A 71,542-nucleotide genomic window follows, 5' to 3' on the forward strand; every position below is an offset into this window, starting at 1 on the left:
GTGGACACCATTTCAATACTATATATTAATTTCAGAAATCAAGGGACTTCAATGTAATTAAAGAAACTTATACAAATTAATTATACTATATAGTTTTAAATCGATAGCACCGTGTGATGAACCCGATTAAGGGAACTCAATCCAAATATTATATAGTTTGGGTTAAAATTAGATCATATAGAAGCTTGGTAATTTTCCTAAACATTTGTAAGAGACTAAAACATTGTCAATTTCCTTAAAATAAAACAATTAATTAAGCTGGTCAATTTCCTTAAAATAAAACAATTAATTAAGATGGTCAATTTCAAGGAGACTAAAAGAAAGAATATGCTTGGTAATTTTCCTAAATATTTATAGAAGACGGTCAATTTTCTTAAAATAAAATAATTAATTAGTATAAACATGCACACTTATGGTATTAATTATTATCATCATAAAATGATATATTAAATTTAAAATCTATGCAATTTTATTAGACTTTATAGTTTATTAGATGTATAGAGATGTTAATTATTTATCATACAAAAATATAATAATTAGGTTATAAATAATTCAAGTTATATTCCATAATATATAGTATTGCATAATTCTTTCGATTTTATTTAATGCATATACGTAATATATTTATATAAATATATAATCCTCTTAAAATTGCAAGCCTAAGTAGTTTAAGTAATTTTGTCAGTAAAGAAAAGAATTGCAGTAACATTGGATATAGTTATATGATAATAATCACTCATTTGAATAGTAAAAGTAACTGTATTATCAGCGAGATTATTGAAAATGGTAGAAACAACAACGGGAGTAGTGAAATAATCAATATTAATGCGGCAATAGTGAAAATAACAATAATTACGGCGGGAGTAGTGAAATTATCAATATTAATGCGGCAGTAGTAACAATAACAATAATTACGGCGGGAGTAGTGAAAGTAACAATGATTACGGGCAGGGAGTGAAATGTTATTACTATTGTTTCATTAATAAGAGTAAAATATTAATAGTGGGAGTAATAAATTTGTCTCAAAATTTATTTCATCGTAATTTTAGGATATAGCATAGAAAAATATATTAATGATAAATTTATGGGTTATGCAACTTTAAGTAATTTTATTTAATGAAAAAAAATTAATGGTAACTAGAGGTAGCTCGGGCGAAGCCGGACACTAATACTAGTTGACAAATATTTTCAAAACCGACCCAAAATGACAATTATTTTATTTTTGAGCATTATTTCAAAAAACCGTTCTCCTTTAGATGGATATCTAACTTATAATGAAACATGTTAAATAATGTTTCACATGGACATATTGGACAAATAATTTGTTTTTTTCCAATGTAATCTGTTTTTGTCTATACCAATCAAATGAATATATTTAACCCAAATTAAATTTAAGACAAATATATCCATTTAGATAAAAATATGCCTTGCTTTTGAAAATTTTAACAGCACTATTTTCTTTTAAAACAAACAAGGAAATGGTTGGCATGACATTTTGATGATGGATCTCGATAAATTTTGTAGAATAAATAATTTCATCTTTGGATTTCCAATCCCATTCATCTTAAAACTCGTCCTAGTCTTTTGGCACTTTCTTCAACAGGTTTTCCACAAACCCATCATCAAGATTCCCCAATCTTTTTCATTTTATTTTGTTACAAATTCTCATTTAACACATAGCATATTAATCGTACATAAACAGAAAACAGAGTGCATTAATTACCAAAAAATTTGTCTCATTTATATAAGTTGGTGTTATTTAACCCGTTTTATTCATATGTCTTAAAGGAGATATATTGTTATTTTGTTAATCTTTTGGCCTGTGTGTTTAATATCTCACATTATTGATGATATTTTTGTTACGTACCAGCGTACCACTTTCGGCTCTTGGCTACGCTCTATGGCCACAAAGTGCAAGCATCACACTTGTTTTCATTTGGATCCTAAATCAGCGTTTTAGGTGAATATTAATATTAAACAGACCTACTTAACCGCAAATATTTGTCACTTTTGCTAGTTTAGTGATAATTATTGCCACTCACACACGAGTATACCACATCAAGAATCAAATGCAAGTCAAATATTTAATTCCGTTAATTAATAAAGTGTTCTGTGAGGCGATCTTAAATTATGATAATACGAGACATATATGAATAATACATTAGAACCTAATAAAAAGAAAAACTTAAAACTAAAAATGAACTCATAACTACTTATCATGTTAGATGTCTTACAATAAGCTTATTGTGTAAAAGATCAAAACACGTTATATAGGTTACCAATTTTTGGTGTAAAACACTTCGAGATATGTCTATTTAGCACTAACAACACTAATCTCAAGTAAGACTTTGTTTTTTCTGGCTTAATTTCAGTTCTATTGAGTTCAGCTTTATTCAATTTAGTTAAGCTCGTCTCAGCTCATTTCTTCATAAATTAACTCTAGTTTAGCTCCATTCAATTGAGTTCAGCTTCATTTAGTTCATTTCAGCTTAACTCAATTCAATTTAATTCAGTTCAGTTCCTATCAGGCAAAAAAAAACGGGCCCTAAATTTATTTGAGGACATTAATGTCAAGTAAGCCTATTTTTATTAGTGTGAATGATATGTTTATCACCTTTTAAACAATCTTTAGAGTTGCGATCCCAGGACACTTACAAAAGAAATTTAGAAAGAGCAACTTACTAAACTTCCCCAACTATAGACGATAGTCGTAATCAACCTAATAGAAACTATTTTAACATCAATTTCATCTAAATTTTCAATTCTTGTGACCATTATGATTATCATTATTATAATTAAGGAACTAATCTCTAGACCTGAAATTTAAAATAAAAAATAAAAATGAGATGCAGTGATGCAACTATGAAAGATGCGGAACGTGATTGAATGGCGGGTCCACACACATTACTCCAATTCTATAAAATTGGTAGCAAATTGCAAAGGTGATGCAAATAATTGAAGCATATTCAGTCTCTCCACCATATATTCATAAAGTAACAAAAATAAGTGGGTTGTATAAGTGTGTAGTAAGGCACTGAATGCAGCAGAGAGGAAAGTTTATCGACCGTCGTTCAAGGAGTTTTACTCGTTCTCGCCTTGCCGTTGAGGGTTCTTAAACTACTATTGCTATTACTACTACTCCTACCAACAATATAATGGCCGCTACTCTAGGTAAATTTCATTTCATCAAATGTCGATTCCTAACTTATTTGTTAAAATGATGTCCATGCCTCATATGATCAGATTTAATGAGAAATCTCAAAACCAGCTTTTTTTCTCCTCGTTTTAATAGTGAGTTTTGTTTGGATTATGAATCCACATTCCGCAACTGCTATTTTTGGCGCATACCACATACTTATGTAACAACTTAGAAATCAACAAGTCAACACACTGTCAGTTAAAAATACTCCGTAAATAATATCACCCAAATTTTCCTACGGGTTTAAACGTGCGATCATGAGTTATTCATTCATGTATTAACGAATCCTAGGGCTATCCATTTAGACTGTACAAAGATCGTGATTTGGCATACGGGTTTATTTCGGTTAAAGGTTCATTAGAAACAGAGGTTTTATTGTACTATTGCAATTTGCAGGGGGATAAGGTTTTGTGGAATGTTTGTTTGATTCGAATGATGATCGATTGATATGAATAATGAATATGATCATTTGACGGGTTTTTATATCATTTATTGACATTGCAGTTGATGACGCTATAATGGTTGATCATGCTTCTGGTGATCTTGAGGTATCAAGCTTTATCAATCATTCTTGGTTTTATTTTTATTTTTGAGTAATCACTCTTTTCATTAAAAAAAAAAAAAAAAAGACTATGATCAAGAGCGAAACCAAGATTTGACTTTGAGAGGACGGAAAAAAATCGGATATTTCAATTGAAAATTTTGAATTCTTTTTCATTTTTTGGACGACCACCCTAGCTAGCCCCCACCTGGCTCCACCAGTTGCCACTGACTACGATGATTTATTTATTTATTTATTTGGACGATTATTTGTCTGGTTGTCCATTTTCATTTATGTACAACCAACAAGTGCAAATAAAGTAGTATTGACAATCATAGGGCAGAAAACATTATTGGTGATAAAGATTTAGAATATAAAGTTGAAAAGGACTCAGAGTTTATATGGGGGAAACTTTACTTTCTATATATGTTGAAAATGACTGCAAGTGATTTGTATGGATTAGAATATCTTTGTTGTTAACACAAAGATATGACTGCGCTATGGATGTCCGATCCTCTTACAAGAGGCCTTAAATCACTAGGATAATGTTGCTATATGCAATTTTTAAATTGATCAGGTTTATAATAACTAGAAATGAGTATATGCTTAGAATCTTACATTTTACATGTGTTATAGCTTATATGAATACAGAATCTCAGAATGTGAGTGACTTGAGTGATTGTTAATGCACTTGTTCATGTGTTATATGAATACAGATCCCTATAGACGATTTATACCGATCCCTATAGGCGATTTATAAATGATCAGGTTTATAATAACTACAAGTAGAAATGAGTATGTGCTTAGAATGTTACGGAGTACTACTCCGTAACATTCTAGTGCATCAGACAGTATCAGAATGTGAGTGACTTGACTCTTGAGTGATTGCTAATGCATTTGTTCATGTATGTTACATGAATACAGATCCCTTCTTTCCTTCCGTCATATGAAGGAAAATGTGTACTAGAACTCAGCGCTGGTAATACTCATTTTTCTGCTGAATTGGCGAAGAAGGCTGGCCAGGTCACAACTGTCGACTTTTCTAGGAGTTCTACAAACAAGGCAAGAAGAGCTCTTTTCATTTTTTGTTTGTTTCTAGTATCTATTACCATACCCTTATATTCGTTATATAATGAAAGTAAGTTTCTTGTGAAACGGCCTTTTAATAACTTACAGTTTTGAACTGGAACTAGAACAATCATTAGTAATATACCAAGTATAATCTTATCACAAAACCGTCTCATATGGTGTCATAATCATATACTCCTACTTATCTGAATTTGCTACTTGATCTGACTACAGAGTGACAGCATTAACGGGCACCAAAATGTGAAATATGTATCTGCTGAATTGAAGTCTCCGAGTCTGGACATTTCACCAGAATCAATGGATGTGATATTCACTAATTCCTTGCTGATGCAGCTTTCTGAAGAACAGGTAAGCTTTTTGGTGGTTGTTTCTTTCTCCAAAAGCTATGTTTACCACTATACCAGCAGCTGTGGCTCTGTGGCATTATAATTCATAATTGTGTCCTGCTTTCCCTAGAAAAACTAATGTTACTTCTCTAGATCACTTTGGTTGCATGTCGTTTGTCCTACTCTCCGATCCCACATTCTGTCTCAACACTTTATTTTAAGGCGCAATCATGAATCTCCTACGCAAAGTAACCGTGTCTAATACTTCAACACCGTGTCACGTCTGACACTTGTAGCTGAGTTGGAATTTTCAAAAAAAAAAAAAAAAAAACAAGGCTGAAGTCAATTTATAATTACTGATGTTCTTTTCTCTCTTTTACTGCAAAATGTAGGTTCAAAACATGGTGGGAAATATGGTGCAATGGTTAAAACCAGAAGGGTTTATTTGCTTGAGAGAGTCTTCTGTTAAACAGTCTGAGGAGCACAAGGGCCAAAATGATTCCATTCGCTGCCATGAACCCAGATTCTACACACAGGTTGTTCTTTCCTGTGCCGCCTCCTCCATTTTTTCAAATGATAAGTCGATATTGCAGACAACACCAATTGAAGTTACTAATGTTAACCTTCCACTACATTCAGAAAAGAAGTTACAAAAATGATGAAATAGGCTTGTAATCAAAACATAAGAAACTTAGAACAAAAAAGTATAAAAGGAAAAACACGATCCTTCTGTTTTCCCTTGATCCAGCGATGATAACTGGTACTCCTAGTAATCACATTGTTGATTTCTGATGTCCATAGACTGTTTTGTAGTCTTTCTTTTTATGCTGAATCTCAAGCAATTTATGTCTTGACTGTCTGAGTTTTGATTTTGTGGCTAACAGGTTTTCAAAGAATGTCGTAAGCAATCTGAATCTGGTAAATTTTACGAGCTCTCCCTGATTGGTGGCAAGAGCAATGGAAACAAGGTAAACTATTGGATGCTTTATTTATGGCTTCTATGACAGTTGAGGGATTGGTGGTGTTAAGTGCTTTGTTCTGAGGGGGTTGTTTAAGTTAAGGGATAACACTTTTTTGAATGCTGATTACTATTGTACACTTTGGCGAGTTTCAGATTTGCTGGATATGGCAGAAAGTCGGATCAGAAGATGACAAAGGGTTCCAACAATTTCTGGATTCCGTCCAGTACAAAGCCCAAGGCATTTTGCGTTATGAGCGTGTTTTTGGCCCTGGCTATGTGAGCACTGGAGGAATTGGTAAGCTGTTCTTATATTGTCAAGTATCAGTAGATTGAAACAAATCGAAACAATTTTCATCTGCAACAACCTCGTTTTCAGTACAGGGGTAGGCATCGATATTAAGTGGTTGTTTTGTATTCTGGAACTAATATGCACTGGTTCTTTGGTTTTGAGCAGAAACAACAAGAGAATTTGTGTCGAGGCTTGATCTGAAGCCAGGCCAAAAAGTTCTTGATGTTGGTTGTGGCATTGGTGGAGGAGATTTTTACATGGCAGAGAACTTTGGGGTTGAAGTTATCGGAATTGATCTCTCTATAAATATGCTAACTATTGCCCTTGAGCGTGCTGTTGGCGTCAAATGTGCTGTAGAGTTTGAGGTGGCAGATTGTACAACCAAAACATACCCTGATAACTCTTTCGATGTGATCTACAGTCGTGATACCATCCTCCATATTCAGGACAAACCTGCACTGTTCAGATCCTTTTACAAGTGGTTGAAACCTGGAGGCAAAGTTTTAATAAGTGACTACTGTAGAAATGCTGGTACACCATCACCTGATTTTGCAGAATACATTAAACAGAGGGGATATGATCTTCATGATGTCCAGGCATATGGCCAGGTAAGCTTATACAACATTGCTCTTTAAGCCAATCTGTTCTTATATCAAGTTTCGAAGCTGAAACAAACTTTGATACAGATGCTTCGAGATGCTGGGTTCGGTCAGGTTATTGCTGACGATAGGACAGATCAGGTTTGTTTTTACTGCGACTTTTTTTTTTCTTCTTACAGTTTCAGATTTTTTCCGAACAATATATTTTATTACCAAAATTACAGGAACGACAAGCGGGATATGACGTAAAATTTTTCTCTTACATTTCCTAATACAGTGATTTTTTTTTCCAGTTTATTGAAGTTCTACAGAGGGAGGTAAATGAAGTTGAGAAAGACAAGGACACATTTGTAAACGACTTCTCTGAGGTTTGTACATCAGTACATGTGTGCTTCTAGTTCTTTTAGCTGCTTAGATTATTGTATGATGATGGGTGGCAATGATCTGCAGGAGGATTACGACGCCATAGTAGGCGGCTGGAAGTCCAAGTTAGTGAGGACTAGATCGGGCGAGCAGCGGTGGGGCCTGTTTATTGCCATCAAGAATGAGAAGAACTGATCTAAGTTTGTTTGGGGATGAATGTGTTGCTGTTAGAAATAATGGTGTTTGATGAGAAGGGCAAAGAAACAGAGCTCTTTCATGTGATTGTCTACTTTGTAAGTGGGAATAAGAGGCTAAAAGGAGTGGATTAGCTGTATTGATTATTGATGAGCTGAGAGTCGTGTGGCACACAAGTCGAGAGTCTCGAAAGTCGTCTTGTGCAACTGAACTCGTTTCATTTCCATATTTATTTCATGGGTTATGGCATATTAGTGAGCACAAGCTCTCCTTATTTTCCATCTTCATCTCTCTTTTTTCATCTATTCTTGGGTTTATTTGGAACATAAGGTAGCTCACCGGCTCACCCACTATAGCCTTTAAGAGGACGTGTTCTTCAGCGAAGGAGAACCGACATTTTTGAGTTTAATAAGACATATTGCTCATTAACGAATTAGCTGAACTACAATCCTTTGTAGGCGTTACTTGTAGCAAGAGAAAAATATTCAGAAAAACCAAGTAAAACGGTTTGGGTAGGAAGCAAGGGCTATAATGAAAATACCATTCAAAAAAATTTTGAGTTTTCGAGTAGTGTTACAAAGCATCACATATGAATATCAAACTTCGAAAAAAAAAAAAAAAAAAAAAAAAAAAAAAAAAAAAAAAAAAAAGCATGAGTAATAGTGGAAAGAACTCGGGAATCAGCAACTTCTTGACTCTTGAGGCTCCTTAGTGAGCTGAAATTCGTAATGGAGGTATTACCTGATACCTCGCTGTCGATCGTCTTACAGCAAGACATTCTGATGTCCATGGGAATCTCAACTTCACTTTAAACTTGTTTTAACCACCTGGTTGTCTCTTGCATAAACTGTAACTATAGTAAAATGTCCGAAAATACTTGTCATACATCATCTGACGACCAAAGTCAAATGGAAACAGTATAAAACTCGGTTGGCTGATGCCACTGAATTAGGCACAAGACAATCAGATGCTCCTCGGAATTTTAAGATTGCTTTAACCTGGCATCTGAATCCGTACGAGTATGTTTAAGAGAGGCAGTGACGATCAAAATGACCGAGGAAAGGGCGGTAATAAAGGTAACAACAGAGACTGTTCGAGCATGGGCCTCCATCCCTGCTGGTATGCTCCATTTGATGTCGTGAGCTTTTAGACCATCATTGCCAGCAATAGGTGTCAGTAAGCATGTTCGAGCAGGCTCCTCTTCATTGTTCTTGGACTTGCAGCGCAAGAACAAGTCTGGAATATCAAATCTGACAGTCACATATCCACTTTCCTCTAGAGGCTGTCAACGAAACAGCGAAAAGCTCACTTACAGCAAAGAGCACAACTTTGATCCGGTTCTTTCTCCTCACATGTAATAGCAAAAGGAGAGAAATGCACAATATAAACATATCTAACCTACGATGATGCAGCTGACAAGTTAAAATGCCTAGAGGCTAAAGCCTTCACGGATTCAGGTTGGTTACTTATTAAATCATAAAATGAGATTGTTAGTGCATTTAAAACTTGAAATTGCTCAACTCACCAAGCATCTTCTTTAATACCATACTTCAGCACTGGTAGTTGAAACTCGTGGATGTCATATCACAACATATGTTAAGGAAGAGAATACCAAATCAAGATTTAGATTACGGCAAATGCAAGACAGAAGCAAAAAATACTCAACTACGACACTGTTTTATGATACTGGTTTATTTCTACCAAGAGAAAGTAAAATAGTGCTCACAGGATATCGTGCATGCAATGGGATCTCTATTTTGAACTCCTTGACAATCTCCTGCGCTGGAGATGTACTTAGAGCTGCATCCAAATGAATTTCCACAACCGACTGATTGGAAAGAAATGAAGGCAATTCCAAATTGGTATCTCCGAAAACATAAGCATCTTTGAACACTGCAACCAAAGGTTTTGTGACCTCAGCATTATTTTATGTAAAAAGTAACTATACAAACATTATACGTTTCTCGGAATCAGATACTTGTAGGTGATAAGTACTGGGAGTACCAAACTTGGCTATATAAGGCCAAAAAAATCATATTTTGGGCTAAAGAACTGTCAAATGTCTGTAGTTTGTGTTGAAGTATGAGACTTTTAGTGTATTCTAGAAGTTTCCGGAATGTTCTAGATTTATCCGGAATGTGCTAGAATAATGTAGAAACAACTAGAAGAGTCTAGAAGAGTCTAGAAGGATATAGAAGAGTCGTGTATGTTCTAGGTTTATGTAGAACAACCTAGAACCTTCTAGACATGTAAATAAGTGGTAAGGAACTCTAGAGAGTTCCATGTTTAGGCCACTCTAGAATGTCCTATTCTAGAGTGTTCTTAGGATGTATGAGAAGGAGGAGGAGCTCTATAAATAGAGGACCTCCCCTCCCATTTCTATGAACCTAAAAATGAACCCAAGTGAACCCAAGTGTATCCCAACAAATTCACAACAAATCAATACACAAACTAATTCCTTTAAACTAAACTCTAACTAATCAACCTTCAACTAATCAACTAACAAACAACTAATCTCCACTCTACTTCCTATACTCCCCCATACACTAACAGTTTGTGCCATGTCCGCGTATCAAGTGGCAAGGGGGACTTGAATGGTACATACATCCTCTCAGTCTCCCACTAGGAGATCCACGCATACCAATATGGGGTCCCATGACACTCTAAAATATTTATTTTTCGTACATTTTGGCTATTTTTTGTGGAAAAATATTCTAAAATCTATAATTAATATTAGTAATGATTACTAGCAAAATTTCAACGGGACAAAATAAACATATCTGCGTAGGTCCAAATTAGTGTATATCTACTATTTCAGTGAATATAACTATTCCAGTGAATAAGACGCATCTGGCTATTATAACAAAAAACATCAAATGGAGGTTTTATAATCCAAAAAAGAGGGAAAATGATCTCAAATTCAAAAGCAAAAAGAGTAAGCACCTCCACGATGAAGAATGTGATCAAGCTCAAAAGGATCTGCAAAAACCCCAGAAGGCAGTCTTTCAATGATTATGACCTCACATATCTGTGATGAGAAGTCAGCTGATAAATCTCGTGGTACACTGAATTTGATAGATGAAGAAAGCCGACGATGAGAACCCTCACCAATCAGAAGCCGCTCCAAAACCAATAGCCTAAAAACTGTAGTTTGTGAACCAAAGGGAATTTTATGTTTGATATAGTCTTCCAAATTTAAATCAATGATATTGTCATGCTGTCCAAAAAAAGTCTTCATTGCATATCGCTCGAAACAAGGCAGCGAACTGGTGGTGTGCTTGAAAGAGTCGACAACAGATTCAGAATCAGATTCCTGGAAAGAAAAACTTGACAGTGAAGAACAATCAAATAGAAGCAAGTTTGACACTAAAGTTCCAAAAAGAAATGAATTCATGAAGTAGACAGCTACATATCAAGGTGTATAATTTACAGTAAGTTCTAAATCAGTGAAAGACGTAAGCCCATGTTGAGCAGTCATGAATCAAAGAAATGAATTGTTGAGGACAGAGCATATCAGCATAACATATCCATGCCTACTCACTCCACAACTTTGCTGACAAGACCGCACATCAGCACAATAGATCCTCGCACTTATATTTACATCTTCACATAAAAAAACTTACATATGAAACTAACCCATTAACCATATATTAAATGAGGGCTACACAAGTAAATGGGTGGGCCTAACATAAGTCACATCAAAGAATCGGAGACAGTGTCATGGAAGACTCGCCGTCAAATCTGTCTTCCTAGCACAAAACTTCAAGTACTAGGCATATCATATGAGCTCTCACCCACGCCCAAGAAAATATTCAAGTACCCGAGTGTGAGTAACTAAGATTCCAGGTCTGTTGGACACTTAGACTACATCCTGTAATCAAAATGTGGAAGTACAACACTAGATATTTGTTTGCAGTGCTGCAATTTTGGTATGCAAGATGGTGGTTTGTGACAAACCAAATTGCAGTGCCAACAAATGTCCAATAAAGTTCAGACTTGATTACCATGGTAGTGAAAATGACAGTTCTAGAGCTCGCATTTCAGTTATCCATCCGAATTCCAGTCCCTTGACCCTCCACACAGATGGAATTGGGTGAATAGAGGTTATATGACTTTTGGAAATAAAATCACCCAAGACATTAACCCGTTGACCCTCCACACAGATGGAATTGGGTGAATAGAGCTCGCATTTCAGTTATCCATCTAAAACCCTTGTAACATAGGAATGATATGGAAGAAAACACCAAGGCTCAACTTCCGTCCTAATACCTAATCCAAAGAAAGTCTACAAGGTCATCCCATCTCACCTCTAAAGGATCTCACCAATGCTATTCCATGGATATTTCAACTACTAAAATACCAAAACTAGAATGAAACCCAGATAATGTCTCGAAATTAGTCAGGTTATGGAATGCAAAAATTGGGCTCCTGCCTATGGCGGGGTAGGGAGGTGGGATTAGTAACCCGTGATCGGTAAAATATAAAGCTCAAAAGTCAAATAATTAAATGAAAGTGGCATCTAAAACTAATGTAATTTAGTCAACAAAAAAAAGAAAACAAACAAAATTAAAGAGAGGAAATTGGGAAAGAGTAGGAGAGGAGGACAGACCAAATGAGGAAGAGAAGAGGCAAGGCCATAGCTGAAATGAAGAGTAAGAAGAAGCAATGAGCACATAATATGCCCAATTACTTCATCAAATTGTATACCCATTTTCATTTTCAATCACTCTCCTCCGCTTTCGATGCTAAATTAACCAATGTTTTTAACCCCTTTCTCCGAGGCATTTGATACGGAAATAGCCCGAACACAAATTCTTATTTTAGACGGACTATTTTTGTTTTCCGTCTAAAATAAGACGGATAAAATTTAGCTATTTTACGATAAAATGTTACTTTCTCCATTATTCCATTCTACCATACTTCCTCCCATCCAGACCAAAGGTTACAGTTGCTTTTTGACACTATTCATGGTCGTAGGGAATCTTTGTTATTATTCTTAATGTATAAGGCAAAATATAGTCATGTGAGATCTTGTTTGATTTATCGTCATGAATCTTTCTGAGAATATCAAATTTTTATAATTTTTAATAATGTGTAGTTAAAGATATGCACGTTACAAAACACGCCGAAAACAAGTGTGATAAAGAATCAGAACCTTTGGCGAATGGGAGGAAGTATTTCTTTTTCGTAATTCTTCAATTAAGTGGACAAAGAATTCTTTCTTTTCACGTCTTTTTTACCATAATTTTCCATACCTTACCCTTACCCTTAAAACAAAATCTCTCTTTTCCTCTCTCTTTCAAATTAATCAAATTCATCAAATCATTCATTTATGGATTGTATAATTCTCATATCGACCAACTAATTAGTGTTCTAACTTCATTCAATACATTATAATTTTCTTCTTTTAAGTTAAATAGATGAAAATTAAATTAATTAGGGTTGATAATATTGGGGTAACAAGGGTTATAATTAGGGGCGATTCGGGGTCATTTTCAGTACGTTGCTCAAGATTTCGAATATTCCTCTTATGTTTAGTGGCATCCAGGACCTTTGCGCTATCATTGCTTCTTTAATTGTTAAAGGGGTAATTCTACAAGAATCTACTGAATATTGTGATCAAAGGCATCAATGAGTTGTTAAATGAAATAGTTGACCTCGGCATCATTCAATTTTGGATTGAAACTTGATCTTGAAAACAGATTTAGCAGCCTCACCTAACGTTTTTCAGACTGCAAAGGAGGCGAGCGTGGTGGTGGCGAGCATGGTGGTAGATAGTTGGAGGGAGTAAATTAAACGGTTAATTAAGTTCACATCAAAGTTGAAAAGATTAGTCTTGAAATAAGAGGGGTAAAATGGTCATTTATGTCCATGATTAAGTAAATCATGTCCATGAAAGAGCATAACCCTTTCTTTTTTCATCCATTCAACCCCACTCTACCACTTTCCTAAAATATAATGTAAAATGACCCATTTGTCCCAATGAAAACTTCATATTTACAACTTTTATCACTTTTATCACTCCACCTTAATTAAAATAAGGGTTAATTGATGAGGATAATTCAAATTATGTCTCATCTTTTTATGAGTCCGTTTTTGAAATAATGCTCAAAAATAAAAGAATTGTCGTTTTGGGTCGGTTTTGAAAACAATTGTCGAAATGGTGTCCACGTAGGCTCGTTTTTGACGAGCCTGTAGGAGGCTTAAACACGCCATACGTATTGGCGTGTTTACTTCAATGAACACGCCATTACATATGGCGTGTTTAGGCAGTCCAAAATTCTAACCAAAGTCAGTAGCTGAACAACATAAGCAAAGGAAACACGCCATACATAATGGCGTGTCTTAAGACTAAAACACGCCATACGTAAAGGCGGGTTTCAAAGCAAAATTTCTTACTCCGAGTCCAATGGCCGCAAAATAGAAGAAAATAGAACACGCCATACGTAATGGCGTGTCTTAAAGCCAAACACGCCATACGTATTGGCGTGTTTAGCCATTCTATTTTTTTTTTTCATTCTTTGCACAAATTCCCTTCGTCCGTATCTTTCCTTTGCCAAAACAAAAACCAAACTCAACAATGCTCAACAATGCAAAGGACAACACAAACCATTGCCTATTATAAATAAAAACCGAGTTTACACAACACATATGTTTCGCACAAGGGGATTAAAATCTAAGTTTTACAACTAAAATGTCAAAGAAATAAACCATCTAAAATGTCAAACAAACCATTAATCTTCTAACTATTACATCATGTCCTCAAGTCTTCTTCTTGCTTTTTCGTCGAAGGCGATTCCAAAACCCTTTCTTAGGCTCCGGGGTACCTTCTTCATTGACGGCTTCTTCATTGACGGGTGACATTGAAGACATTGAAGGCATTGAAGACATGGCCGGCATTGAAGACATGGAAGGCATGGAAGACATAGAGTGTCTAGCCGGCATGGATGACTTAGAGCGTCTACCCCTCCTTGTGTATTGAACCAATGGTGCATCATCATCCACATTCATTGAGTTGAGGGACTCTTGAACCATTGTTGAACTTTCTTGCCTTGGTTCTACGGTTGGTTGAAGGAGATGGGAATAGCCTACATGTTCAAGCGATTGAGTGGAGTAGTCCCGTAGGTGTGAAACCATTGTCCGGAAATGTGGAGGCACCTCAAGAGGCATTTGTCGAAGCTCCGTATCACATGTATTATGGACATTGACGAAACCTTGCGCCTAAAACAAAATAAGTAGTATAAGCTAATGACATTTTATGATATATTGGTTAAGAATTTTAAGACAAGTATATTAAAGTGTACTTACAAGATATTCTGTGGCTCCAAAGGGTGCTTGATAAGTAGCTTGTGGGGGAAAAGGGTTCAAGCGAGGAATAGTGCGATCCCGGTACCAAACCATGTAGGGGTCGAAGTAGTTCATTTCAATATCATCCTCTTCACCACGAAACCGAAAATCACCCCTCCTAACCCAATTTGCTATGTAGGGTTGATGTTTTTCAATCCAATTCCGTGAAGAGGCACCCCTTTTGTCTACTTTGTGCAATTTTGGTTCGGATCGAGTTTAACGGATAATTTGTTTCCACCCAAATTGACGAGCTACCCTATTTGGAAAATGCCACTCAACAATGTCGAAACAAATCATAGGGGCCATCACCGTGTCCAATCGTCGGAGTCATCATAACAAAACGGGGCAAAAAGACAAAACCTGTCGGGTGTAAGGTTGCCATGTAAACTGATCATGTCGCATTGAATCAAAAGCATCCCTATACCCAATTAGTGTGGTCACCCCTTCCGGCCTCTTACGAATCACACTTGCCCACCTACGACCCAATGAGTCAATCCTGATTTGATGTTGTGAACCTAATGGGTTTGGTCCATGATGGGTAGCATTAACGGGTCTCGTGAGTGTAGGTCGACCAATACTAATCCTCTCCCATGCCCACAATTGCAATAGAACAAGGGGACCTCCAATGTCTTTGGACTTTACGTTGCTTGCTCTACATAAATTGCGATACAAAGTAGCAAGTACGGCACTTCCCCAAGAGTAGTTATCTAAGTTACTCAAATCCCTCAACAAAGGCAAATAAATAACTTGTATGTCATTACCACTCTTATCCGGAAACATGATAGTTGCCATTAAGATAAGCAAATATGCCCTCACATATTGATGTAGAACATCTTCATTTGCATCTTCCTAAGACCATTAAATTGTTCTAACAACCAACCAATCCTCAAAGAAGCCCCTTAAGGTCCGCACTACCCGGTGTTTTGCCTAAGAGTTCGATTATTAACAAGGGCCAATTATAAGCGGTTGGTCCACTAATAATATCCCCTCTAATCCGTAGCCCTAACAACACTTGAACATCTTGCAAGGTCACAATAGCCTCGCCAATAGTCAAGTGAAATGAATGGGTTTCCGGCCTCCATCGCTCAACCAAAGCACTTATTAATTCCACATTAAACTTCAAACCCACTAACCTATGAATAAAAAAAAACTGAGTGTCCCTAATGAAATCAACTACTTGATCACTTACCAAAAACCCCTTGTGCGAAACTAAGTGTGACCTACATCGAAGGGAACCAACGTCCCGCCCTTCCAATATTGCCTTGCTCCGGTGTACCTCTTGTTGTGTGAGAAGTTCCGGGTTCACCGGGCCTTGTTGTTGATGTTGTTCCATTATTCCTACACATTTAAAAAAAGATTATTAGATTAGCATGAAAATAAATGTTCAAATAATTAAAAAAATTATGGTAATAAAAAAAATTAAAGACAAGTGTAAGTAGTAGAATACCCTTGTGAATTGTTAACTCTCAAAGTACATGTTTTTTTATTGTGGCCTAAACCACGACACAAACTACATGTGACCTTGTTCTTACTCTTCTCATCCATTTCATTAAGAAATCTTTTATTCTTCCGTCTTCCTTTTCCCCGTTTATTTTGCTCATCGCATACTATTTTAGGCCCATTGTAAGGACCCCAATAAGCCTCATCTTTCAAAGGGTGAAATTTAGAAGCATATGAAGCTAAGTGTTCTCCTAGAGAATAGGCGATGTCCACAAATTGAGTAGCATTTAAACCCTTCTTCTTACAAACGGCATACACATGTGAACATGGATACTTGTATGTTTGGAACTTGTTACAAGTACATGTCCTCTTGGATAAATCAACGGTGTGCAAATGGTTACCATGTGACATGGGTCGAGAACCTCTACGTGTTGTGACTTGGTACACCCCTCCGACATGGTCAAAAGCCACAACCTTATGGTATGCTCCTTTTTGGCAATTTTCCTCCAACAAGGTTGTAATCTTCGGACTATAATGAAGCCCCTTCATCAACCGTTTCCTTGCAAACTCACGTCGCTCAACAAAGTATGCATTGACTCTAAAAAATATACACTTTATGAGTGCCGTTACGGGTAGAAAACGTGCTCCTTTAAGAACATTATTAAATGCCTCCGCCAAATTAGTAGTCAATATTCCATATCTATGTCCACCATCATGGCAAATTGACCACTTCTCTATTCCAATTTCAACAACATATTGTTGTGCCTCTCTATTCAACTCACCTAGGCGACGAAATCCTATGTCAAACTTCTTGTTTTGTAATTGCATTGCCGTTGACCCAAACATTTCTTTAACTCGGTATTTCTAAATCTTGTATTAACATTTGAAGCCAAATGACGAATGCAAACCCTATGATAGGCATACGGCTCCTCCCACCCACTACCAACTTCACTCATTGCTTTCATAATCCCTTTGTGTCTATCGGAAATGACACACAACCCACTTCTTTTGGTAACAAATACTCTTATGCATGACATAAACCAAGGCCAACTATCGGTATTTTCGGCTTCAACAATAGCAAAAGCAACCGGAAAATTTGATTATTAGCATCAATTGACATAGTCAAAAAATTGTTCCCTTGAACTTTCCATATAAGTGGGTTCCATCAATGCTTAAAACTGGCCGACAATGTTCAAAGCCATCAATACATGGTTTAAATGCCCAAAAAACACGATGAAATTTTTGCACATTTGGGTTAGTTGTTGGTGTTGTATAAAATTGAACAATAGTGCCAGGATTAGATTCTTTTAAGCCTTGCATGAAACGAGGTAGCAACTCATATGATTTATCCCAATCTCCAAATATTTCCTCAATTGCTCTTTGTTTTGCATTCCAAGCTTTGGTGTATGAAATTGTGTAACCATACTTATCTAAAATATAAGTAACAACAGAGTTTACTTTATATCCCCAATCTCCCTCAACAAGGTTACGAATCTCATGACTTATGAATGCTCGTTTCAAATTCATGTGGTCTTGAGGTACCATGTCACAAACACAAGACTCATCATGAGGACCTTTGTATGTCACAATGGTAAAAACTTCAGAATGAAAGTCTTTTTGTGTAGCCCTTAACCGCCAATTACATGGTGTAGGAATCCGGCCACATTTGAAGGTAATAGTATTAGGCTTGGATTCGGCAACTTTGAAAAATTGATTTGCTTTAACACAATATGATGTCACCTCATCGCTAAGTGAAGCTTTGTTTGGGAACACTTGTCCAACCGCAAACTCTTTCCCATGTTCATATCTTACCATATTTTCCCAAGTTTTCCAGCTATTCAATTCATCCTCATCTAATTGATCAATCTTATTAAACTCAACGATGGGAGCACTAGCAAAGACAAGATCATCATCACCATCTTCTTCATTTGCCAACAAATTCTCATCAAGTATTGCCAATTCCTCATCAATCTCATCACCTTGTAAGTTACCATAAAATTCCCCTTCATTTACGTAATTAGTTTCAAGTGAAACAAATTGAGCAACATCATCTAGCCTAATACTTGGTGTAGGAATGACAATTTGACTAGTAGAAACTTCTACAAATATGTCCATTGAAGGAGCATGTGAATGACGAATACTTGCCCATAACGCTTTAAAGGCTCCCTCATTATTAAGAGGAACAATTTTGAAACACCCTAAGCACTCGGAAATTTCATCATTACCTTCAATTGAGTACCCAAACTTTGAACACCGATTCCCTTATAAATCTCTTCAACTAATTCAAGATATGTCATCTTTGTACTAGCTAGAATAAAACATTGATTCCCTCCTCTATAGGTTACACATCCATTTTGCTCCAACACTTCTCCATCCCAATAACAAATAAGAGGAAAATCACAAATTTCCATTCTATAAAAAAAATTTGAACAAATTTAGTATTAATCAACTACCAATAACCTAATTTTCCTAAAATACATACCTAAACAACAATTAAAAATCAGAAATCGTTCATCCTACCTAATTTAATTAGGGTTTCGAAAATTTGGGGCTTTTTTTAAACTACCTTAAATTAACACATATAAGTTGTAGATATAGGTACAAAACAACATAATTACTAACAATGAAGACAAAATAAGCAAAATCTACATTCAAAAGATGAAAATAAATAAGTTAAAAGAATTAAATTACCTTGCTAATTAGGTAGAATGTATAATTTGAATAGCAAAAACCCAATATAATGCCGGAGATACGCCGGAGATTCGCCGGAGATGAGTGTGAGGTGAAGAAATAAGAAGGGGAGTGAGGTTTTTTGTATCGCGTTTGGGGAGTTTGAGTAGCGGAGATGGTGAATGGTATGTGTTTTGTGGTAGAAAGTGACGGGAAAAACAAAGTTGTTAAAAAAAAAAAAGATTCTCTTTAAACACGCCATACGTATTGGCGGGTTTCTTTGAGAAGACACGCCATACGTAATGGCGGGTTCTCTTTCTTTCCAAAAACCCAGCCACTGGACTTGGGCTAGAAAATAAAGCTGCTTAAACCCGCCATTACGTATGGCGTGTTTTAGTCTTAAGACACGCCATTATGTATGGCGTGTTTCCTTTGCTTATGTTGTTCAGCTACTGACTTTGGTTAGAATTTTGGACTGCCTAAACACGCCATATGTAATGGCGTGTTCATTGAAGTAAACACGCCAATACGTATGGCGTGTTTAAGCCTCCTACAGGCTCGTCAAAAACGAGCCTACGTGGACACCATTTCGACAATTGTTTTCAAAACCGACCCAAAACGACAATTCTTTTATTTTTGAGCATTATTTCAAAAACGGACTCTCTTTTTATATTAATCCATACCAATATTTAACTGAAAAAAATCCAAATTATTGTTTCATTTTTTTTCCTTCAACCCGAACTAATTTTTACCGCTTACAACAGGTAAGTCTTCAAGTCATAAGGTTGTAGGACCCATTTTTTGTTCTTCTTCCTTAATAATCTATAAACATCCTCAAATCAAAAACAAAACCTGGAAAATATTATACATCTGAAATCATCCCTAATTCTTAGTCAATTTTCAATATCAATCAAAACCCAGAAAATTGCACTTGATAAATTCCTTCAACCAAGCGCACAACCCCGAATTTAATCAAAAACCCCACTAATCAAATAACCTAGAAGGAATTTTATATGTTAATTGTGTGAATAACGTACAACATTGTTTACTTCTACTCTTATCCTTGTCAATCAAAATCTCCATTCACACTGTACAAAAAATGTAGCACCAGAAAAACCGTAACACTAATTTGATGGATTAAGGTGGACTTAGGCCGATCTTATCCTTATCAATCAAATCACCTTATTTTTTTTTTTTTTTTGGTGAAGTATCGAATCACCTAATTAAACAATTAAACCCATAAAGTTAACAAATTCAAATTTACAATGGAAGGTGTGATTGTGAAGTTAAAAGGGTGTAATACCATCATTATCATGATCTTCAAGATCAAGCTTCTAACTTAACTAATGGAAGAATTACATGAAGTGGGCTCTACACCATTTTTAACCAAGACGTTTGACTTGGCTCCAAATTTTATGGGTACTTTGATCAACAAAATCTGTGGACAAATTTTGTGTATGGCAAATCACAGGGAAGAACGATCACACATGTATCATTTAGCAGGAGTAAGCACTAAGCAGTCCTAGGCGTCTTAACACGTCAACAAAATTAGTCTCTTACAAAATCTTATACGGAATAGAAAAACCATCACACATGTAAGATCTACTCATAACCTAATATCAATTGTGACTTATCTCACATGTGAGATGGTCTAATGCAAAACACATCGGTAACCCATGACTTCTGCAAATTAGATGCCGTTCAGAAATCATATCCCAATCAAATTGCGATAAGAGATAATTCAAAGACTGTCGTTGCAAAGAGCAGTTACAAAAGCTTGTTAAGGTCCTCATGCAATGCAGCATTGACATTAGGGGATTTGTTACGCAGAAACCTCCATCCAGGTGCGAGTTCCGACCAATTAGTTTTGAGTTGCAGATTCTTCAAATTTGCAAGTGGAGATTCCTGGCCTTGTAATAAACTTGGCATTGTAGAGAGAACCTGTAGATTTCATGACCATAAACGATGAGTAGAGGTGGTTGCTGCTAATTTATTGCATACTCAATAATTCACAGTGACAATAACATTGGAGAATTAAAAAGCATGTTTTAAGCATACCTCAAGAGTTTTCAATGAGATGATGACAGATTTTGCATCCCGGAACTCTTTAAGCATGTCGATTAGCCTCTCTATGATCCATTTCTTTCGCTTATCCCCTTCATTGGATAAGCCTTCTTGTATATCAATGTCAATCACCTCCAAAGCTGATGTGCAATTACTCAGAGCCAAACTCATGGGACGAGGACCCGCGAATTTGAAATACGAAAGCATAGGTGCTATAATTACTACATGAGGTTTAAGACCTAGCCTTCCATAAACAATCTCTAGTGTTTTAAGCCTACTTGCTGATATCATCATTGAGTTATCATAACTAGCCAAACAACACGAAACCAAGCTCAAGATTTCTAAACAAGGACATTGCAAGAAGATCTCTTCATTGAACCCTTCTCTCGAAAATTCAACCTGATGAAGTCTCAACTCTTTTAGTGCTCGGAAACCCATAGATTTCGACACATACATATAATTATATTGATACCCGACTAATTTCAGTTTCTCAAGCGAACGGCTAGTGTAAATGCTCTTTGGAAACTCAACGCGATCCCTCTCTGAAGAATCGACCATGATTTCAACCTCCCGAACTTTATGCTTTGTGAAAGTATATGGAAAATATCTCGAAGATAATTTGCCATATCATAATCGTATATTATGTAAATATCTTTTGATCTTGTAATTATAGGTTTCCGTTTTGCCAAGATATGTTGCAATGTATATAAGTCGATTGTAATAGCTTCAGTTGATTCATTGAAATAAGAATTAACTTTCCCAACCTCGTTCTCGATTTCTTTATGGTATCATCGAGCTAGGTTACACAAAAAAAAAAAAAAAAAAAAATCAAATAAACAAACAGAAGAACAATGACGAAAGGAGATGAAAACACAAAACTCAAAAACATACCTTCAAATCATCCACTCTATATTCATCCATCTGACAACCCTAATTTGTCTCTCACACAAATTATCTTTGATGGAGATAATTACGATTTGTGGGCCGCGGCGGTCAGAAACGGGTTAGACGCAAAGAACAAATTAACTTTCGTCGAAGGAAAAATTAAGAAACCGTCTGATGCCGGAGGAGAAGAGAGCGTTGAGGGAGCAGCATGGAGACAGTGCAATGCGATGGTAAAGGCGTGGTTAAGGAATGTAATCGACCCAAAACTACACCTTAGCATTGCGTTTGAGTCATCGACAGTTTCAGAAATTTGGGAAGAACAGAAGGAGCGATACTCTGTTGGAAACGCACCAAGAGTGCATCAATTGAAGGGTGATTTGGCGGAATGTAAACAAGGCCGTCTATCAGTGGTCGAGTACTACACAAAACTCAAGACAATTTGGGACGAACTTGCAAATTACAGTAAAGTCCCGTCTTGTACTTGTGGAGCGGCCATAGCAATAGCAAAGGAAAGGGAAGAAGAAAAGGTCCATCAGTTTTTAATGGGCCTCGACAGAACCGTGTATGGACAGGTTCGCACAAATTTGTTGATGGAGGATCCCATCACTACTTTACCTCGTGCTTATGCTGTGATTTTGCGCGAGGAGAGACATTCAAAGATGGAGAAAATTAAAGAAGAGAACAATGAAGCTGCCATGGTTGCAAGGTCCTACACAGGAAAAGGAAAGGGACCATATTCAAGGCCAGATGGAGAAGAAGAGTCGGAACCAGTACCGTGTGGCCACTGTGGCAAATACTACCACACGGAAGAAAACTGTTACGACAAACACGGGTATGAAACCGTGAAGGCCAGAGAAAGAGCAAGAGGTAGAGGACGCGGCCGTGGTGGCTATGGAAGAGGACGAGGCCGTGGAAGGTCACAGGGACGCGAACATCAAGCGAATGCAGTAGCAAGTTCATCATCGTCAGGAAACAAGGAGGGAGAAGCTGTGAAAGTGCCCTTTACAAACGACGAAATTGAAAAGATACGCATCCTCTTGAATTCGAGTCCTGAAGGTAGTGATAAATTATCAGGTATGCACACTAAAATTTATGGTGAGTGGTTAATTGACAGTGGTGCATCGCACCACATGACAGGAAGGCGGGAGTGTCTCACACACATTTGGACTGAGGAACCGTCTCTTATTGGGTTACCTGATGGCCGAAAAATTAAAGCAATGGAGCATGGTGAAGTCGTCTTAAACGACAATTTTATTTTAAAGGACGTGATATACGTACCTACCTTGACTTGTGACTTGATTTCGGTACAACAATTAATAGATGAAAACAATTGTGTAGTGACATTTTTTCCCGACTTTTGTATCATGCAGGATCAGGTTTCGAGGACGGAGATTGGACGGGGTGAGCAACGTGATGGGGTTTACTATTTCGAGACAAACAACAGTCAGTCCGTAGGAAAGGTGTCGATGAGCAAGATCGATGAACTATGGCACAAAAGACTCGGCCACCCGTCGAATAGTAAATCGTTACCTTTTTCTAAATTAATTGGTTGCAATTTGAATTGGAATTCTAGTATTGTGTGTGACCCTTGTTGTCGTGCTAAACAAACAAGGAACTCTTTCAAACTTAATAATAAGCGTAGTGATGGTTTATTCAAATTGATTCACGTTGATATTTGGGGTAAATATCACATTGCTAGTTTGTCTCGTGCCCAATATTTTTTGACTATTGTCGATGACCACAGTAGGGGAGTATGGGTTTATCTTATGAAAGAAAAAAGTGAGGCGAGTGAGTTAATGAAAACCTTCTGTCAAATGGTTAAAACTCAATTCGACACATGTGTCAAAGTCATTCAAAGTGATAATGGAACCGAACTATTATCCGGAGTCATGCAATATTACTACAAAGACAACGGCATTCTATTTCAAACGAGCAATGTAGATACACCCCAACAGAACGGAAGAGTAGAGAGAAAACACCGTCACATTCTTGAGAAAGCTAGGGCCTTGCGTTTTGCGGGACAATTACCAATTCATTTTTGGGGAGAGTGCGTCCTAACTGCAGCTTATCTTATCAATCGCACACCCACTCCATTATTAGACAATCAAACTCCTTTTGAAATATTATATAAAAGGAAGCCCAATTTTTCGAACCTCAAAGTCCTCGGTTGCTTATGCTATGCTCATAATAAAGATAAACCTCGTGACAAATTCGGGGAACGGGGAAAAAGGTGCGTCTTTCTAGGCTATCCTCATGGAAAGAAAGGATGGAAGGTTTATGATTTAAATGCAAAACGTATGTTTGTTTCACGCGATGTCCTATTCTTCGAACATATGTTTCCCTATTTCGAACCCAGCAATACCAATCCACCAATTCAAAATACAGAGGAACCAATAGCATATATTGATGATGATTTAGCAATAAGCACTGAACATGACCTTGAGTTGGAATTGGATACGGGTGAGCAAGAAACGACGGGTCCACAGGAATTGGAAAATCCTGAAATTCGTGCCCCAAGTAATACAGAAGCACACGAGCATACGGTGCATCCAGAAATTGCAGAAGACCGGGTTGGTCGAGGAGCTAGGGACAGACGGGAACCTTATTGGAGAAAGGACTATGTGTGCAAATCAACAAGAGTCGTAAAACCCATCACAACAGCTCATCACGCCCATTCGAACTCCGCGAAATCAGGTACTCGCTATCCATTAGTCAATTATGTCGTTACAAATTGTTTTTCTAATGCCCATAAATCTTTCTTGGCTAAAATTGATGGCATTCGAGAGCCTGTGTATTTCCGTGAGGCAGCTAAAGATGCAAGGTGGCGTGATGCGATGAATAAGGAGATCACTGCACTAGAAGAAAATGGGACTTGGAAAATTGTTCAATTACCAAAAGGCAAGAAACCCATTGGGTGCAAATGGGTATACAAAGTAAAATACAAGGCGGACGGTTCTGTTGAGCGCTATAAAGCACGGCTGGTGGCGCAAGGCTTCACACAAGTTGAAGGTATTGATTATCATGAGACTTATGCACCCGTAGCAAAAATGACGAGTGTTCGCACGTTGTTAGCCGTGGCAGTGGCGAAGCAATGGCATATCGAGCAATTGGATGTCAACAATGCGTTTTTACATGGAGAATTGGATGAGGAAGTATACATGAGAATCCCTCAAGGATTTGAACGAAAGGGGGAGAATAAGGTGTGCAAGCTTTTGAAGTCTATTTATGGTTTAAAACAAGCCTCGCGAAATTGGTTTGCAAAACTTACAACCTCATTAAAAGGGTATGGTTTCGTTCAATCCTTGGCCGATTACTCCTTGTTTACTTACACTAATGGCAAAGTTTTTATTGGTGTCTTGGTCTATGTCGATGACATGATAATTGTGAGCAATGATGAAGAAGCAAGCAAGAAATTCAAGAACAAGCTCCACGAGAATTTCGGCATAAAAGACTTAGGAAAGCTCAAGTATTTCTTGGGAATTGAGATAGCACATGGGTCGAAGGGATTATTTCTTAATCAACGGAAGTACGCATTGGGAATAATTGAAGAAGAAGGAATGACCGGAGCAAAACCGGTGAGCACACCCATGCTACAACACCATCAGCTAGAATCGACAAAGGGAGAGTTGTTGAAGGACTTTATGAAATATCGAAGATTGGTCGGAAGGTTAGTTTATTTAACCATTACGAGGCCGGACCTAGTTTATTTTGTTCACATGTTATCGCGCTTTGTCAGCGAGCCAAGAAAGGAACATTGGGATGCGGCTTTAAGAGTCGTGCGATACATCAAAATGAACCCGAGCAAAGGTATATTTTTGAAGAAGGACTCGGACTTGGAACTTCGAGGGTATTGTGATTCAGACTATGGGAGGTGTTCAATTACACGACGATCTTTGAGTGGGTATTATGTATCATTAGGGTCGTCACCTGTATCTTGGAGAGCAAAAAGGCAAGCTACGGTCTCGAAATCGACAGCGGAGGCAGAGTACCGAGCAATGGGAAGTGCAACCAGTGAGTTGATCTGGTTGAAGTCGTTTTTAGCCTCGTTGGGGGTGTTCCATGTGAAGCCAATGACTTTATATTGCGATAATCAAGCGGCTATCCACATAGCTAAGAATCCGGTGTTTCATGATAGGACGAAACATATAGAAATAGATTGCCATTGCATTAGACAACACATTGTCAATGATACTATCAAGACGATGCACATTCGGAGTCGAGAACAAATTGTTGATTTGTTCACTAAGCCGTTAGGAGGGGATACGTTTGAGTACTTGCAGTGCAAGTTGGGTCTCGGTCTACCACGAGCTCCAACTTGAGGGGGAGTGTGAAAGTATATGGAAAATATCTCGAAGATAATTTGCCATATCATAATCGTATATTATGTAAATATCTTTTGATCTTGTAATTATAGGTTTCCGTTTTGCCAAGATATGTTGCAATGTATATAAGTCGATTGTAATAGCTTCAGTTGATTCATTGAAATAAGAATTAACTTTCCCAACCTCGTTCTCGATTTCTTTATGCTTAACCACATTATCCATTATAGACTTAATGACCTTGGATTCCAATTGCAAATCGGTATGAATGACAATCTTGTTAATGTCATACTCATTTTGAGCATTCAACACCTTAGATATACAATTCAAGAATCCTTCCTTATGTCGGTCATAATAAAAGTCATAGAAATCAGGACGCAACTCAAGGGGTTCAGCGAATTTCGAGAAATTGTAAGAGAAATAGAGAAATGGGGTTGAAATCCATACATTTTTCCATCTCTTTGAGAGTTTGGACGTTTGAACAGCAACATTGGTATCTAAGAAAGACAGAATTTGGTGAAGAAGACAATCTGGTAGACTGCTAATTCTGTCCATATTTCTTCCATTTATGCTCAAACATGCTTTCTTCTGCTCCATTTCGTCCAATTTGTACCCAATAATTTGTTTTAACCTGAGATGAGTATAATGTATGGTACAGATTAGTGGCCACTGAAAATTGGATTACAGATAAAAGCACAAAATAAAGTAATTGATTATTAAATGGGATTTTGGAAAATTTCAAATAGAAAATTCCGTAAGACGAACAAGTAATTATTTCCGCTAATTCAAATTTGTCTGATAAAACAAAAAGTAAAGAATTCAATGAGATAACACAAATTAGTAATATCTTCCGTTCCAATCGTTTGTTTACGTCTAAATAAAGTATCTCTTACTACAAATAAAATAGGTAAACACCTGACTAAGATGTATCGAGTATGTATAACAAAACCAACAGAGATAAAAAAGAAGGGAGAAGAAATGTAAAACCTTTTTGACAGATGAATCCTCTTCGGAAGTTGGGAGACGAAAACAAGTGCTAGGATTTTTAAATTTGTGTATGCAAATGCTAAAAAGTGAATTACCGAGTAATAAATAAACAAAGTTTTGCGCCAAAAGTTGAATGTTTCCCGCCTTTTTCTTAATTTTCAATTTTCTATACCTCTTTTGACCAAAAAAAAAGTTGTCCTTTCGAGTATTTTCAAATTTCATAATCTTCACCCCTCTTTAATACGGAGTAAGATATTTAGGCCGGAATAGGCCCTTTTTTTTTTTTACTTAATTTCAGTTTTTATAAGTTTAATTCAGTTTAGCTCTATTAAGTTAAGTTTAGTTGAATTTAGTTTCTTCATTCAGTTAAGTTCAGTTAAGTTCAGTTTATTTCAACATTAATAATACTATTCATATTTTATATTCTTACTGTTATTATTATTATTATTATATTAATCTATTTAATATTTTTATTATTATATTAATATATATTTATTATATTACTATTGTTTTTATTATTATTTTTATTATTTTATTTATATTTAATATATTTATTTATTATTATATTATTATGATTAATGACAATATTATTGGTATAAAGTATTATTATTTATTATTATTATTATTATTATTATTATTTACTTTTATTACTATTATTATTATTATTATTGTTGTTGTTGTTGTTGTTATATTATATATATTATTTATTAATATATTCATTTTGATTAATATTATTAGTAACATATTTATTAATATTATTATTATTATTATTATTTATATTAATTGTTAAAATTATTTATAATATTTAATATTATATTATTATTATTATTAATGTTATCATTTATATTACTAATATATTATTATTATTATTACTATATTACTATTTTTTTATATATATTATTAGATTATTATTAGATTATATTAATATATTAATAATAATAATATTGAATAATATTGTTATAATATTTATTATTATTATTGATATTAATTTTATTATTATTATATTAGAAATAGAGAGGGGAAAGCATAAATGAGTCGCTCGTATTATTGATGATTTGTGTCTTGAATGATTACATTGTCTCGACATTTATAGTACTCCCGAAATCTAAATCGTATCAACTAATATAGGCAACATATAATAAGTTTATTCCTAATATTATAATATTCCGATTACGGTATCTAACACCCCCCACCCCCCTCCCTCCTCAAACCCATGGTAATTTGTTTAAATTTCCATGAGTTTGCAAGGTAGACAAAGAGAACGACTCTCTTTTCGAATCGGTTTCGTCGGGCGGGAACGTCGTCGCTTTTCGAACCCACCAAATCGTTGAAATTTCGTTGTCAAGAACATCGCATTTTTTCGAAGTTGATAAATATCGGTGCGTAACTCGCCAGTCGATGCGTATAGGACTCACCATACCGAATTTCGTGTAAATCGCCAATAATTAAGACATTGGAGCATATTGGAACTACATGGCATAAAACAATGTCACGCATGCAATTCCATATCTCACGGTTTCAAATCAATTGAAGTCGATGAAAACAAAAATCGAGCGAACAATTTTGTTTTTTCTTTTTTGGTTAAGATGAAAATAAGAAATACCAATAAACGGAAGTCGGTAATGAAGTCCCGCCGGTGGGCGTTGCATATTATGTCCATCGGCAGGCGGCAATATGTCGTGTTTCAGGCCTCAAGAGCGTGAGGCTCTGATACCATATTAGAAATAGGGAGGGGAAAGCATAAATGAGTCGCTCGTATTGTTGCTGATTTGTGTCTTGAATGATTACATTGTCTCGACATTTATAGTACTCCCGAGATCTAAATCGTATCTACTATTATAGGCACATATAATAAGTTTATTCCTAATATTATATTATTCCGATTATGGTATATTGTAATATACCGTAATATCTTCTAACATATTATTATCTTTTATTTTTATTTCAGTTCAGTTCAGATCAGTTCAGTTAAATTCAGTTTAGTTCAATTCAGCTCCATTAAATTTAGTTCAGTTCAGTTCAGTTCACAATTTCAGTCCAAAAGAATAAAACTAGACGTAAATTATTCATGTGCCTGGACGGCTGTACCTAACAAATTCCTCGATCTACAAAAAGCGTAAACAATCAAGTTTGTCCAAATTCGAGGCTGAGTTCGTGCATTCATTCATTCGAATTCTAAGCGTTTTTTTCTTGATACCATTATTTACATAAAGATATCGAGTATTCGCTGCCATGTCAACCATTTCCCATGTAAATAAAGTTGCTTTTGCAAACATGTCACTTGGTTGGTATGCAAGTTATTCTTTTGTGCAAGGGTGACAAAAAAAACCAAGTGACTTGAGAGTGAAAATTGGAGGTAAAGTAAGAGATTTGAGTTGGGTAAGAACAAGTCGGGTTTTGAGGTGTAACTAATCGATTTGGCTGTGTACTTACGCATAGGTTATTCTCTACTCTAAGTTAGGCGCTCGCCCCGCTGAGGTTTGAAATTTTCAAAATTTTTAATTAAAATTTTCGAATTTTTTCAAGATCTTTTTATACTATTATCCTTTCGCCCCTGCTAACCTCAAATCCTAGTTCCGCCACTGGCTTTAATACTCCACATTCTAAAATGTATGTCAATCTTCATCATAATGGTGTGAAATCTAGATATATCAATCATAGCACAACCAAACTCTAATAAAACATAATTCAAAGACCTAATTTTACACCCAAAAGAAAAACAAAAAATAAATAAAAAAAAGTAGTCAATGACATGTTCGAGACTTGAGCATCTAATGGCTAATCAAGAGCTGTTGTCACTAAAGCTTGCTGACAGCAACCTGAAATGAGAAGATAGTACGGAACTACAGATAGAGTAGGAGATTGTAGTAGCATTGTTACATAAGATAGATGAGATGACCTTAAAGCCTTTAACTCAGACTTGAAGGTTTTCACTGTTAATTGCTTGCCTGTTGTCTTCCGACCTAAAACCTAGTTACCCTGTTAAGGTCCCCCTGTATTAAAGCTCTAACATTCGGGGAATTTTTAAGCAGAAAGCTCCACCCTGGTGCAAGCTTCGACCAACTAGTTTTGAGTTGTATATTCTTCAAATTTGCAAATGGAGATTCTTGACCTCTTAACAAACTCGGCATTGAAGAGAGAATCTGCATATTCACGGAAGAGTATAAACCTTACACGGAGTATGAGACAAGACAATCTCACAAGTGAAACCAGCATATTAACAATGTAGCTAAATGAGAAATACATCAAGTATTCAAGTATTTGGGCTAGTCTCCTGCGTGTTACCGTCTCATACAAGGCTCAATAAGCCAAGAAACACCAAGTAGCGATATCAGTGCAGTTGTTATGGATGCATTTTTTTTTTTTGGAAAGAAGGAATACAGTTTGCTAAATGATTATTGTTTACGGACAACCGACAAGATAATTGATTATCTACAATCTCAGAAAAACTGAAAGAGTGAATAAAGAACATATCAGAACAATTCCGTCGCGTTAATAAGAACATTGCCCGAAACGAAAACACATAAAAGCTTGAATGACCCAAAATGTAAAATGAAAATGTAGGCATCCTTTCTTGTTAAAAACACAAAAAAGCTTGAATGACCCAAAATGAAAACTGTGTTCCGAATAGCACTAATCAATCGTTTTTCAATAATAGAAAGCAGATAAACAAACGAATGGTACGACAAATTAGTTTCAAAGAAGACACCATTAGCAGTTCACTTCAAACATCTCTAAACGACCCACCACACTGATTTAACCAGACATGTTTAAAGCATTACCTTAAGAGTATTCAGTGAGATGATGACAGATTTTGCATTATGAAAACTTCTAAGCATGTCGATTAGCCTCTCTGTGAAAAACTTCTTACGGAAATCTTCCTTGTCAGATAAGTCGTCTTGAATATCAATGTCAATCTCCTCCAAAGATGAAGCAGAATCGGGCAAAACAAAATCCATGGGATCAGGGCCCTCATATTTGATATATGAAAGCAAAGGGGCATAAATTCTGATAAAGGAAGGTCTGCTTGACAATTTTTCGCTTAGGGGAAATATCAGTTCGAATGTCTTAAGACTAGGAACCCATGATTCCAATGAACTATCCAAACAACATGCAACCAAGCTCAAGAGCTCTAAACACGGACAATGAGAAAAAATATCCTCACTGAAACCATAATAAGTATCAAAAAACAGCCTGTAAAATCTCAACTCTTTTAAAAATTGGAAACCCATAGATTTCGACACATAGATACAATCATATTGATCCCCGCCTAATTTGAGTTTCTCGAGCGTTTTGCAAGTGTAAATGCTCATAGGGAACTTGAGACTATCCTGATTATCAGAAAAGGTCATGATTTCAAGTTCCTGAGCCTTATGCTTAACTGCGTACTCCATTACTTCACTCATGAAACTCGAGTCCAACTTGAGATCACAGCGAATGATAATCTTCTTACAGTCATACCCATTTTGAGCATGTAACACCTTAAATATACATTTTTGAAAACCATCCTTGTGTCCATCAAAAAGTTCATTAAATGCAGCAGCAGGCAATTGAAGGGGGTCAGCAAATTCACAGAAATTGTAAGAGAAATTGAAATATGAGGTCGTATCGAATACGTTTTGCCATCTTTTAGAGAGTGTAGAGGTTTGAACAGCATTTTTGGTCTCTAAAAAAGACAGAATTTGGTGAAGAATACAATCTGGTAGACTGCTAATTCTGTCCATATTTCTTGCATTTATGCTCAAACATAACTTCTTCTGCTCCATTTCGTAATTACCTGAATGTTTTTAACCTCACATAAATAAAATGTATGCTGATGATTTATGGGTACAAGTGAAACAAATTAAGCGTGGGGATTAAATTGTTCATCAAAAGCATTTCTAAAATAGAAAGGTAAATAATTGACCGAAACACCCAAAAATGGAATATGTAAACAAATGACCGGTAGGGGGAGTAAGATTTTAGATGATTGCACTGAACATCAAACACAAAGAAGAGAGAACTGATCACTACTCGCATAAATCAAGAATTAACTCCACTTATTACCAATTGGTTTTCGATAAAACCTCGGATTTATAAATTGGACTCTCTTCATTCCGATGTGTAAATTTAACAAACAATTAATATGCAGCCACCGCCGTATAAATTGAAAACAATACAAATTTGAAAGATCGTGATTGTATTGAAAGAGTAGTAGAGATGTAAAACCTTTTTGCGGCGGATGAATCCTCTTCAAAAGAAATTTGTAAGATTTGATATTATCAACTTCTTCAAATTGTAAATTTGTGTGTGGTTTTGAGCAAATGCCTACTTAACTGAGTTTTGACCCTATTGGCGCCAAAAAATGCAATGTTTACCGCCCTTTTATTTAGGGGTCGTTTGGCTCAACAAGTCGGAATGTAATGGAATGGAGTTTGATAGTAGGGTGTTATGGGGTTCTAAATCCATACTTGTCTAATGTTGTTTGGTTAACCACAAATTATAAAGAGGAGGAATGGAGTTTGAATCCAACGGGGGAGGGTGGGTATGGGATTCCAAGGGATTGGGGTGGAGTTAGAATCCATTGGGTTTCTAACTCCATTCCAAATTACCCCAACCAAACAATGTAATGGATCTAATCCATTCCATTCCATTCCAATATACCCAACCAAACACCCCCTTATTAGTCCCTCCTATTTTCTATGTTCTTCTATATTAGATTTTGGAGTAGAATTTAGTAGAGTGATGATGTGTGGATCTAAATAAAAGTAAGAAAAAAAATATGGGGTCATAAATTATTATAACCACAAAAGATAGATAAATAAAAAAAAGTGAAAGATCTTTGTAAATTTGTCGTTTTAGGAAATGTAGAAGATGTTATAAAATATGAGGGAGTATTTTTTTGTCAATTTCATTGATTTTTTATTGTTTGCTTTTTGAGAACTGTTCAAAAATAACAAGAATATTTAATACAAATTCTACTATAAAAGATCTTGCTTAAATTGTCTTAGCAAGTGCATTATGAATATCAAGTTTTTATAGTTTTAGTAATATATGCAATTAAAATATGAACAAAAGAAAACGAGTATTGATATATGGGTGTACGAGGAAGTGAAAAATTACCCTCTTAAGTTTGATTATATGTGTAATTGACTCCTTAAGTTTTGGTGGGAGTAAATTAGCCCCTTTAACTTTATTTTTAAATACAATCAACTCCTAGCTTATATTTCAATGACAATACTTTTTATAAAAAAAATTATCAATATTTTTAGTTTGGAAAAGTCATTATTGCCCTCCTTTTTTGCATTCACTCCCAATGAATGTTTCTCTTTCGCTTAATCATTATTAGATCTAAACCTATTAGGGCGTGTTTGGAACTAACAATCACCACAAACAACACAACTAAGACCTACCTTGCACTCCCCTCTTCCCACATACCAAATTTTAGACCAAACAAAACATCCTAACCCCATTTAAAGACCCACGAAAAACCGCATAACTACTCGCTTTAGAGCTACCCTCTCCGACCAACTTTACTTTACACAGCAATAGACTCCGCATAAGGCCACATTTGACCATCATGTTGATAACCCCTGGAAAGTTTGTATTTTCACCTTTCCAACGAGTCCAAGAACACCTCGAACCGACCTCGTTTGATATCTCAAACATCGACTCAAAGTTACCACATTGCAAAATGTTGAGTCCTCCGGCCAAATGTCGTGTTTGACAAAAAAAAATTATTAAAGGTTGTATTTTACAAACTTTTTTTTAAAAGGGTGTTTGGAAAAAAAATTTAAAGGCTGTATTTGACAAAAAACCCTATTACAAAAATATTCCACCAAAGATTAATTCTATAAAATTAGCAACAATGTAGAACAAGTATAAAAGTGACTTGAGCAGTAAGACTAGCGACCACATTTGATGAGATCGAAAAAACACAAAAACTTCTGAGAGACGGTCTCTCAATAACGTTATTGAGAGACATCTTTCGGAAGTTTTTGTGTCTTTCAGTAGATCTTATGAGAGACCGTCTCTCACTAATTAGTCATGAGACCTACTATTGAAAAAAGGATCACACATTTAATTTCTTTGACGGCTTTATCGCTTTTGTATCTAATTAATTTTGAAAAGGATTATTATAGGGTTGTTCTATTTGCCGAATCGATTTATTTTTCCGGAATACACAACAAATAAAGAAGCCTAACACTAAGTGATTATAAGGATGAGTTTTTGGGTAGAAAAATAGAGGGTAATTATAACATTTTACTAATAGTATTAGCAAAAATTTTCTCTTTAGATTTATAAATGAGATATATTATTAAGTAAATTATGGATAGGAGTTGATTACAATTAGAAGTAAAGTTTTTTTTTTTTTTTTTTTTTTTTTTTTGGTCAATCGAAGCGCGCACTTAGTCGGATTACAATAGAGGGGAGGAGGGATTCGAACCTGGGACCTATTGTTCACAATACCTCCGTCTTAACCACTAGACTAAGACATCTTTTTAGGATAATGAAAGTTAAGGGGGTAATTTACTACCATCAAAACGTAAGGGAGTTAATTGTACATACAACTAAACTTAAGGAGGTAATTTGCTACTTCCCCGGTTGCGTAAAAAATAAACCTAAAGAATTCAAAGATATAAAATCCCCTATTTACTAAATGAATAGGCGAAACGCCAACTTTTCCCGTCTAAAAATATTTCCTAGAATAGTGTTTGATATTTTTAGCATATACTATATGTGAAGACTTGATAAGTTATAAATGGATATAATCTTTTGTATTTAAATATTTATAACATTTAATATTTCACATTTTGCACAAATTTATCTCCGATCTTTTTAGGATAATGAAATTCCTTTATTAAAGAACTTATTGATAAAAATTTATTAACTTTTTATGATAAGAAGTTGCGGTTAAAAAATATGGTATTAGTAAATATTTGTTAAAATTCATTGACTTTTTATGATAAAAATTTGTAGCTAAAAAATATGTTATATTAGTAAATATTTGTAAATAAGTGAAACATGAAAAATAAGTGAATTGTCAATTTAAATTTTATAAATAATACATTAAAAGGTAAACCTCTATAAATAACGTGTATATATTGCATGAAATCTATATTAATAATTCTATAAATACAGCGCATTCATTACGTGAGATCTAAACTAATTTATTCATTAATTTTATAGGCAACGATTAAGATTTAAGACTAACGAGTTGTCATCCCCTACTCATGACTCATGAGTCCGTACTCAGGAGCACGACCATTCTTAGACCTAATAAATGGTTGTAAACATGTGGAATATATAATTACACAATTACATGAAATAATCCACTTTAAGAGTTTAAGGCCTCGGAAAAGAAGCGTAAATACTAAATACTCCCTCCGTCTCGGTCAATTGTTGTCCATTTGTTTTGGCACAAAGACCAAGGAAAGAGGAGGGAACCAATAACTAAATGACAAGTGAAACAAATTGAATGAGAATGATCAAATTACTCATCAAGTTCATTCTTAAAATAGAAAGGAAAACAAATGACTGAGACACCCCAATATGGAAAAGGATAACAAATGACCGGGACAGAGGGAGTAGACACAAAACAAACGAAGGCATGCTGATCTTTAAGTTTGGCTTTGAAGTACTAGATTTGGTATTCGGGTTTTCGATGCAACTAGAATAATTTACTTGGGATAGTGTAAGTTCTTCATTTCCTTATATCAATAAAATAAAAATAAAAAAACAAAAATACACAAAAGCTCAAAAATAATTTACTTGGGTATAATCTTTTGAGCTTTTGTAAAATGTTACTAACTGTCAACCAAGTCAACCACCAATTCTACCACAAGTCTACAGCTGATAATGGCATAATTTTTGAGCTTTTGTAAAATGTTTACGAGTTTAACGGTAACGTTTATGAACTTTGTTGTAAAGTTTTCGAGTTTTTTCAAATAAATATTTAGCTCAAATAATTATTATGTAACACACTCTGTGAAAAACTCGGAAAAAAATACACAAAAGCTCAATTAAAATTAAAATGGTTGTACAATGCTCTTGTATATCTGGAGATATAATCCTATTTGTGTCCCTGGAATGATTCAAACAATTTTGCAGCTTATACGAAAATGAAACAGTAGATTCTCCAAATTGTTTCAAAATTTATGTGAGCAACTCAGCATTCCTCATTATGGTGTGAAATACCTTTTAGATTACATGCAGTGTATCAATCTTATTGCAACCAAACTCTAATGACATAATTGAAAGACCTAATTTACACAAAAGAAGTTAATAAGATGTTGAAGACTTGAGCATCTAATGCTAATCAAGAGTTGTTGCCGCCGCGAAAGCTTTCTTGAGTTTCTGACATCAAAACCTGAGAATGAGAGGACAGTAACAACATAGTTATATACGGAGTAGGTTAGATGAGATGGCCTTAAAATCGGTCTTCTAATAAGGCTTTGGGCTATTACTCTACTTGATTGTTTGTTGCCTTACCTTATTAAGATCCCCCTGTATGGAAGCTTTAACATTAGGGGAGTTTTTAAGCAGAAAGCTCCATCCAGGTACAAGCTCCGGCCAACTAGTTTTGAGTTGTATATTCTTCAGATTTGCAAACGGAGATTCCTTGCCTTGTAACAAACTTGGTATTGCCGACAGAACCTGGAGATTTCACAGCAAGAAACACTCAGTACTTTATTTCTGGTTGCGTTTCTGTCTGTTGAAGGTTACATCGATGAACAGCTGGGGTAACCATCCAAAATTGCATAGTGAGAAAGGGAAGTTTGAATGAACACAGGCGATACAGTGTCCATACCGGATTACATCCAAAATTGCATCAACCACTGACCACTGTTCACTAGAATTGAGACAATTTAATTAACCAATTTACTTGACATTTCATCACAATCAAAAGGCAAAGTGTGCTTTGGATTCATCCGAAAATGTAAAACAGTTAGAACATGCCGATGAAATGAAATTGATTTCAAAGAAGCCGTGGACAAGACTCACTTCAGACATCCATGATCCATGTACCAATGTACCATCCCCGACACTGATTTAACGTATTAACTAATTCACTCACAGTTGCGATTTTACAAAGCAACAACAACAACAACAAATAGACTTACTCCTAAAATTATCTGAGGTCCGTTGATAAGAATAATCATACGAAACCATCAGTGAATATGATCAGTAAAATAATGAAGTCAGTACGAAAGGGGCCGGGTAGTTGTAACCTTCTTTGCAGTTAACATGTTCATATATTAGAGCAAAGAGTACATAGAAGTGCATCTTTAAAACTTACCTCTAGAGTGTTCAATGAGATGATGACAGATTTTGCATTGCGGAACTCTCTGAGCATTTGAATTAGCCTCTCAATGACCCATTTCTCACGGATATTACCATTAGAAAAGCCGTCTTGAATATCAATGTCAATCTCCTCCAAAGATGATGCACAATCACCCAAAATGAGATGCATAGGATCAGGCCCCTCATATTTTATATATGAAAGCATAGGTGCTGAAATTTCGACAGTGGACGGTCTAAGTGACGATTTCTCACTAAGTAGAAAAATCATTTCCAAAGTCTTAAGCTTAGGGGCTGATAATACAAATGGGTAATAAGTACTCTCCAAACTACATGCAACCAAGCTCAAGAGTTCTAAATTAGGACAATCAGGAAAGATCTCTTGACTAAAACCTTCTCGCGACAACTCAACCCTATGAAGTCTCAGCTCTTTTAAAAACCGAAAACCCATAGATCTCGACACATACATGTAATTATATTCATCCCCGACTAATTTGAGCTTCTCAAGTGATTGACTAGTGTAAATGCTCTCAGGGAATTCAATACGGTCCAAATCATCACAACCCGCCATGATTTCAATTTCCTGAGCCTTATGCCTAACCGCGTAAGACATTACTGAATTAACGAACTTTGAGTCCAACATCAAATCGCAACGAATGACAATTTTCTTACAATCATACCCATTTTGAGCATCCAACACCTTAGATATACATTCTGAGAAGCCATCCCTCTTTCGGTCGTAAAGTTCATTATATGGATTAGCAGACAAATCAAGGGGGTCAGCAATTTCTGAAAAATTGTAAGAGAAATTCAGAAAAGGGGTCGTATCGAATACATTTTGCCATCTTTTAGAGAGTATAGCAGTTTGAACAGCAAATCTGGTGTCTAAAAATGACAGAATTTGGTGAAGAATGCAATCTGGGAGACTGCTAATTCTGTCCATGTTTCTGGCATTTATGCTCATGCATGATTTCTTCCGCTCCATTTCCTCTATTTGATCACGAGATTAACCGAAAATTTACCCAAATTTTTAAAACCTGAGATGGGTAAAATGTGTGCTTAAGATTAATGGGCACTGGAAAGTGGAAATTGAGTTACGACTTACAGACAAAGCAAAATCTGAAAATAATTGAGCAGTAAATATTTGGGATTTTGCAAATTGGCAAATTGCGCTCAACATAAAATTTGCATGCTCTCTCCGTCTTACTCATCTGTTTACATTTTTCTAGGATTTTAATCAAAGATAAACGAGTGACTAAAACGGAGCGAGTACTCAAATAACATCAAATTGTGCAGTATAAATACAGATAAAATACAAAGTTGGGGGAATAATTGAGATAAAAATAATGATGAACCTTTTTGCCGGAAGAATCCGCCTTCACAAGATGGGAAATGGTTAGCAAAAGCCAAGAAGAGGTAAGATTTCTTATTTTTTTTTTTTTTTTTTTTTTGCTGTTCGAGCAAATGACAAGGGATTAGGGATACTAAAAAGAATTAACCAAGCATCCACAAACTGAAAAGTACTCCTAGGGTTTTCTAGCAGTTAATGTATTATACAACCGGTTGTATATACAACTTATTCAGTGTTGTGGAGCTTTGTTACAAAGTTGTCGAGCTCTATTAACAAAATTATCGAGTTATGATACAAAGTTGTTGAGCTTAACAGAATAATTATTAAGCTCAATAACTTCGTAAAATAGCTCAATAACTTCTAAAATAACTCAATAACTTTGTGTGAGAGCTCGATAACTTTGACGCGGTTGTACATAGCTCTTATACAACCAGTTGTAGGATAATATTTGTTGGTTTTCTAGGGTTTCTTTAGAACTTCTCTGTGGGGATTTCGTCTCTGCTCGTCACTGTCTCTTTCTTCCTATCGAGGCTTCTCCTCTCGTCCCTGACGGAGGCAGGTTCTTCTTTACGTCCTTTTCTTTTTTATTTCTTTTTTTGGGGGTAGTGGTGTATCTCCGTTATGGGGGATAGCCGAGCTAGGGAGAAACAAGCGGGAAAGCGTATAATCACGACAGATCAAGAGGTAGAGGATGATAACTATATTTGGGATGTGGGGGAGGATAGTGCGGAAAAGAATAACAATGCCCTACTCCTTATTGGGAAATTGTGGTCTTCTAAATCCATAAACGCGAGAGCAGCAATTGATACGATGACAAAACTTTGGAATTTGAAGGAGGTGGTTGTGGGTAATGCCCTAGATGCGAAAGAGAAGATTTTTGCTTTTCGCTTTGCGTGTGTTAAGGATAAATTGAGGTGCTAGAGGGGCAACCGTGGCATTTTGATAAATTTATTTGGTGCTTCAATGACCCGTGCGAAGATGGCAAACTGACGGACATACCATTGTACAACGTTCCTATATGGGCAAGGATTTATGATTTACCGTTGAGGGGGAGGTCCAATGAAGCAAACATTAGACGATTGGCAACGCAGTTAGGATCATTTATCACGATGGATACATTTCAATTCCCGGAGTTGGAGGGGGCTATTAGGGTAAGGATTCTACATGATGTCAGAAAGCAATTTAAAACCCATGTGTCAATTCGTTTACCAACTGGAATTCTAACTAATTTTACTGTAAAATATGAGCGGATTCCTACGTTTTGCTATGGTTGTGGTGTGTTAGGGCATGGGGAAAAAGAATGTGAGGATGGGCCGTATGATGAGGGGGAGCTAAATTTTGGAGAGTGGTTGCGTGCATCTCCATGGAAGGTTGTTAAAACTCCTATAGAAACAACTTCGAGGGTGGCTAAGTCCTTAAATGCGATTTTTGAAGAAGAACAGAGCAAGAATAAAATGGAACAGGACAATATAACGAGAATGATTGATAAATTACAAGTTATTTCCTTGGTTACGAAGCAGAAGAAGAAGGGAGCTGAGGAGGGGGTTCTAGCTGGGAAGGGGGACAGGGGCCACGATGAGAATGAGGGGCAAGGAGTGCGGAGGTTTGGAGAGGTGACTGGGAGTGCGGGAGGGGAGCTTAATGAGGGAGGTGGGACTGTTGCACTGAAGGAGAAAATACTGGGGGAAGGAAATAGGGAGAATGAGGTGAGTAAGAATGAGAGTGATGGTGGGTCAAATGACGAGCGTATGTCGGGCACCTGGTGGAGGAGGGAGCGTGATAAGGAACATGGAGATGAGTGTGTCCAATCTGTAGTGCTGGCAATTAAAAGAAGGCGAGATGATGAGGATGATGAAGGAGCTGAGATGGCGAAAAGGGTTCATTTTTCCATGGATGTGTGTTCATCCGAGGCGGAGGCTGACATGACTCAGCCCCGCCGGGCCTCATGAATCTATTGAGCCTTAACTTCAGGGGGCTGGGCAACCCCGATGCAGTAGGCGGACTCCGTAATCTGATTCGGAGAGAGGCCCCCATTGTGCTTTTTTTGTGTGAGACAAAGCTCAGTGGTAATGAGATGCGGAAGGTGAGTTCGTTGATAGATGGGTATGATGGGATGGAGGTAGATAGTGTAGGTAGGTCCGGGGATCTGGCACTTTTGTGGCAGAAGGGTGTAAATTGTGTACTTAGGTCTATGTCGGTGCATTACATAGATTTTGATTTGGAGATTGGTGAGTTTAGCTGGCGATTATCTGGTTTCTATGGGTGGCCGGCTGTACACGATCGTCATTTGTCTTGGCATCAGTTACGATTGTTAGCTGCTGAGGACTCAAGACCTTGGCTTTGCATTGGGGATTATAACGAGATTCTCTTTTCAACTGAGATGAAGGGTGGAGAACGGGTACAGTGGCAAATGAACAATTTCCGGAGTGCGGCTAATGATTGTGGGTTACGTGATATTATGTTCGAAGGGTACCCTTTCACATTCGATAATGGGCAGGTGGGAGCTGACAACCGGCAAAGCCGTTTGGATAGAGCGATGGTCACGGATAACTGGCTGGACTTATACCCTTACGCAAGGGTGCATCATTTAACTCGGGAGTGGTCGGACCACGCCCCTTTGAAGCTGGTTCTTGACGGGAGGGAGTGTGATACTTCAAATATTTTGAATTTTTGTTGTGGCACTTTTTGATAAGTATGATATGGTTTCATAATAATTAAGTAAATTGATTACGTTGCAATGATCATAAGTTCGAATGAGGTTCAGTTGTGTGGTTGTTTATAAATGTTGTGGTAGTTGTGGGCGAACTTCGGGACGAAGTTCATTTTAAGGGGGTAAGACTGTAATACCCCATATTTTGATATTAATTTATGAGAATAATTTATGTAATTTAATAATTAGTTAAAGGCATTTCTAATAATAATTACAAATAAGACGTTAATTAAATAATAAAGGAAGTAAGCAAGTCGGGAAATTGGGTTTAGCTAATAAGTGGACCTTGGGCCGTGTGCCATATTTTGTGGACCAAATTTATTTGAGCTAGTATGAGTATGCTCGGGATTTATATCGGGAATTAATAATAATAAAAATTATATTAATAATTATCCTAATAATATTTGTGTATGACAATAGTTAGAATAGTAAAAGAAATATATGGTAATCCTAGTAATATATGATAATAATAATAATAATATAATTTATAATGTTAATAATTATAATAATGGTAATTCCTATAATAATTAGAATAAGTTAATAATAATAATTTCCTAATTGACCTCACATACTCTTTAATCTTACCCTATAAATAGAGATAAATACCTTGACCTAGTTTATCATATGCAAACTGAAAATTTGAGAGAAGAGGAGGAGACGTAGAAGGAATTAAGACGAAATCTACATAGCTAATTAACTCGAGGTAAGACCGTCTCACAATTTAATGTAACGATTTTATAACTTAAATAACTCGTAAACTAGACCACCATAGATCAGGCCGTAAGTACTGTTGTGACTGTAGATGACCAGGGATCACCGTTGACTTGATTTTACCACCGTTGAACGTCAGGGAAGGGGTGTTTGACCGGCGTTTTGTGGTGGTGGTTGTAAGGGTAAATAATACACATGAATCGGGTTTGACTCTTGTTGCGTATGACCCAGACCTGACTGAGACTGGGGTTGGGATCAGGGGTGTGAGTCGACCACTTTGTGGTGGTTGTGGGTGGTTGTTGCTGGCGTTTGGAACGGTGGGTGGCCAGAAACACGAGCTAGGGCAGAGTATGCTTAATCACGATGGAACCGTTTGGATACTTGTTGTCTTGACCTGGGTATGGTGGGGATAGAACTGGATGATTGGGTCGACCATGTTGGGGCTGTTTTGGCGGTTGTAGGTGGTGTTTTGTGGTGGTAGTGGTCGGAAAACGCGAAAACAGGGGAGGGGGTGCTTGTGTTGTTGCTGCCGGTGTTGAGTTGGTGATGGGGTGTTGTTAATGGGTCGGGTTTGGTGCTGGTGGTTAGTGTCGTGTCAGGGGAGTGATGGGTGGATTTTGTGGTGGCCGGAGGTAGCGTAGGGTGGTTGATAAGGGGGCTGGTTGTCACGGTTTTTGGTAGGGGTTTGCGGGTTGTGTGTCGGGTTTTCGGCGGTTGTTTAGGGCGTGTAAGTGCGGGTTGCAGGGGGGCGTTTTAACCGGTGTTGAGTGGTTGTCGGGGTTGGTAGTGGTGCTGGCTAGGGGCGTGGAAGGTTGGGTGGTGCTGACGGTAGCTACGGGGTGGCGTGATAGGTGGTTATAGGAGGGGGTTGTACACGGCATTAAACGTGTATGGGTGTTGACTTATGTTACGTGGGTTTGGGTTTTGGGTATTAGTTGTGTGTTGACTTGTTTAGTTTTAAGACGGGTTAACTCGGGTATGAATAAGTAATCGGCTCTTGACTTTAATAAACGGGTTTTTACGTAATAATAATTTAAGTGGGAAATAATTAGTATAATTAAATTACAATTGAATAACTAATATAATGAATTGAATAATTAATAATTAAGGTATTATAATATTTTGTTTAGGTGACGGAATTGGTGGAACGGATTTATTGAAGAGTAATATTTCTAATTGATTGCTTTAATTGCTTGGATTGCATAATTGGAGTGCTTGCTTATCAGGTAGGGATAAATCCTACTCAACTTTTACTTGATAATGTTTGTTGGATGATTTACATTAAAGTGAATTGATCATATGAGAATTGTGTTGGTTGATATCATTGAAATAGTTGGAAGGGAGAATTATATTGTATATGTTGGTTGGATTAGTTATGAGGGAGTTACTGTTATTGCATTGGTTATTCAGTTTAATACTGGCAGACATCCCTTCGTGGTGATGTAGATTATTATTGCGGTTATAATGGCAGCCGTCATGGTAAGAGCCTTCGGGTGACGTATTTCAGATTTAGTCTGGCAGACGATATTTTATCGTATTTACTCGAGGCAGGCCCCAGATTGGTCTGCAGGCCATCTGGTGGATATTAATCAACTATATGTTGAGGCAGACATTACCTTAGGGTAATGTAGTGTGTGTTTACTCACCTTCGGGTTGAGGCTGCCCCGGCCAGGGATTGGCGGGATGATTAGTGTGCTAAGTAAAAGGAAGGAGCACGTTGTCAGGGAGTTGTGCAATGTAAAAAGAAAATTGGATTGTTATCATATGTTTTTGTTGATAGTATTTATTCCTACTCAACCTCGCGGTTGACTGTGTATTCGTGAACACCTGCGGTGAACCGTTTTATGGGGAGCAGATTTGGCAGGTACTAAAGATTAGCTGACTCGGGAGCATTGGGATGAGAGCTCGACTTGGAACATAGTTGAAGTCTAGATCACATAGAATAATTATATCACTTTATTTATTTCCGCTGCGAGTTGTATATTTATATTATGTTTTAGTTGGTTAATTTGTAATAAACATGTATTCACTAAAGTTTTTAATTTAAAGTACTTTGGTTTGTTGTACTTTGTTATTCACTACCTCGGGAAACCGAGATGGTAACAATCCTATTTATTTGGAAATGTCTAGCTAAAGGCTCCTGAATAAATGGGGGTGTTACAGGGAGGGGTACCAGGTGAGGGGATGCAAACCTTTCCGGTTTGAACAGTTATGGGTTGGAGAGGAAGGCTGCGAGGAGGTGATTAGACGGGTGTGGGATGATAGTGTGGATGATCTGCCGGAGGTGACCAATCAATGTGCTATGGAGCTACTGGAATGGAAGAGTATTAATATAGGACAAATTGTTAAAACTTTGGCTAAGAAACGTAAAAGGCTGCGGTTGTTGGATGAGGGTGAGAGGTCAGCTCAGGCGGTGTCCGAGAGGAAGAAAATTGTGAAGGAAATAGCTTAATTGCTGCATGATGAAGAAGTGTTTTGGCGTCAACGGTCTCGTGCTCTTTGGTTGAATGATGGGGATAAGAATACTAAATTTTTTCACCGTAAAGCTACTCAACGGAAACAGAAAAATCATATTGCAAAGCTTATTGACGGAGAGGGACGTGTTAGAGTGGGCAATGAGGCTATCGCTGCCGAGGCTTATGCTTATTTTGCGGAGCTGTTTACGTCGTCTGAGCCTCAAGATTTTGAGGATGCTCTTACCGGTGTGGAGGGACGTGTGACTGATCGTATGAATGCATTACTCCGGTGTGATTATCGAGAGGAGGAAATTGTCGAGGCCCTTAATCAAATGCACCCTCTCAAATCTCCCGGACCCGATGGTATGAATGCTCTCTTTTACCAACTTATTGGCATATCGTTGGGCCTAAAGTGACGAAAACGGTTTTAAATATTTTGCGAGGCTCTGAATTCCCGACTGGAGTTAATCACACCCATATTGTTCTTATCCCTAAAAAGAAATCCCCAGATAATATGGTGGATTTCCGACCGATTAGCCTAAGTAATGTGGTTTATAAAATTATCTCGAAAGTTCTGGCTAATAGGCTAAAGTGTTTCTTACATGAGATTGTGTCTGAAAATCAGTCGACTTTTACTCCTGGGCGCCTTATTACAGATAATATCTTGGTTGCTTTTGAGATATTTCATCATATGAAGAATGCTGAGGGTAATGGGGGGCATATGGCTCTTAAACTTGATATGGCTAAGGCGTATGACCGGGTTGAATGGATTTTCCTGGAGCGGGTTTTATTGAGGATGGGCTTTGAGGGTGCTTGGGTCGATAGAGTGATGCTTTGTGTCCGATCAGTTTTGTTTTCGGTGATGATTAATGGTAGGCCGACTGATGCTTTCTTCCCTCATCGTGGTATTAGGCAAGGTGACCCGATATCGCCCTACTTATTTATTTTATGTGCTGAAGTTTTATCTAGCTTGATGCGTAGGGCCATGGAAAGAGGGGCAATTCATGGAGTTAGGGTCGCCCCTCAAGCTCCAGTTGTGACTCACTTATTGTTTGCAGACGATAGCTTGCTTTTTACCCGAGCGAATGTGACAGAGGCAACAGAGGTTCGAAATATCCTTAGGCAATATGAAAGGGCGTCGGGGCAAATGGTTAACCTGGGTAAGACGACGGTATCTTTCAGTCGGGGTACTGACCCGAGGAGGAGGGACGCTGTTACGGCTGTGCTAGGAGTTCGTAAGGTGGAGCATCAGGATAAATATTTGGGTCTTCCAACCATGGTAAGTCACTCCAAAAAGGTTATTGTTGGAATAAGTGTCCTCCGACAATAATGCGATCACAACTGTCGATCATGATGATCACATGTTTAAATCTCATTTTAAGAATACATGTGGGATGTAATATTTTACAGTCAACTGGTCCACACATATCGGTAATGATTGGCTGACTAGAGTTTGACATTACTGTCGTGCGACGGTGGTGATCAGTTGATCCCCTTAGGTCATACCTATAGGGAAATACTCTTAATTGATTATTTAATTAATCGTATGCCGATACGAGTTAATTAAATTGCTTAAAATTGACGGGTGATTTTGTGAGTAAAGTTAACGTGTCTTATTGTAATTTGATTAAATGAGATACGGTCTAAGTAATCAAATTGTTTTATTACTTAGATAAAATTATTGTTTACGAAACAACTGAAATTGAAATTGAATGAATAATTTATTATAAATACAAGACGTTGTAATTTATAATTTGATAAACCATTTTGGTACAAGTGATTACGAATTACTAGTGAATTTTGTATGTGACATATTTTATTAATATGTTGATTTTTAATATGTTAAAAATACATTATGGTATAACATGTCATGTAACATGTGACACATGACGAAATTGACAAATGACAAAATAAAATGGATCTTCCATTTTATGTATATGTGCCGAAAAATTGGAGGGAGTATTAGTGGATAAATTGTGTTGATTATTTTAATAAGAGAAAACACAATGATTAAGCCTAATGACTAGCCATGCATGCCTAGTCTTGTCTTGAGAAGAACACAAGACCATGCATTGGCCTCTCCTTCCCCCTCCAACCGGTTTTTTGATGAGAAAAGCTAAGTGTTTTTCTCTATCATTATTCACTCTTTCATAATATAATTTCTAGTGAAAGAAATTGTCATTCTCTCTACATTTTTGTGAAACATTTTAGAGATAGAAAACTCACAATAATCATCTCCTCTGAACCGAAATAGAGGAGAACAAAATTAATATTTTTTGTCAAGTTTTAAGTAAGACATATATTATTACTAGTTCATAATAATATAAGTTATTAAGGGATTTCCTTGGGTATATGCTTTTGGGAGAGGTTCTAATTTGAACCTTTTTCATCCATTATAAGGAAGCTCAAGAACTAACAAGAAGCAGATCTTGTTGGTGCCCTAATATCCGAAACATATAAGTAAGATAAACGATTACCTCTCCTATCTTGTTTTAGTTTGCATGCATAAGATCTTGTATTTATTTTATGACCAAATAAATTGATTCATATATGAATATGTAAATTAATGAGATTAATGAATTCTAACAGGCGGTATCATGAGCCTTAGGTTGTTTGCATGCAAATCGGTTTATAGTTTTTCCGAGTTATAAGATTAACATACAAAACTAATTAATTTGGATTTATGAATATAAACCTAAAAATAACTTTGCATGTTAAAAGTTTCTGGTCCTAAGTGATTTTTAGGACATTTTGGTTTATTTATGGATTTTATTGTTCATTTTATATATTATTGGCATTAAAATGTGATTTTTATGATTAAAATGTCATTTTTGGACGAAAAATAGCTAAACTTCGATTTTTTCAGTGGTTTTTGGATATGTTTTCACATATATTATCTACTGATGGCCTATAAATTTTTATGTTAAAATAAGTTGTTTTGCTCGAAATATGAATTTTTAAGTTAAAATCGTATTTAAATGGGTAAATAGGTTAATATGAGTTATATTTCGAATATGGTCATGGAAATTTAGTATGTTGTCACATGTAATTTTACAAGATGTGTGTAAAATATTCGGCTATAATGAAGTCTTTTTGCATGATTTATGAATTTTTGATGAAAAATCACATAAATAGTGACTATAATTAGTAATAATGCTAAAACATACTTCATGACTATAGAAAAACGTCACATGTTGCATTTTATCATATATTTCAGATCTTAAAAGTGAAAAGTTGATGAAAATAATTTTTCTCATATTTTTATGGTCATATTAGTTAAAACCGATAAACCGCAACATTGTTTTTCTCGATAAATTTTCGAAATTTTTCACCTAATTTTTGAACATTATGAGTATCATGGTATTTTTCCAGAATGTTCATGAGTTTAAATTTCAAATTTCGAAATTATTTGAAATTTTTATAATTTAATTTGAAGTTTTTAGCATAATTTTGTATTTTTGGGTCCATTTAATGAACAATATTAAGAAATCAAGTCGAATTATTGTCAAAATTTTAGTGGAGACTAAGTTTTGAGTCCTAAGATGGTTAGGGTAATTAACTTGTACATTGTTTTAGCAGGATTTTCCTAAAAGGATCCGGCTTGAATATTTAATAATAAGGGTATCTAGCTCAAATGTATTTATAATAATAGTGTGAGTAAATAACAGGAAAGAATTAAGTATAAATAATATTGTTTGTATTTCCTTGATAAGCTAACCACAAACTCGTGTGTACAATTGAATATTTGAGAATGAATAAGAAATAAGTTGTAATGCTATTGATGAATAATCATATGTCCTTTACAATTGTTAGATCATACTATTTATAGTTCTTTAGATGTTAACGTTGTATTCAACCTCAACGTTCCTCTTAATTGTCGGAGTTGTTGCCTGATTAATAGGGCACATTCCCTATTAATCCGGTTGACTTGTTCTTCCTTAACTAATCTTTGCCTTTTCTCCTTTTACACGTCTTGATTCATGGGAATGAGGTACTCTTGTAGTTAGACTTGGTCTTTCTTGAGAATAGGACGTGAACATTTATCTTTATATAACCGTTTTGCTGCTCCTCAACTTAATCCAGCCTGCTTAAGTATCCTGCCAGGCTATTCTGCACTTACCATCAGGCTTTTCTTCTAGGATTTAGTAGCTTGCTTATCTTGTGTTTCTCTTCATCTGTCAAATAATAACTAGAATTGTCCGGTCCTCGATTGCTTCATTCAGCCTAACAGGATCAGGCTAAATTACAGTCAGACCAGGCTAATTTGGGCCTAACAATTGCCCCTTGACATTTTACCCGTGTTGGATCAGGCCAGGGGTAAGATGTCAATTTACCGGGCTAAACAATAAAAAGAATCACATTTATTCAAGGACTCTTAGACTTCTAGTGACCGTTAAACACTGCAACGGCTAACTGTATGATGTCACGCTGACAGTTTTGCATTTTCTAGGGTTTTTGCACCGTTACTCCTCTTCTATAAATACGGTATTTGTGATGAGTTTATTTTTCACCAAACTTCTTCCACTTTTCTTGCTAAATCTTCTCTAAAATTCTTCCCTATTTCCCAGGAATTCCAGTTTGTCAACTACAATTTCTCATTAAGTAATATTAATTTACCACGATAAATAAAACAATAAAGGATATGGGAGCCAAAAAGCGTCCTGCTTCCCAGAAAGCTGCAGCTGAACCTGAGCGTACAGGCGTCCATGAGGAGGAGGTGGTTGAAATTGATCCTCCTGCTCGTGCTATTGCGTTTAAATATCAAGATTCCATTTTTTCTGCTCTTCAATCTCTGGATCCTTATTTCCCTGAAGAAAACTTATTGAAAACGAACTATGATAGGGTTTTAAGGGAGAAAAAATTAATTCCTGATTCGACTGAGGTTTGGATTCCTGAGTCTTGTCCAGTCAGAGCTAATTGGGTGTCACCTGGTTGGTTCTGTATTTATGAATGGGCGTTAAAAGCAGGTTGTAAGTTACCTTTTACTCCTTTAATGATTGATACTATTCGTGCTATGCATAAACTTGTAATTACTATATAATGATATCAAGGCAGTATATCATATGAAAAATCCTTCTACTGGTCGTTTCAATTTGAGAATTAAGTCGAAAATGTCTCCATTAATTACTAACCTGGACTCTGGAGATGATAAAAGCTGGGCAAAGACTTTCCTGTTTATCCGGACTGAAAGTCTGGGGTCAGGCTTTGATTATTTGAGATATCCTCCTTTGGAGAGTGGTAGGTTTCCTGTACTCTTAATTTTCAATTTATATTATACGAAATTAGGATATTTAAGTTTTACCTGTGCATTTTTGGTAATATTTGTAGCTCCTGATTGGAACTTCGACCCTCTTGACGAGGAGGCTATTTTAAGGATAGAGGCTTTTCTTTCTATTCCTGAGGAAGAGAGGGCTTGGCCTGCTAGTCTGGGCAAGGATTTATTGCCCCGGTATATGAAGACTAAGCTGAGTGTGGTTAAAGTACCCAAAGGCAAGCCTAGCTCCACTACTCTTTCCTGTATGTCTTCTATATGTCTCTGTGTCGATTGTTGTCTTCTTATCGCTTCTCTTCTGATATTTTTGTATATTCTTTATACATTCGATTCGTGTCTTCGCTAGGTTGGCGGCTTTTACTGCAAAAGACTTAAAAGCTGGGGTTGCTAGGATTGCTGAACAGTCCAAGAGCCAGGAGGCTAGTGGGAGTGACAAGACGCTTGATGTTTTGGTTTCTGATGTCCAGCCTCCTCAGGAACCGCCCAGGCTAGTATCACCAGAGGTCGTTCAGGCTTCCAAAAGGAGGAGGAAGTCTGTTATTCTGAAGAAGAAGGGAGAGAGAAAGAGCCTATTCGAGCTCAACCAATCGAAGTGTGTCCGCTCGGATTGACGATATGGATCTTTGCCGGCGCAGATAAATGATTTCTCTGCTAGTATGAGCAACCGACTTTTATCCGATCATACCTTTGAGTCTTCTACTAAAGTGGTTTCTATCTTGTCTTCTCTTGTGACAAAGGTCACGCCTTGCTTCCCAAGCTAAGGAGGTTAGTTGCAAAAGGACTTTTCAATTATTATGTGTTCTTTGTGTTGCTTTGTGTTTGGTCGATTGACTTTCTTTTGTTTTTCCGTAGGGATTGACGCCGGGTTGGTTCTTGCTTGTCGGCTCGGGGATGCCTGTGCTAGGATTTCGGCTTGGAAGAGAAATTAGATAAAGTTAACCATGAGCTGCACACATCCAGGGGTAATGAGGTAGTACTTCAATCTCACTGGGTCACTAGAGAGGCATCCAGGGTCGCTTTGGTTTGTGAGGTGGTCAAAAAACGCCGAGAAGGTTGTCGCAAGAGTTGGAGGTCAGAAGGGAAGAGTCAAGACTCATCAAGGAAGTGCAAGCTACGAGAAGCGTAATGCAGATCACCGAGGAAAAATGAAGAGCTTGGTCCGAGAAGGAGCTAGTGGAGGCGCGGCTTGCGATCTTTGCTCGTACTTCTTTGGGAAAGGCCGGGTTGATGCTATGAGGGATCCGGAATCCGACCGGGCTAATTGGGATCCGGATCGGGATGAGATGACTCTGGACACCCAAAGATCCTGATTTGGCCAATATGGGTCAAGAAGAAGAAGTGGATTCTCCTCCTTCCAAGGAGAAATCGGTGATCGTGAAATGGTGGATGGTTGTGAGTCGATTCTTGGTTCAAGCCTGTTTAGATTTATGTTTTTCCTTTTCGTTTTGGCCCATCTAGGGGGATGTTCCTGGAATGAATATTTATTAGGTATGTGGTAAGGCTAGCTTTTTTGGATGAATATTTTGTTTTGGTTTTGAATAAATATTTGGTCTTTGTTGGTTTCTGTTTGATAAGGTACATTTGTAGTGTTGGATGTGTACTGGATCTGGCCAGTTATTCGACTGGATCGGGCCAATTTTTTGCGCTGGATCTGGCCAGTTCTTTGTGTTATGGGTGGGGTTATTGCCTGTCTGGAGGGCTTATGTCCCCTGCCTGTCTGGAGGGCTTATGACCCATCTATGTTATACAAGCCAGGAAAAGGTTTTCCAGGTTTGTATATTAAATTGAGCTCAATATTTTAAGGCCTGTTTTTGCAACTGAAAGTTGGATATCAGTTGGATATCGGTGGGTGGTCCCATCTTTAAAATTTGTTTTAAGTAAAGTACAAAAGATGTAAAACAAATATTGAATATTCTACTCGGTAAAGGGAAATACGAGAATATTGACAAGTACTTGGGCACATAATGGAAGAAATTATATAAGGCATTTATTCATATAATGGCAAATATCATACATTTAGTTTCATATCAGGTCAGGCAGGAAATGGTAAGATGAAGATTATACCTGGACTGGGAGATATATTTTATATGTGAAATAGTTTTAAGTGTGAAATATTCCAAGCTCTTGGGATCATTTCGCCGTCCGGGTTTGTAGTCTATAAGCTCCCCGACCGACTATTGAGTCAATCGTAGGGACCTTCCCAGTTGGGGCCAATTTGCCACATTCTTCTCTTTTGTGTTTTGAAAAACTTTTCTCGAGAACAAAGTCTCCTACCCCGAATACTCTTGCTTTGACATCTTGTTGTAGCTTTTTGCAACTCTTTCTTTGGTATCTTTTTTTACATTCTAACGCCGGGCCGCATCTCTTAGCTCTTCCGTCAAGTCCAGGTTGTCCTCTATTAGAGGTATATTGCTCGTTATTGTATTCAGTCCGCATCCGGTGATGGAATGTCGACCTCACTGGGATTATCGCTTCACATCCATAGACCAAGGAGTAGGGGTTTGGCCTTTGTGGATGTTTTAGGCGTGGTTCTCACAAACCCCGAGGACCAAGGGGAGCTCTTGACCCATCTACCTTTCCTTCTTTCTAGCTTCTTCTTTATGCAACTGATTATTACTTTGTTACTAGATCCTGCCTGACCGTTAGCTTTTGGATATCCTGGTGTGGAGGTTACCAGGTTGATGTTCCATTGAGCACGTATACATCGTCTTTTCCCACGAATGCGTGCCATTGTCGCATACTATTTCGTAGGGTATGCCATATCTACATATGATGTTGTGTTTGATGAATGCTATGACATCCTTTTCTTTGACTTGCTGTATGAATCGCCTTCTATCCACTTGGAGAAGTAGTCATCATTGCTAGCATAAAAACTTTTTGTCCGGTGCTTGAGGTAGTTTCCCTACTATATCCATGCCCCACTTCATAAATGGCCAGGGTGCGGATATGGAATGTAGTTCCTCGGATGGTCGGTGGATATATGGTCCATGAATCGCAAGCTTCGCATTTAGAGTCGAATTCAGGGCAATCGGCCCTCAGAGTGGGCCAATAATAACCTGTTCCGAGTACCTTGCTTGCCAGGCTCCTTCCGCCTTTATGATTTCCACAAAGATCCTCCATGGATTTCTGATAGTATCTGTTCAGCTTCTTGTGGTTCCAGGCATCTGAGGTATGGTCCTGCCTGTGATTTCTTAAAAAGCACGTTGTTAATAATAGTATATGAAGCAGCTTTGATTTTGAGTGCTTTAGCATCTTGCTTATTCAGGGGGAGGATTCCTTGTTGTAGCCAATCATAGTAAGGTTTCGTCCATGAATTGGCAATATATATTGGGAAACTTTCATCTTGTTTGTTTATTGCAGTTCTAATAAATGTACGATGGGTATTTTATCAAAATCGGGGGACTCGAAGTTGGATCCTAGGCCGGCTAGGCATCGGCCTGGTATTCAAGTCCCTAGGAATTTGATCAATATTAAAATTGCGGAATTTTGATTTTAAATTTTGGACAACTTCCAAATAAAGCATCATTTTTGAGTCTTTTGCAGTATATATTTCATTTACTTGGTTTGAAATAAGAAGGGAATCAGTACGTACCTTTAGGTTTTGTACACCAAGGTCAATACATACCTTTAATCCAAATATCGTGGCTTCATATTCTCGCCTCATTGTTGGTAGCTTCAATGCACACTTATAGCTTGTACTATCTTATCCCCCTGTGGCGATTTTAGTACTACCCCTAGGCCTGTGCCCCTCATGTTGGCTGCACCATCGACAAATAGAGTCCATTCTAGGTCTGTTTGGTCATTGGTCAGTCTATTTACTTCTTTTATTAGGTCAGGTTCTAGGGCTGGGCTAAAATCAGCCACAAAGTCTGCTAGTGCTTATGACTTAATTGCTATCCTTGGTTCAAATGTTATGTTGTATGTGCTTAGCTGGACTGACCATTTGCACATTCGTTCGGACAATTTTGGTTTTCTAAGTACAGACTTGATAGGGGGATTGGTTCTGACTATTATAGGGTGGCTTTCAAAGTATGGTCTTAATTTTGTGCAACTCATAATTAAAGCTAAAACGTATTTTTCAAGTAGGCCATACCTGATCTCTGCATCCAGTAGACTTTTACTTACGTAATAGACAGGGTGTTGTTGTCCGTCCGCTTCTTTGACCAGGATCGCACCGACAAAGAAGCTCAAATCGAAGGTGTATACTTCAGGGGTTCATCTTTGACTGGTTTTGCCAACAAGGGAGGAGAGGATAGATATGTTTTCAGATCTTCAAAGGCAGCCTGATGATCAGGGGTCCATTGAAAGTCTTTGTTTTTCCTTAGCAGATTATAGAATGATTTGTACCTCTTTGACGATCTTGAAATGAACCTTTCGTAATGCTATTCTTCCCGTCGCCTTTTGTATGTCTTTGACTGTCTTTGGTGGTTCTAGCTCCAGGATGGCTTTGATAAATTCAGGGCTGGCTTCTATTCCTCTTTTTGTCACCATATAGCCCAAGAATTTGCCTGCTGAGACTCCAAAATGGCATTTCTGTGGATTGAGCTTCATATTGAATTTCTCTAGTATTTGGAAGGCTACTTCCAGGTCTTTGACGTGGTCTTCTGCCTTTTTTGACTTGACTACCATATCGTCTATGTAGACTTTCATGGTATCTCCTATTTGATCTTTGAACATCATGTTGACTAACCTTTGATAGGTTGCACCTGCATTTTTAATCCAAAGGGCATAGCAAGATAACAAGATATTCCTCTTTCAAAGATGAAGGTCTGTACTTTCCCGATCTCGCGGGGTGCATCTTTATTTGGTTGAATCCACTGGAGGCATCCATGAATGTTAGCATCTCGTGGCCTGCAGTGGCATCCACCATTGCATCAATATGTGGCAGGGGAAATGGATCTTTGAGGCAGGCCTTGTTTAGGTCGGTGTAGTCTACACAGACTCTCCATTTGCCGTTTTTCTTTTGGATGACTACTACATTTGCAAGCCAGTCAGGGTACATTACTTCCCTGATCATTCCCATGTCCAATAGCTTGTCAACTTCTTGGTTGATGATTTTATGCCTCTCTGCAGCAAATTTTCTCCTTTTACTTTATGCTTTAAAGGATTTGTCAATATTTAACTTATGGGTTATAATATCAGCATCTATACCAGTCATATCAAAATGTGACCAAGCAAAACAAGACATTTTAGTTTTGAAAAAGCTGACCAGATTGGGTCTGACCGAGTCAGGTGCATCTGACCCTACAAGTACCTTTCTGTTAGGGAATTCTGGGTCCAGAATGACCTCTCCTGTTTCCATCTGTGACTTTGCAATATATTCTTTCCTGACAGGTGACTTTAATTGCTATGCGAGGGACTTACCTGACTTTGAGGGTTTCAAAGCCTGGGTGTAGCATTCCTGAGCCATCCTTTGTTCTTCCCTGATGGTGGTTATCCCCCATTCGGTTGGTATTTTCACACATTGATGGTATGTTGAAGGGATTGCTTTGACGTTGTGGATCCATGGTCTGCCCAGGATTACGTTATACGAGGATAGGCAGTCCATTACCCTGAATCTTTCATAGGAAGCCACACCTTCCACATAGGTTGGCAGACTAATTTCTCCCAGGGTGTTCTTTGTTTCTCCGCTGAATCCAACCAGGACACTGGATTTTTTGATGATTTTCTCTTCATCTATCCTCATAGCTTTGAGGACGTCAAGCATTACCAAGTTGATTGAACTGCCCCCGTCTATCCGGATTCTTGATATCTTAGCTGTGCCAATTTACATGGTAATTACCAAGCTGTCATGGTGTAGGTCTGATATTCCCTCCAAGTCTGAGTCATCAAAAGTAATAGCAGGTAATGATTTAGATCTAAGAGGGGGTTGAAGTTTAGACTCCCTGGATATTCTTTTGGCAGCCGAGCTGGTTAAGCCACAAATTTCTGATCCTCCATTTATGAACTTGACTTCATAGATGGAGGGAGGAGGAGGAGGATCTCTGCCGTTCCCTGAATCTCTCTTGTTTTGTCCTTCATCTTTGTTCTTTGGCTGCTGGATTAAGTCTTTCAGATAGTCTTTCTTTAGGAGGTATGCCACTTGTTTCCTGAGTTGGATGCATTCTTCTGTGGTATGCCCGATGTCCTGGTGGAAGTCACACCATCTCGTCGGATCTTTCCTGGGGTTGTCGGATTTTTTGGGCCATCTGACCGTGTCTCCCAAGCTTTCCAGGCGTTTGATTAACCCTGCAGTATTTATAGAGAAGTTATATTCAGGAATAGTTGGTAGGTTAGAAAGGTTACCTTTGTGTTCTTGTGCCATGTTGACTTCGGATCGTTCGTGTCCGGAATAGGGTGCTGATCCGGGATTGCCTCCCTTCCTCGGTAGGAGCTTTTCCTGCTAGTGTGTCCATAGCCTTGCTTTCCTCCCGACGAGTTTGTTCTGAAGTTGAGATCTTCTTCCAATCTGACATGTTCCAAGGCGATGGATTGAACAGTGGCAAAGGTTGGGCAGACTTTTTTGGTTAAGTCTGCATAGATGTCACTGTCAAGCAGGACTCCTTGCCTGAAGGCTTCTACCGCTGTCTCTTTGTCACACCTGGGAATGGCTACCTTATCTTTGACAAATCTTGCCAGGAATTCTTTGAGAGATTCTTCAGGAAGTTGCTTTACCCTGAACAGGTTACTGGGTCTCTTGGCCATGTCTCTGCTGCTTGCGAATTGTTGATTGAAGGCATTGACCAATTCTGCAAAATTCTTGATACTTCCATTTGGGAGATTGATGAACCATTGTAATGCTGCTCCAGTCAGGGTTGTACCAAAGCCTTTACACATGCAGACCTGCCTGAGTTAACTAGGTATTGAGGCGGCTAACATCTTCTGTTTGAATATGGCAACATGATTTTGTGAATCAGAGGTCCCATCATAAGTTCTCATGGATGGGACGGTAAATTTCTTGGGGAGATCAATTTTTGCAATTTCATCTGCAAAGGGTGAATCGGTGAAGTCATTAACTTCTACTTCACCACGAGTCCGGCACTCCAGGTATATTTTCTATTTTGTTGTGGAGTTTTTGAATTTCGTGAAGCATAGCCATCATTATTGCTGCTTCAATTTTGTTTGTTTCATCATTGGGAATGATTTGGGTGCCGGATGAGGTATCCTTCTCCGGAGTTCCAAAATTGGAAAAGTCAATATTTTTGATAATGGGGTTCCTGGTTCGAATCTGGTCTTGGAGCCTGAAGCCTGATTTTCCAATTTCTTTCTCAGGTTAGACTCAGATTCCTTCATCCCATCGATTTCACTTCGCTTGGTGCCTTTTCTTGAATTGTCTCCAATTCTTTGATCTTAGCCAAGGCAGCCGCCAATTGTTGTTCTGGAGTGAGTTCTACCATTTTTGTATGTGAATATTAGATGAAGAATGGCAAAAGAAGTTTTTTTTGATTAATGAACTAGATGCCCCACGGTGGGCGCCAATTGTTTTAGCAGAATTTTCCTAAAAAGATCCGGCTTGAATATTTAATAATAAGGGTATCTAGCTCAAATGTATTTATAATAATAGTGTGAGTAAATATCAGGAAAGAATTAAGTATAAATAATATTGTTTGTATTTCCTTGATAAGCTAACCACAAACTCGTGTGTACAATTGAATATTTGAGAATGAATAAGAAATAAGTTGTAATGCTATTGATGAATAATCATATGTCCTTTACAATTGTTAGATCATACTATTTATAGTTCTTTAGATGTTAACGTTGTATTCAACCTCAACGTTCCTCTTAATTGTCGGAGTTGTTGCCTGATTAATACGGCACATTCCCTATTAATCTGGTTGACTCGTTCTTCCTTAACTAATCTTTGCCTTTTCTCCTTTTACACGTCTTGATTCATGGGAATGAGGTACTCTTGTAGTTAGACTTGGTCTTCCTTGAGAATAGGACGTGAGCATTAATCTTTATATAACCGTTTTGCTGCTCCTCAACTTAATCCAGCCTGCTTAAGTATCCTGCCAGGTTATTCTGCACTTACCATCAGGCTTTTCTTCTAGGATTTAGTAGCTTGCTTATCTTGTTGATGCCTGTCGTTGTGTGCACCAAAAATAATATTTATAATACCTATTAAAACTAACAGAAGCTAGTGGTAACAGGGTCGATCCGCATGGAGGTAGGGAGATAATAGTTGCTTTCAATTTTAGTCTAAGGGTAACAGTTGTGGGGGTTTTGATATGTATTAAATCTAAATCTAGAAATATAAACTAAATAGCAGATAAAAATAATAAAAATGTAAACAATGATAAAAGGAATGCTAAGACGATCGGTTCACTATAGCTATGATGGCACATAATCTTAGGTAACTTCGAAATACGGTCGCGGAGGATGGGGAAAACAAGTCCTCTTGGTCCATGTTAAATAGTAGCTACCTCTCGGCCTATGCTACTATTCCCTAAGTCTCATTAATACTAACTCTCGTTCTTGATTAATGATTCCTAATGCAAACTAAATCCCGTTATCTCTCGATCTTAGCAATTTAGTCGTTTTAATTCGTTAATTATTGTCCATTCCTATCTCTCGATCTATGGGATGGTCTTAAGCATCTATCAAGTCTCCTTTCCGTCTCATTGAAAGATAAAGCACTTAACGAAACACACAAAGCAAAACCAGACGCGTAACCAGTCGATCGACCATGGGTACCGGTCGATCGACCATACCGTGAATCGAAATCGCCTATAATTTATGCCATCTACGCTATAGCTCCCCTACATCCTAGAAATGGTGATTTAGCTACTCATATTCATGCAAATAACAACAATGAAATTGGTAATTAAAACAATAAATGAAAGCATAATTGAACTAATTAAATTGATAAAGCACATAAAACTATACTAGGGTTCAAGGGATCTAAACTAGCAATTTCTAAACTAATAAAATAGTAAGAACAAAGTGAAATAAAGGAACAAGGATTACCTAAATTGGAACAAGCGAAGAATAGATCCGAAAGCAATGAGAACTTTATTGATAAATTGAATGTGAATGAAAACCTAAAGTAAAGTAATCTGAAAACTAGATGCCTGATACCGAAGAGTTGTGTTACGTTATATAGAAGAAGTAACATAACCTAATTTTCTAAACTAAAGTAAAATGGGCTTCTAGTCTTTTAATTCACGCATCAGCTCGTGGGGTGGTCGATCGACCACTTGTACCAGTCGATCGACTAAGAGTGCTGTACAGAATTGCATTCTGACGATTCCTGCAGCGCGCACCGATCTTAAAATAGCTTCCATTTCTTTGTTACTTGGTCAAATCAGGCGTTCTACGCGGCGTTGGAAAGCTAAGAGGATACGCTTTCACCTGCAATTAGAATCACTCGATTATCGGCTCCAGAACTCGAGATATTGCCATCTGAAGCAGGCTGCAAAATCGTGAAGTGCTTCTTTGCTTGTTAAACTCGTACGCACCCATGCTTTTGCTATCTTTAGGCCTTGAAATGCGCACCAAGCTCATTACTCGAGTCAATACTTCATGTCAAATCCTATGCTAAACACTCCGGGGCATATTTGGTCCATTTTCCGCCATATTCTTGACATTCCTACAAAATCACACGAAAAGGAAGAAATACACGAAACAAGGGAAATAGTAGCATAAACTACTTAATTGAGCTCTGAAATGCGTGTGAAGTGAGGTGAAAAACATCATATATTAGACACGCATCAAACTTCCCCAAACCAAACCCTTTGCTTGTCCCCAAGCAAGAACTAGACTCGATCTTAGAACCTAATGGAACGAGTTCAATCTCAGAGCGAAATGCAACAAGTAAAGCCTAAACCAATTTAATGCACAACTAACAATCAATTAGCATTGTGAATCATGCAAACGAGTTATGGAGTCATTAAAAACTGCTAAACCGTCAACTATAGAGATTTATCAAATTGGATTCTCACGGGTCGCTCAAATCACTTAAATAAGCACAGGTGAATATATGTAAAGATAGAAAGAAGTAATTTTGTAACGACACTCACCTAACTACGACCTATAAGAACATGCCTGCAATCTAATATGAAAATAATCTCTACAACCGTACATATGCATTCCAACCAAACCTGTGACCATGACACATGCCGAGGTAAATATGGATATGTGAGGTAATGGGTAAGAAGAGGCAAAAATGAATTTGGATAAGAGGAGTTAAAGCCAAGCTAGTAACTACATGTCCAAATTATAACAACATCCAACTTCTTGCTCCAGATAAATCAATACAAAACGGTGCTAATGAGTAGCACTAATCTCACAATCTCCACAAAAAGTCAACTCCCTAAATGATAATAATAAAGCATGGGAGCAAAAATCGCCATTTGATAAAGACTTTGAATTATGCGATTTTGATTTTTTTCTTTTCTTTTATTTTCTTCCTTCTTTTCATTTTTTTTCTTTTTTCGTTTTTTTTTTCAATTCTATTTTCTCTTCCTTTCTTTCCTCCTTTCAACATTCCACCAACCTTCTCATACAGAGCAATATAACCAAGATGCAAAAAACACATTCCCACAACTACCAATACTAGCTCGGATAGGGTAGGCTAAATAATGGTATGTAGCTTATGAGACGAAAAGGCAAATTTGGCTATGTGAGGCTTATGGATAAAATGAGAAAAGTGGACCTCTACCACATGTGTCAACAAACCACAAACCGAATGCATACGGGTATTAAGCAGATAAGTTCATATTTATGCATATTGATGTAACATGTCTTATAAGGAGTAACTACTCACATCCTAAATAAACTGGTCATAAATGTCACCAGTTATAAGCTCTAAATCTCAGAATATAATGTAGTTTGCCAAAAATTTAAGTCAAGTCTCAAGTTCAGCAAGAAATTTAACGAAAACTCGTAGACTATGCATATATGATTCTACTAATAACATGTCAATTAGCAAGGCTTAGGCATAAACAGCTGCAAATGCAATGTCATCATTGAAATACTACCGTTCCGACTCGACCTATATGCTAAAATAAACGTGAATTTTTTGAAATTTTTGAAATTTTTCAATCAATTTTTTTTTTGAATTTTGATATATATATATGAAATGAAATAACAAATGCAAACTGAAATGCAATAAACGTGACACAGAAATGCAATGGAACATGTGAATGCAACGCAAAACCCTTCCCCAAACCAAATCACACAATGTCCCCATTGTGCAAAGTCATATAAGAAAATAAGCAAAGGAAATGGGAGTTGCGGAATTATAACTAAAATTGACATAGAAGGACTCGGAAACTCACAAGACTTTAAGCGCAGCAAAAAGGAAACCTCCCCAAACCAGCGTAAGTTAGGAGGTTTCAGTAGCCAGCAGTGCTACCAACAAGTACCTGAAAAGACAAACAAAAGTGCCGCGCATAATTTCCGAGAAAGCAATTTATGAAACGCAAAATTATGTGCACAATAAGGAAATGGAAGAAAACAGAAATAAATCGGAGAATAAAGTGGAGAAAAGACTCCCTCAACTCCGCAAATCGACCAAACGCAGCAGGGGAATGATCGAAAACAGGTACAACAGTGGACAGCGGTCGATCGACCACCCTACCCAGTCGATCGACCAAGATGACGGAAACAAAAGCTCCTGAAACTGTAGCACTCAGTCGATCGACTAAGATGGCGGTCGATCGATCAAATAGTCAGAATCTCCGATTTCTTCGAATTAGCTCAATAAATTGAGCTAACAAGGTCTATAAACCTGCAAATACACATAATAATGCGCCCAAAATTGCGCAAAACCCAAAGTAACAGTCTAAAGTTTATAAAAATCCTAAGCAAACCAAACTAAGCGAAGTTTCGCGCACACGAAAAACGATAAATAGTCTAAAAGCAATAAATTGCCTTAAAAAGGTCTAAGAAACGAATCAACGGAAACTGCGGAAAATCTCCGACCAAGGCTTCTGTCTACATGAAGTAGCTTCCGCAGTGCTCATCTCTAGGGATGGCAATTATGACCCAAACCGAACCGAACCCGAATCGAACCGAAGGAAAAAATCCGATCCAAACCCACTCTTTAAAAACCCATTCCCGATCCACTATTTAAAAACCCATATCCATATCCACTATAGGAAAACCCGAACCAAATCCATACCCGATCCATTCATACCCGAACCCGATCCAAGTGGATATTATTGAAAATTTAGGCTTTATTAACCTTGAAATTTAAATTTTCATATATAAGATTAAATTTTTATGTAGTCAAATCAAGTTTCGTATTTGGTTTTGGATTATGTAGTGGATCGGGTATGGATTTGGAGCGGGTATGGGTTTGAAAAAAGTATAATGGATCGGGTATGGATTTTAAAATTTTGGATATGGATCGGGTATGGATATGGATCTGTGATCCAATAAGTAATTGGATCGGGTTTGGATCTTGCAAAACCCGATCCAACCCGATCCATTGCCATCCCTACTCATCTCAGAAGCTGGACTCCACTCTACTCCGCCTGGAATACTCAACAGATCATCTCTAGTATCTTCCCAAGCATGGCCATCATCTTCTAGCTCCTCACACTCAAGATCCGACTCCGAAATTTTGACCGGCTCCTTCTTCTTGGGCTCCTTATCTGGCTCCTCGTCAGTTGCATAGCTCAGACATCCCAAACCGCCTCTCTGAACAATGGGCTCCTTCCCAGCTGGAGCGATTAGCGGTTCTTTGTTCCCCAAACCGGTTCCTGCAACATCTAAAACAGAAGATTTGTCCTCCAATTTGCTCCCATTCTGGGGCGGAGGTGTCATAACAGGAATAGGCACAGGTAATGAAGGAGGAGTGTCAGTAATTACAACATAAGACTTACGAGTAGAAATCGCATTACAAGTCACAGGACACATAGCATCTTTCTTCCTATAAGTCTGGACAAAACTAATGGACTGCTTCCCTACCTTAAAGGTCAGTGTCCCTGAGCCAACATCAATAACTGCACCAGCAGTGTGAAGAAAGGGTCTGCCCAAAATTATAGGGATATGGGCATCCTCGGGTATGTCTAACACAATAAAGTCAACTGGGAAGAAGAATTTTTCTATTTGCACAGGAATATCCTCTAGGACTCCTACGGGCTGGACCGCAGAACGATCAGCCATTTGCACTGTCATATTAGTGACCGCAAACCTAGTCAATCCTAATCTCCTAGCAAGACTCAAAGGCATGACACTAATACTAGCCTCTAAATCACATAATGCCCTCTCAATTGAGAAGGTACCAATATTACAAGGGACTGAAAAACTACCCGGGTCAGCTAACTTATGTGGAGCAGTGTGAGTCAAATAAGAGCTAGATTCTTCAGTTAAATTAACAGACTCGACCCTATCAAGTTTCCGCTTCTTATTTAAAAGCTGCTTCATGAATTTCATATAAGCGGGAACTTGATTAACCAACTCAAGAAAAGGTACTTGTACATTGAGACTATGAATGACATTTTTAAATTTTTCAAAATATACCTCATCCTTCGTTGGTACCAACCTCTCTCGGATATGGGGTCATCGAAGTAGCTTAGCCCTCTCCTCTAGGTCTCTCATACCCAGGTGGTGGACTTAGGCTGAAAATCCACTACTTTATCCTTGTTATAGCTCGAACCTTCTTCATCCGTCTCGAAAATGAACCATTGACCGTCGTAGGGTCATACTTTGGAATCGGAAGGGACCCATCAACATCTGGATCTTGCCTCGATAGTTTCGGAGTCGTCGTGCCCAAACAAGAAGTCCCTCAAGTTGTCCGGCATTGGAGGATGGAATGGTTCGTCATCACCGCTTCCTCGGTCGATCGACCATGTTGGTCGGTCGATCGATTGGTTTCAACAGATGCCGAAGCTATGTCATTTCGCGGTCCGGTCGATCGATCAGGTGATGTGGTCGATCGACCGTGATTACTTGATCGTCTTTTTTCTCGCCCTTTTTCTTCTTCCCTTTTTCAATAGCTTTCTCGGGTCCATCGAGAGCGGACCCGCTCCTCGCGTCATTGCATGTACGGTCTCAATACGCTGATTCGAGAGTGAAATTGACTCGGATCTCACCGCATTCTTGTCTAATGTAGCAATTTGAGATTTCAGCTCCATGATTGAGACCTCATTTGCCGCATTACTTTTCTGTACCTCTACCATAAGCAGCTGCACTAGACTTATCAACTCTGCAACTTCATTATTTGACTCTTGCTGTGACAGAGTGGATGGTGGTGGGGCTTCATAAGGAGGCACATATGGTTGATGCGGTGAAGTAGGGGCGTAATTATACGAATTGTCGAGCTGAAGTTGATGAAAAACAAACATCTTCTCCTTAGGGTTCCTGCATGCCTCAGATGTGTGTCCTGCTCTGCCGCATCTCCCACAAAACGGCACCTGCTGCTCCTGAGAATGGAACATGGGTGCACCCTTCTGAAGTACTGTAGATAGGACCCGTAGGACCTACCAAAACAACACTAGAGGAAATGGTAAGAACTGCCTCAAGGTACTCAGTCTTCCCTTGAGACGACACACAGACTAAAATAAAAAAACAACTAAAACTAGCGCTGCCTCCCCGGCAACGGCGCCAAAATTTGATGCCTGTCGTTGTGTGCACCAAAAATAATATTTATAATACCTATTAAAACTAACAGAAGCTAGTGGTAACAGGGTCGATCCGCAGGGAGGTAGGGAGATAATAGTTGCTTTCAATTTTAGTCTAAGGGTAACAGTTGTGGGGGTTTTGATATGTATTAAATCTAAATCTAGAGATATAAACTAAATAGCAGATAAAAATAATAAAAATGTAAACAATGATAAAAGGAATGCTAAGACGGTCGGTTCACTATAGCTGCGATGGCACATAATCTTAGGTAACTTCGAAATACGGCCGCGGAGGATGGGGAAAACAAGTCCTCTCGGTCCATGTTAAATAGTAGCTACCTCTCGGCCTATGCTACTATTCCCTAAGTCTCATTAATACTAACTCTCGTTCTTGATTAATGATTCCTAATGCAAACTAAATCACGTTATCTCTCGATCTTAGCAATTTAGTCGTTTTAATTCGTTAATTATTGTCAATTCCTATCTCTCGATCTATGGGATGGTCAAGTTTAAGCATCTATCAAGTCTCCTTCCGGTCTCATTGAAAGATAAAGCACTTAACGAAACAAACAAAGCAAAACCAGACGCGTAACCAGTCGATCGACCATGGGTACCGGTCGATCGACCATACCGTGAATCGAAATCGCCTATAATTTATGCCATCTACGCTATAGCTCCCCTACATCCTAGCAATGGTGATTTAGCTACTCATATTCATGCAAATAACAACAATGAAATTGGTAATTAAAACAATAAATGAAAGCATAATTGAACTAATTAAATTGATAAAGCACATAAAACTATACTAGGGTTCAAGGGATCTAAACTAGCAATTTCTAAACTAATAAAATAGTAAGAACAAACTGAAATAAAGGAACAAGGATTACCGAAATTGGAACAAGAGAAGAATAGATCCGAAAGCAATGAGAACTTTATTGATAAATTGAATGTGAATGAAAACCTAAAGTAAAGTAATCTGAAAACTAGATGCCTGATACCGGAGAGTTGTGTTACGTTATATAGAAGAAGTAACGTAACCTAATTTCCTAAACTTAAGTACAATGGGCTTCTCGTCTTTTAATTCACGCATCAGCTCGTGGGGTGGTCGATCGACCACTTGTACCAGTCGATCGACCAAGAGTCTTTGTGCTGATGCATTCGACGATTCTGCAGCGCGCACCGATCTTAAAATAGCTGCCATTTCTTCGTTACTTGGTTAAATCAGGCATTCTACACGGCGTTGGAAAGCTAAGAGGATACGCTTTCACCTCCAATTGGAATCACTTGATTATCGGCTCTAGAACTCGAGATATTGCCATCTGAAGCAGGCTGCAAAATCGTGAAGTGCTTCTTTGCTTGTTAAACTCGTACGCACCCATGCTTTTGCTATCTTTAGGCCTTGAAACGCGCACCAAGATCATTCCTCGAGTTAATACTTCATGTCAAATCCTATGCTAAACACTCTGGGGCAAATTTGGTCCATTTTCCGCCATATTCTTCACATTCCTACAAAATCACACGAAAAGGAAGAAATACACGAAACAAGGGAAATAGTAGCATAAACTACTTAATTGAGCTCTGAAATGCGTGTGAAATGAGGTGCAAAACATCATATATTAGACACGCATCACTTGTGGTTCTCTTCATCTGTCAAATAATAACTAGAATTGTCTGGTCCTCGGTTGCTTCATTCAGCCTAACAGGATCAGGCTAAATTACAGTCAGACCAGGCTAATTTGGGCCTAACATACATAAATATGAATTTATGTAATTATTGTGATTTTAACAAGTTATAATCACGCAAATCCATGAAAACCGATAAATATACGATATTGGCTCTTAAAAGGCGATTTAGCATAAAATCTAGCATGTTCATACATATTATAATGCTGCATTTTATTTATGATTGTCATATTTTAATTTTATGTAATTTTTGAATTATATAATTTTACTTAGTATGGCCTTAGTTATAATTGGTATTACCCGAAATGTATGGAAATATCGATTCGGTTGTAATTATTGTGATCTCGTATCACCGTTTTGTAATTTAATAGATTTATTTTTATTTTAATTACAAATGTATAATAGGAAGTTATGTAATTCATTTTGTAATTTAATTATTCCGGAGTTCCTTGAAGACGGTGCCATCGAGAAGGCGGTCCATCAAAGAAAGTGTTGTCTTAAAATGCGTGCCAAAGACCGAAGTTCAAGGGACCAAAGGAGTTGGTTTCCGAATATGTAATAGCTTATTAGATTTACTATTTTAGGAAGGCCATACTAGGATTTTATTTTTATGCTTTGCATTTTATTTATATGTTGCATGCATCGCTAAATCGCCATAACTAAACATGCATTTTAAATCGAGTTTATCGACCGTGTCAATTACAATTATCGTAGTTCACCGCTTTAGTTCACTTAAAACGTGATAGATAATAAATTGACATGACCTCTCGCTAAAATAAACAATTGAGACTTAGCCTTACCAAAAAGTAGAAACCATGAAAACCTATTTCGTGAGGGAGTGCGTTCGGCCACACCGGGGTACAAACCTTGTTACGTAGGGGAAGTGGGTGATAAATGTCTATCCACCGAATTCATGTTGATAAGGGATGAATCGGCTACACCGTGCCCAAGTTAATGTGAATTTGGATCATGGACACATTTATTCGAAATTTGGGTTGAACTCAACAAAAGTATTCTCGACCATAGCCGGATGTGTTTTGGGCTAAAGATAAATATTAATGTAATTTTATCGACCAAGAGTTCTAAAAGTAGAATCGATTAAAGAGTTAATCCACCGAGTTATATTGATAAGGGATGAATCGGCTACACCGTGCCCAAGTTAATATGAATTTGGATCTTGGAATCATTTATCATAGTTGGGTAGAGGTCACTATGTAAATGTTTTACTTGTTTACAAGTATTATTATAACGATAAATGTTTTTGTTTTCATTATTCCGTTAATCATATTGTTCTAATTCCTTACCTCAAATTATATACGATATCATTTCGATTTTAATTCAAATCTCCATTAAAACATCGTAACTAAAGACAAATTTAAATTTTCTTCTAAAACCTCGTGTTATCCATTGGAAGGATCTCTTGTAAAGAGTATAGATAAAAGTTATTCATGATCAAATGGGTTTTTGATTCTTGACTAACATATCTACTTACAATGAATTGTTTCTCATATGCTTAATTGAGTTAAGTACTTTGAAACGTTAAATCATTTTGGTAATTAGATTTGTAGGAAATCAAAATTGACCAAAATACCGCAACCACTTCAATGAAAGTTTTAAGACTAAACGGATGAATTGAAGAGTAGTCTTCATGAAATTCAATTTTGCTTCTCTTAGCAAAGACTCATTGAAATGAGTGGGAGCATTCTCTTAAACCGTTAAGAAAAGGACGAGATTCAAAGAAGTAAAATTAGAATGGAATTGATATAAGGTAATGTTAAAAGTAACGTTATTGAGAATAACAATACTAAACCTTTCAATCCCGACCGATAAAGTTTCCACTGTCTTAATTGTTGGACGCTAGAAAGGAAACTACCCCAAATTATTGAAGAATCAACAAGTTAGTTGTGGGACATCTAATGGGACCTTCTTCTTTAAATGTTTATTTGATTGACATAAATTTTGCTAATACTACTTCGTCAATATTAGAAACCGATGGTGGTTTTCATCAGTGTATTTGATACATAGGATGATTAGAATATGACGACTAGCAACAATGATGTTGCGAGATAGAGTCATTGTGTACTCAATCTAGTTTTTGGGTTTAAAGTTGTACTTAATTGTGACTATTAAATGCATAAACTCTAAATAAGAATATAAACTTGTTAAGATACAAAAGAGGTTTCACTTTTGTGACCCTATACACCATGATTTGATGTATGGCTAGCCCATTATCAAGGTGATTATATTCTAAACCAAACTAGAATGACATATCATGTAGATGATGCAAGACTCAAATTGGTAACCCAAGATTAAACCTTAAATTCTGGAATGATGAACGCAAAGAGTTATCGAGTACTCTTGGAACCATTAGATTGTTAATCTTATGGTATATGCGTATCTTGTATTCAAAGCAAGATATCTCGTGCTTCTTGGTTGAAAAAGAGATCGAGGTTGTAAATCATTGATCCAAAATAGGTTGATCATTTTCTTTACCAACGATTTAAGTTGACACTAATGTGTTCACTTAATAAGGTAAATAGAAAAATCTTTGAAGAAATTCAAAGAGTTCCATGAATCACGATTTAGTCGTAATGGGATTATCAAAGTGAAGACTTTGATATAAGCCAAAGAAAATGTGATATAGTATCACAAATTAATCTCTCTTAGCACGCATTATGGGATAATGTGTGGTGGGATAAAGAAATCAAACGCTATTCGATATGGTTTGGACTTTAATCAAGTTACTTTGAGTTACTTGATCCTTTTGGGTATTTTATCATATTATCTAAATTATTTTTCCACTAAATCTAAAACAATTTATATGAGATATGAAATGGTAGGGTACCATGTTTGTAAGTTTTCACAAGAAACAAATGCTCATTTTTCCTTACTATAATCACGAGTACAACGAGTTTGTGGCTCGTGAAGCTGTCTTTCTAGAATACAAGTTTATTTCTAAAAGACATAGTGGGAGAAAATATTCAAGAGCCACAAAAGAATTTGTATGTCGCAAGAAACTGTATTTTCTTGGCTACGTCTGTATTTTCTTGGCTACATGACGCTGTTTCTTCGAAACCTAGGAGGTTAAATTCATCACTTGTTGAAGATGATGAATTCATGTTACTTTTAAGAAAGTAAAGAGCTGAAACTAAAGAGCTTACAACTTACAAAGAAATTGTTTGATTCAAGTTACTTCTGGAAAGTAATGAATATATGACTTACATGAGAGTGGTTAAGTCACAACTCAATACAAGGCTTAGAGCCATGAAAATCCGAAATAAATTCCAAGTGAATTATTAGATATTTAAGCTTGATTGGTGGCAAAGGGTTTTTGCACTAGTTGAAATGCTTAAGTCTATTTGAGGGATTGTGTTTTATTATGATGATATATATATATATATATATATATATATATATATATATATATATATATATATAGCGAGTGAATCTAAAACTCATTTCTTCATTTAAAGAAGGAATGTATTCGATACATGTGATGTGTTTTGTAGATTCTTGCAATCCTAATATAATGTGAAACTTAAGAGAGGGTCTTAAGTAGGACATCAATGAGTTGGAGTCAACATTTTGATCATGTTATAAAACTTTTCTCGATAAGTCGAGAAGTTGTGTTTATACATGGAGTTTAGTGGGAGTTACGGTAATTTTAATTAGTCTTATATGTGGATGACATATTGATCATTGGGAATGATTTAAGACTTTTGGAGTATTATAATACATCTTTAATATCCGGATTTATGGAGATAAATCTACATGATATTAGCGTCAAATAAGAAGTCTTATGTTGATAAGATTCATGATTAGTTCAATCGAGTTGAACATATTTGATTGATTCCATTTGCTTCCGCTGCCGGATCAATTAAATGAGTAATGATGTATAACACTTCATATACTTTGAGTATGATGAATTGTTTCAAATCGAATTTAAGTAATAGTTACCAAATAGCCATATTGATTATTCTTAAGTGCTTTAAGAAGCATTAAAGATGCAAAGTTAAGTGTTTTTGCAATTCACAAGTTTGTGTAAGGGCTTACACTAATGACTGTTGAGATTGTATAAGGTTTCGGACAAAAACCGTATTCAAAACACCTAAAGATGGTTAAGGAACCATTGTGTCTATGTTATTTAAGAAGTGGATTTGCTAGAATCGTTCTAGGCAATAAAGAACAATGAGAGATGCTTACAACGGAAATTGAGTACACTTGCAATCATGAGATGTGCAAGAAAATGGATCCCACACACTGTGAAAACAGTGGGAGCTATTCTAAGGCTAGAGAGCTTATGTCTAGATTGGATCTAGACACGTACTCAGAAAGTTTTGTACTGCAAATGTATACATTAGAAAGGAAAATGAGAATGTAGTAAGGTTGAGTAAGGTACAAGAAGTTGATAAAACCTACTAACCAAAGCCTTCTCATAGGCTTAACATGATGAGTCATGTCATATATCATTTTAATTGCATTGAGATGAACAACTACATATAAGATGAAAATTGATTATAAAAATATGAAGTAGTAATTAGGTATTGACTATTCATATGTGATAATCACATTTGTCGTTCGAGTTTTTAAATCTGAAAACTCCTTTATACTTTGTTACATCCAAACGGGTTGTAGAGACAATAATGAACCCCGTTAAAGTGAACCCGGATTAACATGGTATTCGCCCATAGTCACTTGTATGAGGTGACGTCTCGAAGTGACTAGAGTGTGATGCGATTGATGGCAAGTTCAAGTGCCATGGAGTCATGTGAGTTCTGGCAAATTTATATAGCCTGGTCATGGCGAGAGCTACTATAGTATTCTAATGAGTCGATTCTTTTGACTAAAGACTGTTCGCCTAAGGTGGCACAGTTTCAGATTAACTTTGATTTATGTTACTACGACCTTCGTAAATGGGGTCAAATGGGCATATTTTGGGTTATGCTGGCTGTGGCTAGTCGAAGGGAATAGTGCGATAGGAATTGTCCACCCCCTTGTCAGGGTTAAAACAATATCTCAGGGTCACTCGAGGAGTAATGAACTGGAAATGCGTGGCCACGCTTGGAAGGTATCTATGGTAGATAACTCCGGTCAATCAGTTATTCTCCAGATCGAGGAAACCACTCTCGATATGATCACTTGCAAGTACGACCTGAAAGACACCTTGCATTGAGTGGGAGATAGTAATAGGACAAGAGAATTGGTGACGCACACTTGTCGAGGACAAGTGGGAGATTGTTGGAATAAGTGTCCTC

At 37.1% G+C, this 71,542-nt stretch overlaps 6 protein-coding genes across 8 annotated transcripts; 1 reads left to right on the plus strand and 5 right to left on the minus strand.

Moving 5' to 3' along the window:
• Positions 1–2,949: 2,949 nt before the first annotated feature.
• LOC141587134 (phosphoethanolamine N-methyltransferase-like) lies at positions 2,950–7,843 on the plus strand. Its single transcript, XM_074408567.1, has 11 exons — positions 2,950–3,171; positions 3,704–3,747; positions 4,665–4,802; positions 5,043–5,177; positions 5,548–5,691; positions 6,040–6,123; positions 6,270–6,411; positions 6,571–7,013; positions 7,092–7,145; positions 7,298–7,372; positions 7,455–7,843. Exons 1-11 carry the CDS (start codon positions 3,156–3,158, stop codon positions 7,560–7,562), a joined length of 1,383 nt encoding a protein of 460 aa, XP_074264668.1. The 5' UTR covers positions 2,950–3,155; the 3' UTR covers positions 7,563–7,843.
• Positions 7,844–8,086: 243 nt separating this feature from the next.
• LOC141587135 (uncharacterized) lies at positions 8,087–12,347 on the minus strand. Of its 2 annotated transcripts, none has more exons than XM_074408568.1 (4): positions 12,172–12,347; positions 10,506–10,875; positions 9,289–9,455; positions 8,087–8,844 (listed from the first exon to the last, which is right to left on the minus strand). In XM_074408568.1, the coding sequence occupies exons 1-4, from the start codon at positions 12,277–12,279 to the stop codon at positions 8,545–8,547; spliced, it is 945 nt and encodes a 314-aa protein (XP_074264669.1). In that variant the 5' UTR covers positions 12,280–12,347; the 3' UTR covers positions 8,087–8,544. The 2 variants fall into 2 exon arrangements, with proteins under 2 accessions (XP_074264669.1, XP_074264670.1); XM_074408569.1 differs by having other exon boundaries at positions 10,506–10,888; positions 12,172–12,301.
• A 5,124-nt stretch (positions 12,348–17,471) lies between these two features.
• On the minus strand, positions 17,472–18,464 carry LOC141588527 (uncharacterized). Its single transcript, XM_074409965.1, has one exon. It carries the CDS (start codon positions 18,462–18,464, stop codon positions 17,472–17,474), a length of 993 nt encoding a protein of 330 aa, XP_074266066.1.
• Positions 18,465–20,567: 2,103 nt separating this feature from the next.
• Positions 20,568–21,662, minus strand: LOC141587136 (FBD-associated F-box protein At4g13985-like). The gene is made up of 2 exons (XM_074408570.1): positions 21,078–21,662; positions 20,568–20,960 (listed from the first exon to the last, which is right to left on the minus strand). The coding sequence occupies exons 1-2, from the start codon at positions 21,639–21,641 to the stop codon at positions 20,787–20,789; spliced, it is 738 nt and encodes a 245-aa protein (XP_074264671.1). The 5' UTR covers positions 21,642–21,662; the 3' UTR covers positions 20,568–20,786.
• An 8,246-nt stretch (positions 21,663–29,908) lies between these two features.
• On the minus strand, positions 29,909–32,634 carry LOC141587137 (F-box/FBD/LRR-repeat protein At1g78750-like). 2 transcript variants are annotated; one of them, XM_074408572.1, is made up of 3 exons: positions 32,483–32,634; positions 31,057–32,066; positions 29,909–30,417 (listed from the first exon to the last, which is right to left on the minus strand). In XM_074408572.1, the coding sequence occupies exons 2-3, from the start codon at positions 32,038–32,040 to the stop codon at positions 30,238–30,240; spliced, it is 1,164 nt and encodes a 387-aa protein (XP_074264673.1). In that variant the 5' UTR covers positions 32,041–32,066; positions 32,483–32,634; the 3' UTR covers positions 29,909–30,237. The 2 variants fall into 2 exon arrangements, with proteins under 2 accessions (XP_074264673.1, XP_074264672.1); XM_074408571.1 differs by having other exon boundaries at positions 29,911–30,417; positions 31,057–32,051.
• A 3,763-nt stretch (positions 32,635–36,397) lies between these two features.
• On the minus strand, positions 36,398–39,063 carry LOC141587138 (F-box/LRR-repeat protein 25-like). The gene is made up of 4 exons (XM_074408573.1): positions 38,911–39,063; positions 37,554–38,592; positions 36,746–36,910; positions 36,398–36,623 (listed from the first exon to the last, which is right to left on the minus strand). Exons 2-4 carry the CDS (start codon positions 38,538–38,540, stop codon positions 36,573–36,575), a joined length of 1,203 nt encoding a protein of 400 aa, XP_074264674.1. The 5' UTR covers positions 38,541–38,592; positions 38,911–39,063; the 3' UTR covers positions 36,398–36,572.
• Positions 39,064–71,542: the final 32,479 nt, after the last annotated feature.

This window comes from Silene latifolia, chromosome 6 (assembly GCF_048544455.1).
Source record: "Silene latifolia isolate original U9 population chromosome 6, ASM4854445v1, whole genome shotgun sequence".
NCBI lineage: Eukaryota > Viridiplantae > Streptophyta > Magnoliopsida > Caryophyllales > Caryophyllaceae > Silene > Silene latifolia.

What these genes read in the sequence shown, in the direction of transcription:
- LOC141587138 (XM_074408573.1), bottom strand. Translation starts at nt 38,540, where the DNA reads ATGGAGCGGAAGAAATCATGCATGAGCATAAATGCCAGAAACATGGAC. An exon ending in TCTCATTGAACACTCTAGAG is followed by an intron (nt 36,911 to 37,553) that starts GTAAGTTTTAAA and finishes TGAAATCTCCAG; the next exon opens with GTTCTGTCGGCAATACCAAG. An exon ending in TACAGGGGGATCTTAATAAG is followed by an intron (nt 36,624 to 36,745) that starts GTAAGGCAACAA and finishes TCTCATTCTCAG; the next exon opens with GTTTTGATGTCAGAAACTCA.
- LOC141587134 (XM_074408567.1), top strand. An exon ending in CTGACGATAGGACAGATCAG is followed by an intron (nt 7,146 to 7,297) that starts GTTTGTTTTTAC and finishes TTTTTTTTCCAG; the next exon opens with TTTATTGAAGTTCTACAGAG. An exon ending in TTGTAAACGACTTCTCTGAG is followed by an intron (nt 7,373 to 7,454) that starts GTTTGTACATCA and finishes AATGATCTGCAG; the next exon opens with GAGGATTACGACGCCATAGT.
- LOC141587135 (XM_074408568.1), bottom strand. Translation starts at nt 12,279, where the DNA reads ATGAAAATGGGTATACAATTTGATGAAGTAATTGGGCATATTATGTGC. An exon ending in CCTCTTCTCTTCCTCATTTG is followed by an intron (nt 10,876 to 12,171) that starts GTCTGTCCTCCT and finishes TTTTCTTTCCAG; the next exon opens with GAATCTGATTCTGAATCTGT. An exon ending in TCACATTCTTCATCGTGGAG is followed by an intron (nt 9,456 to 10,505) that starts GTGCTTACTCTT and finishes CTTTGGTTGCAG; the next exon opens with TGTTCAAAGATGCTTATGTT.
- LOC141587137 (XM_074408572.1), bottom strand. Translation starts at nt 32,040, where the DNA reads ATGGAGCAGAAGAAGTTATGTTTGAGCATAAATGCAAGAAATATGGAC. An exon ending in TCTCACTGAATACTCTTAAG is followed by an intron (nt 30,418 to 31,056) that starts GTAATGCTTTAA and finishes GTGAATATGCAG; the next exon opens with ATTCTCTCTTCAATGCCGAG.
- LOC141588527 (XM_074409965.1), bottom strand. Translation starts at nt 18,464, where the DNA reads ATGGACATATTTGTAGAAGTTTCTACTAGTCAAATTGTCATTCCTACA.
- LOC141587136 (XM_074408570.1), bottom strand. Translation starts at nt 21,641, where the DNA reads ATGGTCGATTCTTCAGAGAGGGATCGCGTTGAGTTTCCAAAGAGCATT. An exon ending in TCTCATTGAAAACTCTTGAG is followed by an intron (nt 20,961 to 21,077) that starts GTATGCTTAAAA and finishes TGAAATCTACAG; the next exon opens with GTTCTCTCTACAATGCCAAG.